We start from the raw sequence: 72,089 nt of genomic DNA on the forward strand, positions 1-72,089 counted from the left end.
TAAAGATATCAAGCCGTCAATGTGAGAAACCGGAGCAGGAGCTTGCACAAGTGCTTTTCAGTTCCGAGCGTCTCGCACAGTCAGTGACGAACATAATCAAAGAGAAAATGGAAAGATAACTTCTAGGCGTTATGACTGCATTGATGAGCACTGCAAATTATGTATTGCTCTGGGTTCTATGTGCTGATTTCATCCTGACTCTGTCCTTCCACTACAATCAAATCAATCAACAATCAAAGCAGGTGACAAACGATAGCTGCTGGTGGATTTAAAATGTATATATATCTAAGATTATAGGTAACCGTTTCCTGACATTGGTGGAAATTGTGTTCGAACCCATCACTGGCGCTTTGCATTGTTGCTTGCTGCCTGTAGTTGCAGTGTGTAGCAGCTTATCCAAACACTACTTTAAGCAGTTGGAATGGAGACCTTGTAGTGTACGGGAGTGTGAGAAACTGCAGCCTGAGCTCGTTTTATCAGACAGACACTGGTGCGGCCTGGAGAGGAAATCCCTTCAAAGTAATGACCCACTTTCTTCCTTTCTTCTTTTCTATAGTCAGTAAACAATAGGAGGACGTAAACAGCATCCTCACCGTGACGCAAGGAAAACAAAAGTAGAGTGTCCCGTCATCGCATAACGTTTAAAACTCATAGCTTGAATCTAAAGCTGTATCAAATGGACACAAATACAAATGTACAGAACTCCAAATGAGTTGATCGGTTGGTATGCTTAAAGCAGAGGTGCAACAGTCGACAGTTGACAGCTCTTTGACAAATCCTATTACGCGAATACACATGGTTGACAGTCAACTGATTTTCTCTGAGCTAACAGAGTAGCTGGGGCATATACCACAGTAATTCATTCTGTAAATTAGTCATCGATACTTTCATTTTGCCGGTGAGAGATTTGACAGCGAGAAAAACACAAAGACGTGTAGGCCGTTCTGAGTCAACATTCTAAATGGTCTCATTTTTGGACGGTGGAATGGATGAATATATTAGCTGATCTGTGCACCTGTAACTGGCGTGTCTTTCATTCACAGACGCACCAGCTGCATCTAGGAATGAGAGACCGACGCCATAGACGTCTCTCTTGTTACAGAGTACAAAGTAGCAAGAGAGAGAGAAAAAATGGCCTAATGCTTGTGCTTTTCACAATGATGTGAAAATAGTTCTGTTAAATAACTACATTTTATTCGGGGGGGAGATAACCCGTGGGTACTTGGAGCTACAAAATTACTCAGAACATGCATTAATGTGTATTGTCAGGAGAGATTTGGGACTAACTACAGGACGTCACACGCCTCACTGTGGATGATGGATCCTCAAAACAAACAAGGTTGTGATGAATCCTGTGCTCGGGCCACATTGTTTACTGCCTAGTAAAACAATAAGCAGGAAGAAGGTGGCATGCCTGGTGCTACGTCAGGTTGGTGCCGTAGAACTCGTATAGCCTGCAACCCTCAGGGGACCACCACATGACTTCCTCTAGCCGACTTACTCTATAGGGCTTTAAGATTTAGGTCAACGGTCAACTTCCTCAAGAAAACGGGTCTGCGTCTGCTCTGCCATAACCTTACTAATGACATTACAAAAGCTTGTCATTGCACATTTTCAAAGGCTGTTTAACACAATACTGTATACAGCTTTGTTTGGGTTTAGTTAAAAAATGCTTGGCTTGACTACCTTTGAGCTGGCCTCGCCTTTTATCTTATTAAATTTGTTATTTTTTTGAATTTGGTTGTCACATGTAATACTTGACCAAACCATACAAAACCAACAAATGTCTTGTATGCCTTTAAGTAAAACTGACAACATGCAACAGGTCTTTCCCTATTGATTGAATAACTACATATTACACAGTAACACATATAAATCATAAAAAAAGCTATTTGAAGCTTGTTTCATGACCAACACAACAGTATACAGTCAATGGGCCTACAGCTTTGATATGCTTAGTGATAGCTTTGTTTTTGACATGAAGGACATAAAAACATTCAGTGGTTGGTCATTATCACCTTCTACAAACTCAAAGGTTACCTGGCCATGTCAGAATGGGTTCAGATAGAGTTCTATGTGCTGGAATCGGAGATGCAAACATCTGCTGCAGCTTGTGACTTGCCACAATTTTATCAAATGAATAGGGGAAATGGAAAACAATGAGATTAAGTAATTATTTGGCTCCATCGTCCCTAGGTGAACCGTGTTTGCATTATATTACATCCCTTTGAAACATTGATACTGGTAGTGTTTCTTTTGTGCGGGTTATGCTTATTTTCACAGGTCGCAGCCCAGGGTCCAGGCATATGTATGCCAAGGCCACTGGGGCAGTGGGGAAGGAAGTCAAGTCCTCAACAGTGTTTCAACCAGCATCCAGGTGCACAGCTCTCAAGCCCTGAAATGCCTGATTTCTTTTGGAAGCATCTGATCTCAGAGAGGTGATTAATGAGGTCCAGGCAGTAAAACACACAAACAATCAGCTAACTGAAGAAAGCAAAGACAGGTTTCCAGGAACTATGTACAAGTTCATCTACATGTCACAGAATAGAGTTGAAATGTAAATGCCTAACATACCTAAGCCTCGGTGCCATATAACTATCCTGTAAGAGCTGCTGAAAAAAGAGCCTCCTGCGATTTCTTCTCAGGCAAAGTAAGATACATTAGTCTTGTTAATCTATTCTGCTTTGCTATAGACAGTACTTGTTAGTGAGATAAATTCATTGTTGGCTTTGTTGAGTTAATTTGTCCATGATTTGTTAGATATGACAAAACAATGCAATCGGTAAAATGCACTCAATATCCACAAAGACAATTCAAATGCTATCTCCAAAATGTCTGGTCAGGGCTGCATTTTCAGTAAAATATTGCGTAAATACTGGTATCAATAGATGTTTCAATGAGGAAAACTGGATTGGGCCCAAATTCTATTAATGTGATAGTGACACTGTGCTAGAAATTGTTTTCCCAGGAGAAACAGGGGAGGGCTGAAGCAGCTCATCTCCTCTTGGGTTACTCTGAGGCCACAAGGTCTTGTTGACTAGATCTGGCTAAAAAAGAGTCACAGGTCACACGCAACACAACAGCCTAGCTGGAGCAAGTTTGACATCGCCTGAAGCTGCAGCAGGCTGCTGATTTGACACTGCCCACAATAATCTACTGAGGGTAAAAAAAAAGCTATATTGCTTCGAATTGACTAAGAGACTATTTATAAAAGTACAGTTGGTGTTCATTATTGTGTGAAAGGAGCCAGCATGGAAATGAGGTTACCTATAATATCAGGCATTTTCTGAGGAAACAAGTCATACTGAAACACAAATCTGCCCAGTTTCCATTCAGTCCATGCCAGCCTTGATACAAACTGGCCTTTCTCTCAACCCGATATCTCAAGGCAAGGGTATGCCACTTAGTGTGTCCTACTGAAATTTACTAGTGTAGCAAAGCTCGCTTGTAGCATGCAACCTCTCTATGCGTAGTTGATCCTTTGTCACAAGGACAGAGAGCACGATCAACTGCCAATGAAGATGATTCAGAGGCCCATCTGACTGGATCAGCTGTCACATTCATCTAAATGTTTGACACATGGCTGCAGGCTTTCATTTGTTTATTATTTAACATAATGTTAAATTGAAAAGCAAAAGAAAAGTGTCAGTTCTATTAAATATGTAATAAAGAATGGTGGATGTCAACTATTTTTGTCAGTTTCAAATTATTTGTTGTTGTTTACTTATTGGAACAGTTCTAATGCTTTTAGCCTTTTTGCATGGCCTTCTCGTTTTCTCACATGTGCTTACAGCAGCTTTGGTAGGAACTTGGGTTATAAAATAAAGGCAATGTGTGAAAGATTGGTTGGCTACTGGAATAGCAATGCACTAAAACATAGACGTGAGCAAACAATTCTAGTGTATTGCCCTCACAAAAACAGAGACTAAGAATGAATGAATGAATGAATAAATACAGTGTTTGCAGTGGAATTAAAGCAAAATAAGATGGAGGTTGTCAATGTAACACTAGTTAAATAATACATAATACTATGCTACAACTTTACTGTATATTTACATAGCATTTATCACTGCGTATCAACAGAGTATGATAAGTGGGCAGAGGCACCACCTCCTTTATCTATCTTAGCTGATATGCTGCGAGTGGATATATATTTTGTAATAACCTAAGACAATCTGTCCAGCCTTGGGAACTGTGGATGGAAAATGCATTGTGTAAAGATGATAATCCACTCTAGTGACTCAGAGCAATGGTCACATAATATTTGAAGTTGGATCAAATTAAGAAATAAGACGTCTCTGTGAGAAAGACTGTGTGTGTTCTGGGCAAAACTGACATATTTTGACAAACTACTCTTCCTGGTACTGTTAAGTCTGAATACTCCTAGTTTTGCCTCCTATATATAAGCTTCCCATTGAATCAAAGGGGCAGAAGTCGGACACCATAGCGCAGAAAACCACATGCTTACACGCATGTTCAACACCCTACATTGAGTTAAACGTATGCTTCCACCTACTGTCATACTTACTTTTGTCCTTCCATTTATTGAGTAGTTTCCCAGTTTTTCGTTACAATGTCTGATCAGGTCGTCCATGCGGTTCATAAGAAAGAGGATCTTCTCGCAGCCGGACTCCCTCCCTTCTACCCACGTGATTTTGTCGCCTCGGATGTCTTTAGTGGAATCGCTCTTTTGACTGACCAACTGGCCATCTGTGAATCTACCCGTTTCATGTAGAGCCATGACATTCTCTAAAATACCCATCCCAGTCTCTGTTCCAAGGAAGTTGTCCACCACGCAGATACCGTGCTTGTTCATACACGGGACGATGTACTCCATAGCAAGTTTTTGGGGAGTTGAACCACTTTGTCCGTTAGGTGTGGTGCCGTTTTTTGACCCGTCATCTCCCTGTCCGTCACCCATCCCCGGCGCTTCTGCGTTTGTGATGAATCCTTTCATCCTCTCGCCGCTCGGAGATGCACTGTCCGTTTGTCCGGTGCTTATCTTTTGTCGGCACTTCTCCTGTCCAATGCCGTCTCCTGACGGCTGTGCTGGCTCGGACTTGTGTGTTGGAAGCTTCGCCTTGTCCGCCTCTTTACAAATTAGCTTGTGTTTCTTCCAGTGCTGTTTTTGATGCTCCTTGCTACAGTAGAATGAATTCCGGCATCGCGCACACTTCAGCAGGTTCTCCATTTTCCCACAAAGTTCACAGTACTGTCGGTCTCGGTCCAAATCGAGGGCGTCCTGTTGCTTCTCCATGTTTGCAGTTACAACGGGTGCACTGCACCTTTAAGTCCGATCCTTCACACGCGTCCTGTTAACCGACAACTTTGGAAACGACCCAGTGCCTCTGCCACGCTACACCGAGCGAAACGGAAAAATAAGACTCAAAACATAACCATTTCATCTCACTTACTCCGTCTTCACACCTCGGACAAGTGTAATGATACAACGACATTTGTCCCCGGGCTCTCATTTCGGTATCGGTCGCGGTCTTCAGGAGGCATTTCTTCGGGCTAGCAGTGGCTCAGCGGTCTGTGCATGGCGCAGGTCAGTGTGAGCACAGATTGTGTTCCACCCCGCGCGACGTCGACTGACAAGCCCCGCCCTCGTGTTGCCTTCTTTGACCGTAGGAGAGATGAATACCAATGAAATGACACAACGTGGAGGCGGTGCCCCAAAATAATAATAATAACAACAGCGATGGCACGATTTGGCAGTGGCTTTGGGTATGACATGGTGCACAATTGAGAGTCTCATTGCCGCAAAGCGTGAAAGATGTGAACGATTTGTATTAGTGTTTACAATCGTGTACGATCACTGAGCATATGAAAACCATCTAAGCACCACCCGACCAAAAACTAACATACCCCAGAGAAAATACGCACGCACGCTTAACACACATTGTTGTTGTTGTTATTTTTAGTATTGATATTTGTTTTAAAAACGCTTGGATATCCAGTAAGGACGCGTTTACGTTCCTACACCGAATGTAGGGGTTTATAGGGAGGCACGCTAAGGCAACATTCGTCACCCTCAGTCCGAGTGTGTTTTACGCTTATTCCTGACTTGCATATGTGGAATTCCATTCACCCAACAAATGGTGTTTTTCCAAATGATGTATGTGCTGTTTTTTTGTTTGTAGTTAATTGTTAATTTGAATGAGAAGGACTTGACACCATCGGAATGTTTGTTTCAGTTGAAAATTTAGGAGATATTCTGAAATGGGATGTTATGTTTAGATGAAAATGCTGTGTTATGTCGCGATTAAGCCTGCATTCCAGCATAGGCACACGTGAAATGCGTTGGTGAATGAAGGGGAGTGTGCAGGGCAGAGGCGAAACCGCATGCATGTTGGCACCCGGCGTGTGGCACGTACACAGTCGGCAGGAGTCTCTGGAGGCGGAGCTTTTGGAGAGGCGCATGTAATCTGATCAAGAAAGGTTGGACGAAATACGCTTGATTAACAACCAATGACTCGGTATTTACTGGAATTGTTGTACATATGAAGCCTTTTTCCTCAATCATTATTTTCATTGAAAACAGTAAGTTCTTGGCGTCTAAAATGGCATTTATCTATCACATTTCGCAGGCTTTTAATAATATCTGCAATAATGGTTATATTTTAAGCACAATACAGTTTGAAATGTTTTAGCTCTGATCTGAGTTTTTAAGTATTCCTCACTTTTTTTTAAATTCACACAAATATAACTATCGTATAGTATTAAACTCTTAGGAAGTGCACACACATTCCGGCGGTACTTCATTACCCGTGATGCACTTCGCGCCTCTATTTCCTGCTACGCTTGTAAACAGCGCAAAGGCCCTGAGCAGAGGGCTGTCCACACAAGTGCCTGTTTTTAAAACACAGTGTTTCTTCCGAATCTGTGCCATTTCACTCGTTGTTAGTCAAAGATATTAGCTTTGATTGGAAGAGCGGATCTTTTTTGTCTGGTGACACTTACAATCCCTCCGAGCTGGAACAGAGTTCGTGGAGTCAGCGTTACATGTGGCAGACAGTTTCCAAACGCTAAAGCCGCGAATTAAGAACCGTTACCAATCGTTAAACTTATTGGTTCTATTCATAGATTAGACAGCAACACTGGAGCTATGAATAAGCGTGAAGGTAAGTCCGCTGTTTGAGACCTATCAAAGAATAAACATGTTGTCTTGCTAGTTTTACTTGAAAGTTCTATTTTGCAAATTAGCATGGTATAGCTACTAGCTGGTATTTGGTAAAAATAACAACACTAAAAGCTAACCACTCATATAATACCCAATAAATGATTATACATTGATAATGAGACTATTATAGCAATGACGATAAAAGCAGACTCCAGATACAGTTATGTTGTTGTTACAGGGAAATTTAAGCACTGTTCTCGCCGTACTCGTCTAGCTGCCCTGCTCTACAGCCATAAAGTGGTTGAACGCTCCCTGTTGCCGTCACACGCTGAACTGAGTCTAAAGGACAATTCACTGAGCTCGGTTGCACAGATGTATCATCTCCTCACTGTTTGTTTTGACTCATTTCAGTTGAAGGATGTCCACGGAAGAATGCTGTTGGCTTCCTTGGGAGTGCTAACCCACCCTCACATGTCTCTCTGGCCTTCAAAGGTAAAGTTTCATCATTGAGCCTCTGTGCTTTCCCACACATGGATGTTGTCAATTCAATTTCTTTTTTTAATAAACTAGTATGCAGTCTAACCTGGATGTCTTTAAAGGTTTCCAGCAGGAGCTTGACACCAAGCATGACAAATATGAGCGTCTTGTTAAGAGCAGTCGGGATGTCACCATTGAGAGCAAGAGGACCATTTTTCTACTACACAGAGTGACCAGGTATGTGCTGCTACACACACACACACACACACACACACACACACACACACACACACACACACACACACACACGACAATGTGGTTCAAACTGCAACTCCAATTTTTCCACTTCGATAAGGTTTAAGACCAACATACCCTTCTTTGTGTTCAGTTTCAACTGTATAAGAATAGAATAGCTTTTATTGTCATTGTTTATGATAATACAACAAAATGCATTTGTGCTGTGCCCGAATCATTGAACAGTAATAAATAACAGCAATAAACTATAAATAAACAACTATAAATAAATCATTAATAAATCATAAATAAACAACACACAGTTCCATTAAAACATGAGTAGTTTCACAGCTCAAGATGTCCCAATAGCTCAAGAAGACTCATATGACATGTCTCGGCATCCCATACGACATCACATGACATCACAGTCGTGTAGAGTGAATACAGCATTGGACTGAGGACACAGCCCTGCGGTGCCCCAGTGCTGGTGGTAAGACTGGGAGAGAGCTGTGAACCAAATTTGACTGTCTGTGTGCGGTTGGAAAGAAAGTCTTTAATCCACATACAGAGGGAGCTATCGAGACCAAGGCCAAGCAGTTTGTTGACAGCCTGCGGGGAATGATGATATTAAAGGCTGAGCTGTAGTTGATAAAAAGCATTCTCACATATGTCCCATTCTTGTCAAGGTGCGTGAGTGCTGTGTGGAGGGTAAGGGCAATGGCGTCCTCTGTGGATCGGTGTGCTCTGTAGGCGTATTGATGCTGGTCGAAGTTGGCAGGGAGACTGGATTTAATGTGTTTTAGGACCACTCTTTCAAAACATTTTGTGATGATGGGAGTGAGTGCTACTGGTCTGTAATCATTCAAACAGGTGATGTTACTCTGTTTGGGCACTGGGATGATTACGGCAGACTTGAGGCAGGTGGGTATGGTGGCCTGGGACAGTGACAGATTGAAAATGTCTGTTAATACCTCTGCAAGCTGGTGGGCGCAGTGTCTGATCACTCTTCCTGGTATTCCGTCTGGGCCCCCTGCTTTCTTTACATTCACTGAGCTAAAGATCCTCCTTAGCTCATGTGTCTGCAGGGTCAGAGGAGGGTGAGCAGCATCCAGTAGGGGTGTTGCTGAGTCAGTTCTACTCTCTGCTGTTTCAAAGCGAGCAAAAAAGTGATTAAGCTCCTCTGTGAGGTGTGTATCGTTCTCTGGCAGTGGTTGCTGATTTCCCTTGTAATTGGTTATTTGCTGGATGCCTTGCCACATAAGTGCTGGTTCTCTGTTGGAGAAGTGGTCCTCAATTTTAGTCTTGTCAAGGACTTGGCCTGCTTGATGCCCGTCTTCAGGTTGTGCCTGGCTGCGCTGTACCGCTCTCTGTCCCCTGCTTTGAAAGCTGCATTCAGCTCATGTAGTAGAGCCTGCACCTCCCTGCTCATCCACGGTTTTCTGTTTGGGAAAACTCTGATGGAAGTGTTTTTTGTTATGTTCTCAATGCAGGTCCTGATGTAGCAGAGAACAGTGGTGGTGTAGGTATCAAGGTCAGGGTCAGAGAAGAGGTTCCAGTCAGTCCGTTCAAAGCAGGCCTGTAGTTGTAAAGATGCGTCTTCCGGCCATTTCATTTCAATTGTATTGTGCCGAACACATCATAGAATTCCATTGAATATATCTAGTTTTGGTATAATGACGAAACTTAATCCGTAGTCCAAAAAGTTGGCTAGAGTGCATAAAGCTTTTTGAATAACAGTCCGTTCTGTAGTTTTAGAACCTTTTAAATCTATTCTCCTTTTTGTTATAAACAATAAACAACAAAATAATGCAATATAACATACGTAATATAATGTATGACATAGGAACTTGCATTCAAAAAAATTCTATTCATTGTGTTATGTGTTGTTTTTGTTTTATTGTGTGATTTTGACATTGGCAGTGTGTCAGATCCAGAGGAGATTCTGAAGGAGGCAGATGTCAAACTGGAAGGGGTGAGGCAGAAGATTGGTCAGATTGCAGAGGAGCTGAGAGGAGAGGACATCTATCAGTTTCACAGGGCTTTCACACCAGGTCAGTTCTTCTACATCTGGCAAACAACTGGCATGGCAGCTGCACCTTCATAGCTCCTTCATGTTCTTTGTCATATTGACATGCTGTTTTTATTCCGTCAATGAAGAACCTGAATACTCCTTAATGTCTTTTTAGACTTAAAGTGTTTTTTTCTTACTTCTTGTCATTTTATGGCATTGGCAACCAGTGTTTTTGACCTTTGACAGTGTGGCACACAAACAGAATTCTGTCTGAAAGCGTCTACAAAGTCATTCTTCATGATCTTCTTTATCAACAATCCTTCAGTGCCCATAAAAGTCGCATTTTGTATTTGATACAGTTTCCTTATTACCTTTTAAGTGAGTAACTCCTCATAAGGGATCCAACTGGTCTTTGTTTACATCTTTAACAGGCAACAATATGTGCTCTGGAAAATCATAGAAAGACAATGGAAGGTGGAGATGTGATAAAGAAACATGACTCATAGAGTGTATCATGGGAAACATTAAAATATTATCTTTGCCTTGGGGTTACTGCCTGAATGTCCCTTTTTGTCACTGATAGCGTAGATGGACGCACCCTCTGATAAAGCTGCTTTCCTGCTGGAATCGATATCAGTTTCTGTGAAAGTAGCCAAAATATGTGCAACGTTTGGAGCAAAACATTAGTAGGAGTCGGGTGGGGTGGGGGGGTCAGCTGTTATCTGGTTGCTGGGGAAGTCATTTTTAGATTGTGGTTACTCAGAAATCACTGCTGCATCCTCTGCGACGTGACCAGTGGCACTTCCCACCAATAAGGCCTTTTATCCTTCATCGTCTTTATTAGATTGAGACTCAGCTCCCCATGCAGGCTCTCTCCCTTTCAGATAATCTTGGCTGGACTAAACGTCTCCAGGCATGTATAATGGTTTTTTGTTGTAAGGACCATTAAAGGTATTGTGGGCTCAATCTAAGTGTAGTGGCGGCTGATAACAGAGCAGTGCAGCACTCTGATTAGCTCTTAAAGCTCAACCCAGCCAGCATTTACGAGACTTGAGTGCCAACATTACTGGTCAGGCATTTTCTCAAGGCTCACCTGGATCCATATGAACCGCCTCAAACTTCACAAAATTCACCAGCTCCAATGTGTATTCATTCAGTCCCTGTTTGGACATCAACAAGGAACTCAGGAACTGAACTCTGCCCGACTCAAAGGCCGTTGAACCTTTTCATGTCATATCCTATTCAAACACTGCTACGGAGCGACTGTGTTTTAGATTAACAAAGTCGATTAAAACTCCTATGTGACGGCAATTTCAAACCCGCCGTTGTCCCAGAAATAAGTAAACCATTAAACAGTGTTGAATGATTTGCAGGGTCAACAGATGAGCGTATTGACGTCAGAAATGGTCAACAAGGCATCCGTTGGCGGTAGCTAGGAGTCCTGCTAAGTAACGGTTCTTTTTATAGAAGCAGGAGAAGGTACAAGACGAGAGTAATGTAGAATGGTGTGATATTTCAGTTCTTAACTTCACTTCACCATCTTTGCTCTCTGCCCATCAGGCAGCTGCTTGGCCTGAAGGCTTTGGCTCATGTAAATGCCGGCGTGATTGGCTCGATTAGAAAATATTCTGGAGCAGTGAAAGTAACTTGGAGTGGGTCAAGTGGGGATAAACCACATCATCCTCCTCCGCCGCCGCCGCCCGTTAAGCATACTGGTCGGAGTTCCTTTGATGTTCAATTGCTGCTTCAAAGACAAACTTCGGACACAAAGTCTTCCGTCCTGTCATTATTGCCTTATTGTTTACACAGGAGCGGAACACAGATGAGGGGTCACCTCAGATCCCCACACAAAAATGGCCTTTGTTGTTTAATCAAAAGACTGAGGGGAAATGTGTTTTATTTGTATTCTTATCTGCTGTTCATACGAAACGCTGATTCATATGTGACCTTCTCCTTGAATGATTAACAGTTTCAGTCCATCCATACTTAATACACTGAAAACAGACATGGAGAAGAATAAGGACAACTAACATCAATTCTAAATCAACAGAAATAGTTGAAGGCATTTTAATCCACCCATTTTCTTACCTGTGGTATTTGTATGTTATCAGGGATCCAGGAGTTTGTGGAGGCCGTGTCGTTCCAGCACTATGTCCGTCATCGCACCCTCATAAGCCTGGACGAGATCAATGCCAGCCTGGTGTTCGGGAAAGCAGAGAACGGGGAACCAAAGGTAGGTTTAAAGTCACATCCTCCTCCGCTGTTGCAGCCATCGAGGCAGCATAGGCAACATTTACATGTATGTACTGCATATTGTGTGAGAATGCAAATATCGGTTGTGAAAGAGAGGTGGCAGACAGATGATAGACTAAAGCTTAAAATGTTCACGGAATTAAAAGCATGTGAGCCTTGTTTACGATTTCTGCTAGCTAGTTGTCACAAGGGAACGAAAGTTTCTGTCCAACGTCCGGTCCAAGATGCACCTACTTAAATTTGGATGTAGCTCTGCAGGGATTTTGCCCGAATTGCCAAAAGGAAGTGTTTGAATTGTGTCACTCTTACACAAATGGCCACACAATATGAGTGAAAAGGTCCAGTCAGTCAGAATAGATAGTTATCCCCAAGATGGCAAGATTGTTTTTTGTTTTTATTGTGAGGCACATGCAGCACAAATCTTGGCTTTGTTCTTACGTTGAGTTTTCTGCGTCTCAGGACTCGGACTCAGACGTGCCTATGGAAACTCAGGTGGTATCCTTCCAGGTGACGCCCTCCGACTATCTTCTCGGTGTGGCAGACCTGACCGGAGAGCTGATGCGGATGTGCATCAGCAGTGTGGGAAACGGCGACATCGACACGCCTTTCCAGCTGAGTCAGTTCCTAAGGCAGATCCACGACGGTTTCTCCTTCATTGGCAACACGGGGCCTTACGAGGTGTCAAAGAAGCTGCACACACTGCGACAGAGCCTGGGCAAAGTGGAGGATGCCTGTTACACACTGCGCGTCCGCGGCTCAGAAATCCCAAAACACATGTTGGCCGACGTGTTCTCCAGTCGGAACACTCTCATCGACACCGATGAAGGCGTGGTTTAATGACGTGACCTTGATTATTCTCGTTACCGTGTTTGACGGCGTCGCTTAGTTTCGTCTGCTTTGATGTTTGTACATACCTTTTAATGAATATCAATGTTTGATAAGTTTCATGTTGCGTGTTATGTTTTATAATCGCAATAAGAGCAGTACTATAAGTCATTTCATGTCTTTCTTTGTTGATTCTGATTTGTGTTTAGCATGAATAAAACTTGTTAAAATATGCTTGAAACATGTCCAACTACTCCTGTCTTTAGGCTGCTTTGATAATCTGTGTGTTTATTTTATTTTTCTCTCTCTGGCCCTTCCCCCTTCTCTATCACACACAGATAATCTAAGCTAGAGCCATTGGTTGTCTGCGCGTGCCGCACACAGCAGAGGAGCATGTGATCTTTGAACGCTTACGTGCCTATTCTGGTGTACACACACACACACACACACACAAACACACATGCATACAAACACGTGGCCTCATTTTACACCTTGAATGGAGGCAAATTTAAATGAGAGGCTCTCCAATTAACTCATCACCTCTCTGTGGCATTTATAATCCATATGGACCGATGGATATCAAAGCAATGACAAAAATGGCCCGATGCCATCTTGGCTGAGGGCATGAGCTGTGTAATATATGTAACAGTCACTAACAGAGAAACAAATGTGATACTGTATTTAATCTATGAAGAAGCATCCATTTTGATCCTGCGTATTTGTCACACAGTACTTCACAGAACATCCATTTTCAGCGGTGAGGTGTGTCAGTATTTGCGGTCTGTGGCTCCATCTCCAGCATCTGCCTGGAGTTTTGCCATCTTTTTAATGTATCCATGATTGTAAGGCATTTTCGTCGTCTGTAGTTAATTGCTGTATTTTTCATCCACAATGGATGTTCTTTGTGTGAGAGGAAGGATTTCAGTGCAAGTGTGTCGCCCTGTGATCGGTTTTGGTACTACAGATTGGCAATTTGAATCCTTTTGTCATGGTTTGGATAGAGAATGTATGCAAGTGCCACGTTTTCACAATTCCGTTGCAAGTTGAAGCAGAATGGTCGGTTATGTTCCTCCTCAGGTCTCATCTTACAGAATAAAGTGAGGAGTAAACACGTGCAGATGGACCACAGAGAAGAACAAGAGAAATCAGAGACTGCAGACCCTCCACCCCACTGGTCAGTTCTTTATTAAGCCTCTATGCTGTCACACACATGGATGTTGTCAATTAAATGTCTTTTTTTTAATAAACCTGGATGTCTTTAATGGTTTCCAGCAGGAGCTCGACACCAAGCATGACAAATATGAGCGTTTTGTTAAGAGCAGTCGAGACGTCACCATTGAGAGCAAGAGGACCATCTTTCTATTACACAGAGTGACCAGGTATGTGCTGCTACACATACACACACACATACACACAACCCATCTCAATACCCTCTCCACCTCTGGGGTATGAGAGTAATTACTGCATTGATTGAGTCATTGAGTTAGTCTGTGGCATCTTATCAGGATGATGCCACTCAAACAGATTCACTCAACTTAATATCTAAGATAAATTACATGATTTTTTCAACATGATGTTTTATTTCATTGAAAAGAATTCACAGTCTGTAGTTTGTATGTGACAAAACGAGTTGAGAGTTCAGTTAAGAGTTCGCTAAAAACATGCAAAGAATTGGTTACATTTTCGTTTTCATGCAAATAAGTGTAATGTTTCATGGTTATATTGTAATTTAGATATATGTAAATAGAATTTGGCTGAGTTTAAAAAAACGCCTTTCCGGTCATTTGTTTTTGCAAAGAAAATAGTTAGGTATTTAGAAAATATCAAATTCTTATGAGAATAAAAAATTGCTGACTTATTTGACGCCACAAGATAAGTTGGACTATGCGTAAGTAATATACGCTCTCAATTGAGTCTTGTCTGCCCTCTAGTGGACAATATTGATCAATGCAGCTTTAAAACTTCTCATTATTATTATTTGGGTAAATCGTATCCACCACTGCTGCTGGCACTACAACAACAACTACTACTACTACTAATTTCATTACTTGTTCGTTTATTATTAGAACAAATGTTTTTTGTAAATCATTAGTTACTCTTTTTGTGATTTATTCACTTTCCGTTATGTTATCTTTCTAAATTATTATCCCTCTTATTATTCAATGTATTGTTTTTGTTATTAGTACTAGTGACACAGCACGATTATTTCTATAGTAATGTTATTATGATATAAAAAACACCAATCCAGTGTGTGTTATCTGCTGTGTATCCTCTGGAGCGTTCAGTGTGTCCATGTCTGTGAGGCGGTCTGAAGGAGTCTGGAGTCAAATTCCTGAACACGTAGGAGCTCCTCGCGTCGCTCCAACACGACGCGCAGCGCGAAGAGGCTGCAGATAGCGGATTTCTTACATCCACACACTGAGACTTCTCGGCTATTTATTTTAACTGAAATTGCAGTCTACAGGCGGATAGATTTCAATTCCCCCTTTACAGGAAACACCAGATGAAGACGCATCGTTTTTCTCCAGATCGTCCGTTGAAGCGCATCCCAACCCACTTGTTTGCTACTGGAGAATATTGCTGAAATTTCTTCTCACGGATCGATTCTGCCATCAGAACATGTTTGTCGTGGACACAAGCAGGCATGTAAACGTCGTTTTACCGCATGATTCCAAACTGAGTGGGGAAATAACAGTCCGGGCTCACTTTTCCACAACGGAAATGAGATCAGCCCCAGTGCCTGGCTCCACTTCTTCTAAAACATGGTCGGTTTGACTCCCATGTAGTAGAACCGGGATCTGCCTTCGTTTTGACTTTGGGCTGCATAAAGATCGTCCATGTTTAAGATGTTTGCTGGACTCTTGGGATTGGAATGTCACAACAACTCTCTGTTGCACCACTACGAAGTAATGGAAGGTAAACGCATTCTAACTATGAGACACTAATTTCTGTTTTGTTTGATTGAGTAGCCCTGTTGCAGTGGTGATGATGATGATGATGATGAAGATGATGATGATGATGAAGGTTGTTACTGGGGCTTTTGCGTGGCGTACAAAATCCTCAAAATCGCTTTGCTGCTCAAATCGATCACAAACGAGACCAGCCTTCACCCAGTTTCACATCTGGATTGTGGCACTTGCTGATGTTTTCTGTGAGCTAATCAGAGGAGGAAGTGTCAAAGCCTATCAGTTGATGCTCCACACTGACATCCAGCCACATTGTTTTTGCTATTTGACCTCCATTAGCCCATGATATCATCCGGGACATTGCATTGACTGGAGGTCCAATGTTAATGTTTCCCCCAGCTGACAGCGGAGGTGATGAGCCCTCAGTACCATATGTCATCCCTGTGTGCCTTACTAATGTCTGGAGATGTGGCACATACTTACTGACTTGAGTTTGTGATGTAATATTGCAAGTGGGTAGCATTTTACATCATTTAAAATACTTCTTATGTGAATACATGACGGCTGACACATGTGCTACTTCATGTAAAGTACTGGACAAAGGGCTCATCAGCTTTGATCCAGGATAGTTTTGTCTTTTTGCTTTTTATTTCAATATCCTGGTTTACGTTTAGGTGCAAAAATGAAATTACCAAAACCATAAGAAGTAGTTTTTTGGAAGTACAATCACGATGTGTTCATCCAAAACGTTTTGAATACTCGATGGCCGAACAAGATAGTAGTACAACATGTTCAGCAGAGTACAACACATTCTCCTTACAGCATTAAGTGCACGTAAAACAAAATAGTCCCAGAGTTCGGTTTAGGCTGTGTATTAATTGCTGTCTGAGCTTCAACCACCTCCACTCCATGTTCAGTTGGTTTATGTTTCCCATGTGACCTTACAGGAAGTGCATTGCTGTTTGAGCCAAGTTTCCTCTGCCTGGAATACCATACATTGTCATTGTTTAGATGGATGGGAGGCTGAATAGATAGATATAAATAGATAGATAGATAGATAGATAGATAGATAGAGGGATAGATAGATAGATAGATAGATAGATAGATAGATAGATAGATAGATAGATAGATAGATAGATAGATAGATAGATAGAGGGATAGATAGAGGGATAGAGAGATAGAGACACTGGTTGACTTTCACTTCCCAGGAGCAGCTGACCAGCAGATCAGTTGGTATGTGTTGTGTGTGTGTGTGTGTGTCTGAGGGTTCTGATCTTGTTCCTCAAACGTTTGTGTTTTTATGAGATCCTCCGCATTCCTCCGCTCTTTAGTTGAAGAGCTTTCGGCAGCCAATGGGATGCAGTGTTTAACATAAGGGCTTTGAGGAGGGCCTCTCTAATCTCCCAAGGTAAATAATCGTACTACTGAGACGAGACATTTTGGCCGAGTTGTTTGCAGTCGGATGCCTTTATTCAAATTCACAACAAGGATTACATGTTGGAGTGTTGGTGTTGCAGTAGGACCTGCATTCTCATCCGTGACTTTTGCTTATTTGCTGCTTCTGCCGGAATTCCTGGCAACTATTTAGGTACACATGGGTCACACACACACACACACACACACACACACACACACACACACACACACACACACACACACACACATACACACACACACACACACACACACGCACACACAATGGGCCTGAGGCATTTCCTTCCCTTTCACTTGGAAATGCCGTCTTTGTGTAATCTAAGTGTGGTGAGGATATACAGTAAGCACTCCTATCTAGAGTCCCTCTTCTTTCAATTCATGGGCTCTTTTAGTCTCTCTCTCTATTTGTCTGATCTATCTCACTCGGGCAGCCCCTGTGCTTTAAGTTGACCACGGCAGATGGTGAGCGCTTGCCTGTTGTGTTGAGTAGTATTGGGTTTCTTAGATTGACTACGGAACAGTGGTCGCGTCTGCACAAAAAAAAACCCCTAATGGAGCTGTGTGTAACCTGAGCGTGCTGTGGTGGTCCCCTGTGGACGACACACACCCTCACTGAAGGCCTGATCACTAGACCATCCTCTGGTTTAGAAGGATCCCGACCTACCTACCCCCCACCCCTCTTCAACATCCTGAGTGAAACAGGAACACCCTTGTGCCGCTTATTCTCCAAACAGCCTCCTGTCTAAAATCTCCCTAAAGTGCTCTCCCTGTTCTGTCTAGCTTCCTCTCCGATCACATGGTGTGGTTTAGGAATTACATCACTCGAGGTCGTGGAGGGATGAACAGCGCTCTGTGGTTTGCTTTGTAGTTGTCACAGTTTAAATGACGCCTTGCATTCCTGTGTTGGATATACAGCTACTGATACTGAAGCTGAATAACTCTGGCTTCATCGCACAATGAAATTATTATTTACACAAACAGACAACACAAAATTGAAAGGCGTGCTCCATCTTTGTGATGTGCTATTTTAGTAACGATCATATAAGAAATGACTTGTCTCATTGACTGTGTCACATTGTTTTACAATAGAGGTAGCTGTGAATGCCTCCACTGTGTTTCAGTGTCAGTGTGTGTGCATGCGTGTGTGTGTGTGCGCGCGTGTGTGTGGGAAGAGAAAATTGAGAGGCAGGAGTGAAAGAGTGCGGCACAGCTGTACACAAAGGGCCCCGTTGATTCCCATCCTTTCAGCATGTCTCCTTCTCTGAATTCTACAAATCATTTGTATTAATGGTGTAAAGACAGAGCAGGTGCCCAGGCCTCAACACAAACTTGCTTTCACTTCCGTCAGACCAGCACTGTTGACACTGCTGCTCTATCTGCTCTCTGTCTGCTTGCTTTGGCTATGTGCTGTGGCCTCAGCTCTGTTTTCTAACACGAGCCGGTTCAAAGGTAACTAAAGACTGCAGTTCTTGCGGTAGTCCGTTCGGAGACACATTATTCATGTGTTCCGCTCTCACACTGAAAGGCGTGTCCTAGCCCAGGATGACTATGTGGCTTTGGCATTTCCCAACAGCTGGAGAGCACTGGCATATCTATCACACATCTGTCTCAAGTTTGTCATCCAGTTGTGGAGTCTGTTTAGCTGTGTTAGTTTAACAGTGAGCCTTTGCAATGTTTGCTGAACAGCAACAAATCTGGCTTAAAGTGGTAGTTAGGAGAAGATGGCACATTGAAGTTTAGGGGTATTTATTAAGCTTTTCTTGTTTTTCCTTCCCGAAGAACAACAATACAAACGCACCAGGTTGTTTTTTCATATTCCATTTACTGGCGCAGAGACCATTTTTCTCCCAGCACCAAAGGTTCAAAGGTCGTGTATACATCACAACTGGTAAAGTCGTTGTGCATCTAGAACTCCAACTTAACGACTTGTGAAGATGACTTGGGCAGCCGTTTGATTGCAATTTATAAATTTGGTATTTCCTGCCCGAACGCAACAATACACCCACATAGACACACGCAAGAAGTGCGAGCTTAGTGAGTGTTTGGATGGCATAAGAGTTTCACCGTGTGGAGATTTCTGGATGCAGCTGGCTAATCAGAAAGGAGGGGAACCTTAAAGAGACAGTTCCTAAAACTATCTCTTTTCACTCCCCCAATACCCAATAATGCTGCAGCTTAGAGGGATTTGCTTCAGCGGTTGAGTGGAAACGTTATTTGAACCTTCTAACAGCTTCTTAGTGTGTCAGTATCTGGAAACAAACCAGAAATAGTATATCTTTGTAACTAGAATAGAAAATCTAGGAAACTATTGATTGACATTTGGGCTTGAAAATGTCAACTCCATTATTTGAGGCGTAGTTTGTTTGCACAAGTTGTTTGCTGTTCAGATGTGTGGTGTGAAAAACAAAGGTCAGTGACACAGACCTCAGTCTCTATTGAAGAGTGGTGTGTGTACAGGTGAAAGTCATGTTGGTGAGGTAATCTTACAGGTATTCACTCTTACGCTCATGCATAATTACACACGTAGGAGAGCATTTCTTAATTGCACTACATGATATCTCCTCCTGCCAGTGCTATCAGCTTTCTCTTTATTGTCCTCACGAGACATCCACTCACGAGACATCCACTCACTTTTATGTTTAATCTCTGCGTCCAACAGGTGGCAGAGCATCAGGGGCAGCTGGCACCTCCAGTCGTAAGAGGCTCCACCGCAGACCAGGCTACATGAGAGGAGAGGTTTCCACACTCCAGAGCGCCACTCCTGGAGAGGAGGAGGATGAAGGAGAGGTTACCGGCGTTCGGAACAGAGATTCAGGACACGATTCGGGCATCACTGAAGCACCAAATGTCCCGAGCAAGAGCCTGGTATCTGCTGCTAATGTCTCTGTGTCAAACCAGCAGCAATGGGACAAACATACATGTGACTCCTGGCAATCTAAGAACTTTCTCTACACCGTACCACATCGTCGTTCCGATGTGGACTGCAGCGGTGTTAACTGTACATCCAAACATCGGGGTCAATCCTGCTTACCACAGACTGAACTCAGGTTAAACCCAAGTGCGCCCGTCCAGCTCCGCCCAGATGAGTCCAGACTGACTCCTCCTTCAGACTCCTTCAGCTCTAGCTTCAGTTTCATCCAGCAGTCCCTCACGTCTGGTCTGAGGACAGACGCTGCTGCCCGCACACCCACCCAGGGACTAGAACCACTACATCAGTCAATGCAGAAACACTCACTCAAAGCACCGAACCCTCCCCAAGCAAAACAAGCAGCCTCATCCCTCGAGCAGCTCGTCCCAAAGCTGCTCGCTACCTCGTCCGGCCAATCGGAGAGCGAGGAGCTGTTATTGAGCGGGAGGATTTGGCGGGAATGTCTGTGGGCCGGCAGGGAGGCTACATCTGAACTTCCTGACTGTGACTCGCGATCGCTGGACACAGAGGTCACGTCCTCCCTGTCTGTAGACTCAGACACCGCGTCTGCTTCCTCTGTGACCTCCGGCTACGACAGCGCCACGCCTGCCTCTGAGCAAGGCTGGGACAACTTGTTGAAGAAGTACAAGGGGGTGCTGCAAGACTGTCTGCAAAACAACCGCACCAACACCAAGGTGGGCGGTTTGAATCATCCGGATTTAAGGAATAAATGCAGGGATTCCGTTAAAACACCTCAAATTAGTTACAATAAATTCCTATTCAAGACCAAACAGTTGCATGTATTTACAAATAGAAAGACTAGTAGGGCACTGATGAGATCTTATACCTCTGCAAAGGCCAAACAAGCCTAGACTAATATGTGTTGTTGTAATGAAATACTGGCCTGAAGAGAAAGAATACAGTATGATAAACAGATATTTTCACCTCAGCTACACATTGGTGATTGTTGCAATCTTCCACACACACTTGTTGTACCAACTGTTATGCTGATTCGCCCTCTGGACTCTTGGGTAATCTGTCGTCTCATCTGCCCGTGTGTTTCTCTCAGATTGAATCCATGATGTTGAAACTGCAGAGACTCCAGCAGAAAGCCATTTTGGATGACGACTATGACGCAGGTGAAGTCCCCAATTTTCAATTTGATCTTCAAATGTTGTGCGGAGGGAAGTTGAATTTCAAACGAGGGAGAGAGGGAGGAAGAGGGAGCTTTGATTTCATTCCTTGTTAATAGAAGTAGCAGTGCGTCGTACCATGTGTCGGACGTTTGCCCGAGGAAACACGTGAGCACGGAAAGCCACAAGTAAATTACATGTGGAGAAATGCTCTTCTTTTTATTTATGCTGACTCATATTCCACTTCTGAGTCATTTCTGGGTTTGGCGACTTTGGCTGAGAAATCCAAAATGTCGCAATATAATAGTTCATTTCCATTATTCTCTCTGAGCATCGGTGTAAGAGTTGACAAGAATAACGATGTACAGGATGTTTCTGCTGAGTGGAGTCTTCTGTATTAGATTGTGGTCAAAAGTAAAAACTGCATACAGGAGGTAAAACTCAATCAAAGTGGACGTTTTGGGGCTTTCATGAACTCAAATCAAATTTCATGAGACAAACCCCATATTTGTTTCATTTTTTACGTTTCCGAAGACTTCATTTTGACTTCACAAAACTTATTTTCGGACCATGTTCCAACCTTTTTAGGCTAGCTTCAGTAACGTTTCTCTTCTATTCTGACCTGTTTTAACCTTGTGACAGAAATGAGTATGAACATCTGTTGTTGTTCTTCTGTGGACCTTGACCTATTTTAGTGCTATGAATATGTGGGTCAGTACAGTATGTATGATCTGTTTAGGTGACCATCAGCAGCATTATTACAGTAGTCATGTTATTTTAGAAGGGTCTTTTGCACAGTCCAGTGTGGGACGGCATTAACCTACTAACCGGAATCCAGCTGCTAATGAGTGAAAATTAATCTTATCTCTCTCTCTTTGTGTGTGTGTTTTGCAGCTGAGCGTTTTGGAAAGAAGCTGGAGGAGTTGTGTAGGGAGCGAGCTGACCTGAAGCTGGGTTTGCCCTCCAGACAGCCCACTGTGGCTTTGTTCCTGGAGCGTCTCAGACAGGTGGTGCACAGCGCCCTCCAGAGGACAGACTGTGGTCAACGCAGGTCAGTCTCACAACCGTGCCAATGACGATGCTGAGACACATTGGTAGTGTGTGTGTGTGTGTGTGTGTGTGTGTGTGTGTCTGTGTGTGTCTGTGTGTGTCTGTGTGTGGCTCCCTGATCAGTGCTTAACTCAGGCTACTGGACAATCTTGTTGTGTCAATATGCTGGAATTATTGATATACCTGATTCTTACATTTTCCCTCCATTGCCTATTTCACACAAATGTGGTATGATAGGTAAGATAATAGCGTCTGCTTGTTGTACACTCATGATGTATCCAGAGCAATTGCTGAGTTGATCAGAAGCTTGCACACATGGATTTCTATTTAAATTCACTGTGTGTGTGTGTGTGTGTGTGTGTGTGTGTGTGTGTGTGTGTGTGTGTGTGTGTGTGTGTGTGTGTGTGTGTGTGTGATTGGCAGGGGGGGCCCAGAGCCTGATGCAGGGGAAAGGTCAGAATCAGCTCAGGGTCCATTGCATCAGAGAAATTGTCTCATCCAGGAGAAACAGCTTGTGGAGGTAAACTTATCACATCTACTTATCTCCTTCCTTTAATCTTTTCCTGTGTAATAATAACAATAAAGAATCTAGCTGTCTGTTTTAATGAGGAAAACATGAAAATGAAACAGGATTCTAAATGAAAACAACAAACCTTGCAGGTAGAAATAGCTGAGCTGCAGCTGAGGCTGACGGAGCTGAAGGACCGCAGTCGATGCCTGGAGCAGCAGATCCAGCAGGAGGAGCAGCATGTGGAGGTGGAGGAGCTGGAGGGTTCCGTGCTGAAGAGCTGCAGCGTGGCCCAGCTCAGGGACATGAGCCGTGCCCTGCGCGACCTGGTGACCTCAGAAAACCGCACGCAGATCTCCGTCTCTACTCCAGCCTCCATGCTCAGGTCTACAATACATATTCACCATTACATCAGCGTTACAACATTACAGGCTATGGGGATACAAGCTACCCAAATTCACACAATAAGAGGATATACTGATCTATAATAGTGTTTACAATGTAAGCAATGCAAAATAGGCCAATTACCTGGTGTAGTATTGGGTTGAAAGGCAATTCACCATGACCTTGATTCATTTTAAACCTGACTAGAGAGAGAGAGAGACAAGAGTAAAAAATGTGCTGTTTAACTTGCCCTAATCAGAAAGGATATCGACTTTGACATTCACTTAGACTTAAGATGGATGTCTAGGAATCTCTATGGGATTGATTTTTCCTTTAAAAAATTGATTTGACTTCAGAGTGTATAAGACAATACAGGAATTGTGTGTTGGGAGGATTCTATTTGACATCTTTCAAATAATATTTCTATTTGATTGAAAATTGAATAGAGTACAGACACGAGATTTGTTTGTGATTTCCACAAATAAATCTTGTGTCTCTGCTATTCAGGAGAACAGGCTTTATTTTTACGGAACATTGCTCTGAATAGTTGCATGTTATACCGACAGTCACCAGGTGGAGTCGCCAGAGAGCCATGAGTTAGGGATCTCTGGGCATGAGTCCATTTATCACGCCACTTATCATTAGATTAACTAATTTGAGGATGTGTTCCTTTTCTGTTTCACTGTGGAAAGCGCGGTCTGAAATCTTAATACTACTTTTCAACTTCTATATTATATCAGTACAGTTAGAACAAGTGAACAGAACAGAAGAAAACAATTCACACATATCAGAGGATTACATATTTAACCACTGTTTATACTGAAATCCACCAGGAAGTGTTTATTTTCACATTATGAGAGGATCTAGCTTCATTTTTCTCTGTGCCCTCAATCCCCTCCCCTTACACCTGCTTAAACCCGCTTTGAATTCTAATGCTTTTTCTCAGATGCAAATGAATACTTTGCATCATATCTCTTGAAGTTAATAGCCTACGAGGGAGCGCCGCGGAAAGCCTCTCTGTCTTGCCACTCGTTAGAACGACATGTAAATTGCACTTATCGCCTTCTCAGTGGCGTGACCCTCCATCAGTGGAATAATTTGATATCTCACACATTCTCAACCCCAACTGGAACGCGTTTGTTGTTATTCCTGATTGAAATTGGGATCTGAGATTGGATATTCAGGGGCACAGATTCAGGTGATGCGCAACGGGTCATCATGTTGATTGTGTTGCAGTCCCCCCCCCCCCCCCCCCCCCCCCCCCCCAACTAAATAACACAGGACATTAAAGCAATTCACACTTTCCGCAGCAGCCACATTTCCAAAACATAGCTGTAACCCTGTGTTCCTCTGACTCACACTGAATATCAGCTTGAATAACAACATATTTTTGTGATATGTGAGGGCCAGGCTCGTCTCAAGGTGACTATATTTGTGCATGAAGGATTTCATGCTTTAATTTTCCATTTACTAATTAATTTATATCTGTGTTGCCAAATAATGTGACCTTAATGGTGCATCCTGTTTGCATGTTTACATAATTTCATTCCTCACAACTTTGCCTCTGCCATCTCTAAGGTTATAAACAGAATCAGAAATGACATTTGCACCTCTAAAATATTCATCCACTCAATTGTACTTAATGGGGGAGGGGGGGAGGGGGGGGGGGGGGAGATATGGAAGATACATTTATGAAATTTTATCCAGGTGGCTGCTTCGCTTGCCATCAATTATACGGAAAACTAAACATACTGTATGACTGCACAGCCACGGATATACAGTACAGATACTCATTGAAATACAAATGCCTCTTTTTACTAAGAAACAATTAATTTCACAGCCTACTATGCCTACTATACAATGATTTGAGAAACGTCAGGCTCAGTGAGTTGATTGATAAGAATGTACTAACAAGTTTAAGCAATCACTATTAATAGATATCCTGTAATGAAATCTGTGTCTCAGCATCCTGATAAACATATTTAAGAGGCAGACTACATTGGTAAATCTCCTCCGTGTCGCGACTTGCATTGAAGTACCTAGCAGGAACTTCCAGTATTACAATATAACATCTATTTATTCTATTTTCTAGACTCCAGGAACAGGAGCAGGCACTGAATCTGTCCATCAAGGAAGCTACAGCCAAAGTAAGGCACCGCTCCTGAACTATTCCATGACAACTCAGCTTCCCCTTGCCATGCCATCAATGACTAAATGTGTATGAATATCTAGTGAGGCGTAGGTCAAAATAGAACTAAGAACTGTGTGCCAACTTCACTGCGTTAATGATTCATATTATTTCATGTATGCGTTTCTATTTGACCGGGCCGTGAACTCTGGGAAGAGTCAGCAGCAGCAGAAGTGATGTCATATTGAGTTACAAATACATTTCTAAATATAAATATGGAGCAGATCAGTGATTTTTTAAAGTAAAGCTCTGTTGTGTGACTGTGTGTATATGTGCACTGTGTTGCTCTGTAATATCTCCTGAGCTATGCTGACTTCACTCTATGTGTGTGTGTGTGCGTGTGTGTGTGTGTCAGTGTATTCTTGTGCTTTAATAGCTTTGCCGTTTCCCTTTGCGCACAGTCCCAGGAGTCTCCACGTGCCTCCCGGGGGGGGTTTCCTTCCTCCTGCATTGATCTCTTTACATACATAAGATCTTTTCAGTGAGTGAAAGCCGGAAGTAACGTAAATCTGTAAGAAGTTGTGATTTAAGGTTAGAGAGAGAGAGAGATAGAGAGAGAGAGAGAGAGAGAGAGAGGCACAGTGGAGAATAGAGAGCTCTGCCAAGGATATTTTTACCCACGTCTGTCGGATGGTTGGTTCATTGGTTTGCTTGTTGGCACGATTGCATAGAAAGTTATGAATTGATTTTGAATAAACTTGAAAGGGCGAAACGATGAAAGGCTGGGGTATGACCTTTGGTAAAACCCATTTATTTTAGATTCAAGCAGTGGATCCAGGAATTTAAACAAAATGAGGCACTAAAAACTCAATATACTTTCAATTGGTCAAATGTATCATGATGTATAAAACAGGTCCTATCAATATTATAGTTGCTTCTTTCTCTCTAGGGCATCATGGCGCCGTATCAAGAAGGTACTGGTCTTGAAGCCTGTGCCAGCCCTGGTTCCTGCTCGTGTTCTCAAAGCACAAGTCTGTAGATATAGAGTTTGTCCCCCGGATGCCCACTGGTCATGGTAGCTAGGATGGGTCAAATGTAAAGAGGCATGTTTTCCCCATGGAAGTGTTGGATTCGAGTCACAGAGTATTATTAGAACTGGACTTGTAGAGCCTTGGGGAAGGTTTGCCCTATTACTGTCACTGTTCACTCCAATAATGCGTCAACAAACAGTTGGAGGATGCATTCCCAACTTTTCACTGCTGACTGTCCTATGTTAACTTCAGATGAAAGGTTTTGTTCCTAACTGAGACACCCAATGTGCAGGGAATTGTACAACCACTTTGATCAAGTGTGTAAAGAAACTTCAGTTCCCCTATTGAATAAAATCAATAACCTGGTGGTGTGAAACTGAAACACCAGTGTAGGAATTTCTACAGTTCAGAAAACAGACTTTTTAGAAAGAGAAATGAAAATGCAGCAGTTCGGTCGCTTGAGATAAGAGAAATACTCATTTTGCACAAAAGTGAGTCAGATTCAATAGCAGATGCCTCATGAAAATCAGCTCCTGATGCCTTTGAATGGCAAGAATAGTCCCTCAATAGAAGGACGTGCGTCATGAGAATTGTATCGGGCTGTAACTCAAAGTGAATACATTTGAAAGAACAGAGGTTTAAAGGGCAGAGCGAGGGCAGATGGAGTAGACAGGCAGGATGTAAAGCCATCAACTCCTCTGTGAATACTGGAGAGTTGAGACGCCGCTTCCCCGTCAGGCTTGTGACATTCAGGGCCTTTTTCCTCTCTGACATTCTAATGGCATCTTTTACGGAGATGTCACATTTCCCTGTGTGCCCCGCGCGGAAGGAGACACTCTCTTTCTTCCTAAAGGTTACGGATAAGGTAACACGTTGGCATTGATGCTCCGCTGTGTATTCAAAGCAGAGAGAGCGCAGGAGGACAGAAATTAATCTGTAAGGTCTTGTAAGAATGAGTGTTGGAAAGAGAACGAGAGCTGAATTGAAAATGAGTGATGCATCCTGTGGGATCCATGTGTCTGAAAGGGTTTTGTTACTTACCTCTCTCCCGCCTCTGTTCTCCTCCACCTCCCCTTCTCCTTCATTTTCCCCAGGTGGTCATGAGTCAGAGGCTGGGCAGCAGTCTGAGGAGGAAAGTGAGCGAGACTGAAACTCAGCTCCTGGCGCTGCATGAAGCCAAACTGGCGGCCATCTCAGGTGATCCTATACCTTCCACACTCCGTTGCGCCCCCCTTCATACATTTCCCTATATCTATTCACCATTAGCCTCAGTTAATTATGCCATTAATGATAGAGTTTCTCATTAATGGGCGGTGTAAGCACAATATCCTCCTGTGGTGCACTGGTGCAGGTAATGACTTCAGCAGTGCCAAGGAGCTGAAGGCTGAGATGAAGGCAGTGTACCTAGAGCGGGACCGTCTGGAGGCTCTGGCCAAGAGGCTGCACAGCCTTAGCTCAGGGAACAGCCAGGAGCTGGCCAGGATGAAGGAGCAGCGGCAGCAGCTCAGACAGGAGCTGGAACACAGGGAGGCCCAGCACGGTGAGTGACCAACAGACAGACCACCAACAACAACATCTTGTTCTAATTATTTGATAGCCTCAGTGGAACAAACATCCTATTATTCTGTATCGGTGAAAACCATTAGCACGCTATTGAATCAGCATCATCCAAACCAAATTACACCTATTTATAATATGTCATGAGATTATTATTGCTCATTAAATTGAGATTGGTGTGAGTTGGATCCTCAACAGCTGGGTCGTAACTCTCCCGTTACTAACTGATCTGTGCCAAATCAAATGAATATATGAGTTGGACAAAACTGAAATTAAGATGAAATACATTACTTGAAAGACTGTTGTGCTTTCACCCCTCTGTCACACACACACCAATGCCCACTGAGACTAGAACATGTTTGTAGTATTTATGAAAGGCACTTTTCTCTCCTTGAGTGCACCTTTTAAATATCAATTCAAATGTGAATCACGAGAGCGCTTTTGAAAGAGAAGCCCTCTGCTGATGATACTGTGTGTTTGGATGACATCAATGGACGATGACTTTTCTCCATAATGAAGGCGAAGTGATCTGTTGTCAGCAGGGACTCTGCATCAAATGAGCTACCAGCGGGATTGGCAGTTGTTAAGGGGCGGGGGAGGAGGGGTGGAGGTGTTGCAGGGGGAAATGAGCTTTAGATTGTGTGAAGTAGCCAATTACCTCCGAGCTACCGCAAGGAGTGCTCGCTGCAGAGACAAACGCACTGTATCTGCGCTCACACACACAGACTGGAGGACATATGAAGACTGCGTAGCGAGGGCTTCTTCTTTTTTTGGGGGGGAAAAGGGAAGGGGGGTTGAGATGGGTTTGCCCTCCTGGCACTGGCAGGGAGATAAATGGATTTTGATGGCACCACCTGCAGTGCTATACTCTCTCCGGCCCATCAGTCACAGCCAGATTTCTAAAAAAGGTCATATCGCTCTTTGAGGCACTAAGACGGGAGCAGGGAGGGAGCGGAAGAGGAAGAGGAAGGAGCGAAGTGATGGGGCTTAGAGTGGATAGAGGAGTGATGGACGGGAGATGGTGGTCGGCACAGAGCCCTAAGGCATGTAATCAGCCATCTAACATCCTCTGTTATCTAGATCATTAAGGCCCATGGCCGCATCATTACTGTCAACCCATTGTCATGTTGGAGTGCAGATCCTTCTCCCAGTAGGGGGCACCATTTCATTGTTACAGGTAGGCTGAGTGGCTATGAGCTGTTTTCATGGGGTACTGTATAGTACTGGGTGTATTTGTTTGTGTGAGGCTAATAGTAAACATTATCTTCAACTAATTAATTTAATATCACTATATTTGTATTCCATAAACCTAGTTTACATGGACGAATTCCTACCTAGTTGTAGTTGCAGAGACACAGAGCTGAACACCGTGACTTGCTTAAAAGTCAGCAAAAGCATTAATCTCTCCTTTGACAAGGACCAAAGCTGCGTACAAGTCCACCTCGCTGTCCCTAAATACATTGCAGAACAATGCAGCTCTCAGGGTCACAGAAACACCCGGAACATGCGGATGCCTCGACCAAACAATGGAGCGGGAGTCAGGTGGGTAAACATGTGACTCAGAAAGAAGATGGGAGAAAGTTAATGATTGGTTGTGTGCCTTGCTCAAGTGCTCAAGTGGGCGAACACAGTATGGCAGGCGCAAATTCACAACGTGTGGCCGACACTAAGCAAGGGTCTCATTAAACTGTCATCCCGTTTGGTAATACGGGGCTGGCACACACCCGCTGCAAACTGATAGCCCACAAACACTACATTACCATTTCAGTAGCTGGAGGGGATCAGAAATAATTGTCTAGTTCCAAGTCAAGATGGCCGGCGCGGCGATTGTTGAGGCATTTGTAGCACATGCTTATGACACTCGTGTCAACTTATAACCAGAACACCGTATGCCTGTTACTGAAAAGGGCTTTTTGTCATGGCACGAGCTCCTGCATTACATATTTTAGAGGAGCGAATGAAAGTACTTAGGGACAGTCTATACATTGAGTAAAACTGCACACACACACACACACACACACACACACACACACACACACACGTACACACACACACACACACATACACACACACACACACTCAGCTCGGTGTACTTGTGGCGTGGGGGTTGTTGGCCTGGGAGTCATTACATCCTAAATTGCCATTGGCACGAGTGCTGATGAATACCAAAGCCATTACAGCCGGAGGTTTGATTCCCTGCTGAGAGTCTAATTTCGTCCCCAAGAGAGATCTCAAGTGATACTAAATTTACAAATAAATAATTGAACAGAATAAGATGAGTAAATGACCCCCAGGAGTGAGGACATTTAGACGTGGAGGCAACAGCAAAATGTAATTTATCCAAGTGTTGTGTTAATGCTTATTTAATGCTTACGTTAGTATGCAGGTGGCGTATTCAGTATCAATTTGTCCGTCTGTGAGGTAGATAGTGATGTCTTCTGCGCTACATGGCTCCACTGGAACACATTTAATTAGTGTTCTGTCCTGACACATTGCTTCTTTTCAAAGGTGACTTCTACTGTAATCCCAACAATCCCTGTTGCCTCTACTCACATTCTTCCAGGACGATGTGGCCTTTTCGGACCGTGGCAGGAGTACGCATCAAAATTCGGTCGCTTTCGTTCCTGAGAACAAACGTGATTTCTTCTTAATGGCGTGCAGGTTGTAAAAGCAGAGGACACATATGATTTATTCACGGTTCTGCCCCTTTCAGGTACTTCTGTCGAGAACATGATGGAACGCATGACAGCTCTTCTGGTGAAGTGTGTCTGAATGATTGAGAGCAGTGTAATGGTTAAGTGGACCCGGGAGAAGGTTTCCTGGTTTTTGTCTCTTGAAGTTTGGCAGCGCTCGTATTTTTTCCCGGTGATTCATTTAAAGGACGTCATTCTATTGTGAAGTTGTCAGAAAGTGCAGTACCCAAAAGAATTACAACAAAAACGAAGGAAAGCTGATTGAGGTACTCTCACACTCCTCTATCATTACTACACAAGGGATGTTGGTATTTTAACAAAGCCACTTTTTTTTCCTCTGACCACAAAGATATACTGCACCTCAGCAAATGGAGTAAAGCCCCAAAATGTATTTATAGCTTCTCTAATTTATTATACAGGGTGGCAAATAATGTGTTGAACATTTTTTCAGAGTCCAGTCCTCTCTGCGGAAAAATACATCAGCCCGGCTCGGGTGAACATTCCCAGAGGACCCGGAGAAAATAATAAGATGCCAGTTAAATGGAGCAGGAATGTGAGCAGGTGGAGTGCTGAGAGAGGGTATTACAAAGTGTGTGTGTGTGTGTGGTGTGTGTGTGTGTGTGTGTGTGTGTGTGTGTGTGGGGGGGGGGGATTTGAGGCTTTGAGGACGGAGCGTTTAGGTGACTCCCTCTCTGTTGTGTGTCTTGTTGTTGCCCACATTCAGTCATCAGAGGGAAGTGTTCTTTTGCCGACTACAGCAAAGTAACTTCAGAGCCTCTTATAATGAAACTTGAGTCAAGTTTGATATCAGCTCTAACCACATCCAACATGTCTGTCTGTCTCATTCCAGGGTGTATCTGCCCACAAGAACAGATTTGTGTACGCTGCCAATTTTTAGTCAAATGATTCCTTTTGCTGTGAATCCATGCATAGATTAACAATCTGTCATGCCGTGCCAGCCGCAATCTGTGTCCTGCTTTGCTTCGTGAGTCCAGAGCCTTAAAGCGTCACAGGTTATTGAGTGTCTGTCTGAGATATCAGCCAGTCTTGTCTTCCTCCATTAGCCATGCTGCATGAGGCTGGGCTGCTCCGAGTCCAAATACATATTCCCCCCACGATATGACTGTGTGCATATGCTGACTGTGTGTTTGCGTTACCTGCCGTGCCTTAGCTTTCGAAACAGCCTGAGTCGAGCTTAAAGACATTACTCACAGTCAGTGGCTTCAACTCAATTACAGACGCTCGATTTCTCTTCCGACTTATTATGCAGACACTTTTGTAACATGCATATCGTCGGTGCAGTGTTAGCGTGGAGCGGGCCTCTAATTTGTATGACAACAAGGGGGGTGGGGGGGGGGCGCACAGATGTTGGCTGCATTCACTGTTACAAGGCAATGAAGACATTATTACATTATTCACTTTCAATTAGAGAGCTGTTCAAAAGCTCAAAATGCACCAGCAGCAAACCGAAGCACCTTGCTATTGTTAACTTTTACAGGCTCATTAAAGCTCATAACTTCATCACCCGGAATTATGCATTGGTGTGAAGTATGGGCGCTTTAGCTCGGGTCTAAACTACTAATTGCAATGATTAGATTCATAATTTATAATCTCTACACTAAGTGAACTCTTAATATACCTAATTTAAGAACAGTAATTCATTCTTAATTAGAAGCCCATTAACATTGTTAGGTAATATTCTATATTTTTTTTGTCTTTATTAGGAATGCATCTCATCTGTTATTATCAAAGTCACTTCTTTCCTTTTAGACCAACATCTGGCCAAGGGTCATGCACCCTGAGAATCCCTGTAGTTTGAAACCGGTGCGTTATTTAAAAAAAACTTAAATAATAAAATCAAAAAGCATCTTCTTTCCTAATGTTTTTAATAGGAATTTTGTAAATTCTTGGATCTTCCTCTGCATCCAGATCAGCACTGACACTCAATGAGCCTTTCCTTTTCTTTCACATTTAGTCCAAATCAGTGAATAAAAAAACAAACAAACCAGCCAGCCAGCAGACGTGGGTGAGAGCTAAATCTCCCTGGCATGGGTTGCATTAATGTCAAGTCACATTCTCGTTGTGGTTCTTGTGTTTTATTCATATTATGAATGAACAGCCTCTTTGATTTTGGCCACAGTCTTTGGAAGCAATCAGTGGTGTTTAGTGCACGCTGGGATCAGTGGTGTGAGGGGAGACGGAGCTCATGAATTTTTCCAATGCAGACTTGCTGAAAGGCGTTATGAGTATTTCTTCAACACCAAATGTGCTGCTGCCTGCGTGTATCGGAGCCTAACAGAGTGTCTCTCTTTCTAAGCTTTTTAAGAGCTGACTTTTATTCACACGGCCTGCCAATGACAGCAGCCTCCCCCGTGGGCTTTACAGGAAGCGGGTAATATCGCCCGGTTCTCTGGTTCCAATCGGCTCGGGAGGAGGCTCGCTGTGTCTTCCTGCTTGATGTCTCATCCCATTGCCTTGCCTCAGAAATCACTGCATAAAGAAACGACTATTTTCATCTGCCACGCCAGAGAGGACTCTCGCCGGTGTGCCAGTGGTTGGCATGGTGACAGGGAAGGCGCAATGACTCCCTCAGACTGAGCGCAGAACAGAAAGATGTTGATACGCCCGGTGTCTGCATCGTCCTCAAGTCTTCATCGGTTTATTTCTAAATCCGTTTCTGGATTGTTTCTGGTTGAAGCCTTTGTCATCTTTGCAGCTCTGCACGCCCTGTGCCAGCCACAGCCAGGCTTAATTCCCCATATATTATTCAGAGGCTATCTCCTTGCATGGTGCTTAACGGAGATGGTATGAATGGAAGTTGACAAGGGAAACTCTGTCAGGTGGGATAGGATCTCACATAGCAATTAGAGGGGCGGTAAGTGAGCTGTCTGGTCCACACACACACACACCCCAGATATGTTCACAGACATACGATAGCCACTCTCTCCTTTGAATGAGCAGATTTGGCCACTTTGAATGTACAGTAAATGGCAATATCTGTCTCTCTCTCTCTCTCTCTCTCTCTCTCTCTCTCTCTCTCTCTCTCTCTCTCTCTCTCTCTCTCTCTCTCTCAAACACTCTCTCGCTCTCGCAATCCCATTCAAGATTGACAACCTCCATCTTATTTCTACCTCAAAACATAGACAGGAACATGTATATGTGTGTGTCACTTTCACTCAGCCATTTTCCCTTTCTGCCCCCCCACCCCACCCATCTCATCCTGAAGATGATAACCATCTAATAACCATCATCAGAGACAATAATACAAATTATATCTCCTTTTTAAAACAGAGAAAGAACAGCCAATTAGGTTCCAATATGTCAATGTGACTTCTGGTGAACTGGGGAGAGAGCAGGAGTTAGACGAGCGTGTGGGAGGGTAGAGAACGCCAAGTGGGTTTGTCGACTTATGCGCAGACGTACAGTATGCGTGTGGTGCAATTCCATATAAGTGCTTCTATTGTGTTCAAAGGTCTGCAGCTGTGGGGGGCATACTCTCATGTTTCATACATGAGCTCATTAACGCCGCTCAGAATGCCCTCCTCGCCATCCTACAGCTCACCCGGCCCGTGAGCCTCCTCAGGCGCCTCACACTGCTGGCAGACGGGGGCACAAAGCAGCATAAGCTATCCATCCATCCTTTATGCCCCAAAGAAAATCAGGCATTGTGTTGCACGCTTTCAGTACTGCTATTGTGTGATTGTTGTAAGTGGGGATCCAGCTGTGCATCTTTACCAGCCCCAACTGTGAGGACTACCTTTCCTAATAGCGCCCAATACGCTGTATAGCTAATGGAGAGTCACTTTTAATGATATCGGAGCCGTGATTTGTTGCTAGGATACCCGATCATGGCTAATTAAAGTGGTAAATGAAGTGAAAATAACTGGTTGTCTTTCTGATTCTGTCTGCATGCAGAAAGCAGGCTGAAAGAGAACACGAGCAAGTATATCGAGCTGCTGGAGGACAGATTGCACAGGTAAGAGTCTCTCTCTCTCTCTCTCTCCCCCCCCCCCCCCCCCCCCCCCACCCCCCCCCCCTCTCAACAGCCGCCCACTTGTGGTTCGGCTCGGCCACATTTCCCTGTGTTGTATTAACACACACATTAAGACTCGATATTCCACAGTGTGAGGAGCAAAGAATAAATAAATCAGGAAGCAGAGCAACAAAGAATCTCAGAGGACTCGTGTCTCACCTTTGTTTGTCCTCTAAAAACCAGAGCATTGTCTCCTCATTACGCCGCCTCACCCACCGCCTCATGTAGTCACACCTTCCTCCCACGCTGTTTTCTACCGCTCCCTCAACTCCCTCAACTCTCACACCTCAACCTGTCTCACACCTTTTGTCTACCTCTTCCCCCTTTTGTTCTCTTCTTCTCTCTCTCTCTGTCTCTCACTTCCCTCCATCTCTGCACAGACAAAACAATATTGCTGTCCCTGCCTCATCTCTTTCCTGTCTCAGGTCTGTTGTGGTGCACGGTAGTTTACTTTACGCAGGCTGGCAGTTACACAACAGCATTGCGATGTGCTGACTGGTTGACTTTTTGAGCCGAGGCCTGGAACCGAGTCAACTGTTAACACCGTGTGTGAGGGAAGGCAGTAGCTCAGTGGGTAGAGCTTCCGCTTGGGAACCAGAGGGTCGCTGGTTCGAGTCCCTGCCGAGGTGCCCCTGAGCAAGGCACCGAACCCTCAATTGCTCCCCCCTCTGCGAAGGGTGGTAATGTAATGTAAGTCGCCCTTGATAAAAGCGTCTGCCAAATGATCGTAATGTGTGCCTGTTTGTGCTTCTTTATGGAGATTAGCGCTGCTTAGCTCATTCCCTCAGAACACGGCACCCAGCAGCTGCGATGCAATCAGTCCTGATTTTCACATTATTTTATGTTTTACAGATGGTGACTAGAGCTGATGGTGTATCTGTGTGCGCCGCGTGAGCTTTTCTCTCAGGCTGTCATTGTAGTGCTCAGAATAGGAAGGTCAGGGCTGCAGTGGAGAGGAAGGGCACACCTGGACTCTCGAAAAGCCGATATTGTCAGAGGCATTGTGTGTCTGCTTGACCCCTGCCTCTTACTGTAGTGTGTCGGGAGACGGGCTTGGCTGGCTGTGTAGCATCCTTGGAGAGGCAGGGTCATCTGCCCGTGTGTGAGCCGGGATTCAGTCACATCGAGCTCTGTGTTTTCGAGGGATGGGCGGGCTGGAGTGTGTATGTGGTGGTCAAGGAGGGACATGACTGGGATCTCAAAGCCCAGCAGGCAAACACGCTTTGGGACCTTTACCATCAATAGGGCAGATGGTCGCTTTGTGTGTTTGTTTTTTTTTCTTTTTCACGCAGCATCTAACCACATCATCGTCACGAGCATGAGCGCCCTAAAGAAATCTCCCTCGGGGCATTATTGTTGTCATAACACATTATAAACTGATTTTCCTGCTCATCTCTTCTTAAATTAATTGATTGGCTCTGTACCTTGGATCAGGCTCCATAAGGGGAAGGCGTCCAGATCAGATCACATAAACAGCAAAGGCTTTAGGCGAGAACCAGCAGTGATCCAACGCTCGTGTCCAAATTGGCACACTGGCACATATTTGGGCTTGATTGACTAGGCAAGAGGCCACTCATTGATTGTCATCATTTATACTTGCACACAGGCACCTTCATGCACTACAAATTTCATCAGCTAATGTACGTTAGCGCTGACAGAGTGCTGTGGTAAAGGGAGGTGAGGAGAGAGGGAGGGGGAAGGTACGACAGAGAGGGAGATTAGTACTGCTGAGATATCTGGTCTCCGTGGAGACAGATCGTGTTGAAAAAACTAATTATCTCTTCCTTGCTAAAGACTAGAACAGGATGTTAAATCACAGACAGGCGCTTTAAGCGTGTTGCGGGAACAAACACATTTTTATTCAGATCAGCAGCACCCCACTGTTGTTTGTACAGTGTATGTTTCATTAGAAAGCGCTCCTCAAACTGTATTTTTACACATTGAACAATATTTCTGCTTAGATTTTAAGATATTTTCTCATCTACAAGGTGTAGAGGTGCAGAGTGTGCGAGCACATGCAATACACCCAGGCAGGATCTGAGTGTATAAACGTGGAAACATCTGGACAGGGAAACTCTTTTTTAAATGTGATGATATTTAAGCCACAGCAGGCTTGGAGGTGCATCGGGCAAGTGTAATGGAAACAGAAGAATCTTCACTTCTCATTTAGCTGCTGTAAAAACATTCACAGACACCAAACCGTCTCACCTCATCCAATCGTCAGCACCTTGCATTTCGCCGTATTATTAGCACCTCTGCACAGCTGCTGTCGCTTGAGACGTACCACTGAGGTGACATTTCTAATCTTCTTCTCACTTTTTAATGAGTGATTTTTTTTCATTTATTATGTTTGGGGGAGCCACCATATTGCAGGGACTGGTGTATTATAAGTCCGCCTGTTGTTCCCTATTCCCTTTCGCTCTAACATCATGAGCTGCAGATCAAACAGGAGGTATTTAGGTGTAAAAGCATTGCTTCTCTTCCAAAGATATATTTATAATCCTCTTTTGTAAAATTTCTATGCCTCAAGGAGAAAGAGCAGTCCTGTCAGTCAGAAGTCCCACACGGGGGTGCGAGACAGAAGACGGACTGTGCCTGTCTGTCTCTCCTTCTTATTACGAGGCCATCAGCAGAACAGCACGCCCACACGTGTCACTGTCAGATGGCACGCCAACCTGCTGCCACCAATTAACACACGAGCAAAGAGTTCACACCGACTGACAAGAGGACAGCACAATCACGGCCATGTTCAGACGGTGAAAGTGTACGGAACACTAATGCCAATGAAGGTTATTTGTAATGAATTGCGGTTGTCATCGAAGAGCAGCTTTTGTGATAGATGAGGCTGGCTTTGACAGTTTTAGCGGAATTTATTATTGTACAACACAGAATCCCCACAGAGAATGATTTATGGGTGCGTAAATCGGGCACATGTGTGAATTCACATGTGTGCCCGTCCGTATTTGTGTGCGTGTGTCCCTCGCCACTTCAGAAGAGAGACAAATCACAATGGCACGGCTCACCGGGTGCACGCTGCTATAGCAGAAAATTCAGAAGCGGCGGTGTTGAGTACCGAATTGGCGAGGGCAGGGGGATGGGCAGAGCAATTTTTCTATTGTTTGCGCGCCAAATGAAGGTTAGAGCACGACTGAGAGACGTGCTTTGGCGAGGTGCAGAGGTTGGCAGCCTTTTCAAGCAGGAGATGGGCTGGAAAACAACTGGCATTCAATATTTCAGGGACGTCATCGCCGCAAGAGATTGGTTTACATATTACAGAGAGGCAGCAGCTTTTCAGTGAAGGAAACGCAATTTACAGATGGGCTCTCCTCCTGAGTTTGATGCATCCCAAATCCTGTCAGCCTCAGTTTGTTCCATGTTATTCATTTATTAAGTAAAACCAAAGCAGCAATTTACATTTTTGAATTGAATTTCTAAAATGATCAATCGATTTACTTCCTGAAATGTCACCTGGATCTGTAATGATTTGGGAATGATTTGTTATCTAAAGGTCAGGTGGAGAAAAAGAAAAAGAAAAAGGGAATAAATATGAATATTTAAAAGGTCAAAGGTTGCAAATGTGATTCAGTCGGTGAGGTTTTCATACATTTACTGAAATGAAAAACCTTTCCCAGCTGGCTTTCACAAAAAAAGACCCACAGATAATTCAACATCAGCGCTATAATTCCCATCCTCATAAGGTATCGTAGTAGCATTATCAAATTTGATCCATTATGTCATTGACCTTTTAGCACAGCAACCGCTATCCCATTACTGTAAAGCACAAACGACCAATCTACACCTGCAGAGACAAAAGGTAGCAAAATGACTGAATGAGCCAGAATGTTGTTTTCACCCCGGTTGAACATGAACTCAGTGGTCAAAGAAACAAAAATAAATCGTTTCTTATTTTCTTCACCCTGACCTTCTAGTCAGTGACCCTGCAGTGATAAACACATGGAAGGTCTCCTCTCTCGCTCTCTGCTGCTGCTCTTTGAAGAAAAGGGCAAACTACCCAGAGGGAACCCACTTCCTGTACATTTTGTCAATGATTGTCAATGTCAGATTTATATTAAGGTCTATTATGTACGTCACTATAGCAACAAGAGTTCTGCTTTTTTCTCTTGTTGCTTAAAAGTTACAGTGATGACACGAATGTCCGAATTCTGTCTGCACCTGATCAGCTTGAGCCACTTAAGAGCTGTGATGCACCAACTTGTAAGAGCCGCTGGTGTATTGGTGTCATAATGCACTGCAGGGTCCGAGGCGGTCTGAAATACAAAAACAAACACTCTGGAAACAGCAACTCTGAGACGCCAAAATGTGATGTTGCACCTGCATTTTGTACCCAGGCAGTATTGACAGTGTGCAATATTGTGACAGACAGTGTTGTAGTATTGTGTTGCTGCTTCTGAAAATTGAATGCCAGCAAGATTGCTTACATATTGAGTCATGTTGCGTCACCTCGCAGTGTGTTGTTACATATCCTATACTTATATGCTGGTCATTTCCTCCCCGTAGTTGCGGCTGTCCGGGCTTGGAGCGGATATGGGAGGCAGACCTGGAGGCTTGTCACCTGTTTTTGCGAGGCCTCCAGCTGCGGACCCCTAGCTGCAGCGGAGCAGATGTGGAAGACATCGCAGCCGAAGTGGCTTTTCCCCTCGCTCAGCCCTGCAGCAAAGACGAAGAGGACTGTGCCATGCTGACTGCTTTGGGAGGCCGTTGGTGTCCTGAGGCCAACTTACAGAACTCAGAGTTCACCAAGGTAACGGTAAAGGCCTTGTTAACAACACATCATGTATTATTCATCTCATGCCCATGCGTGCTTACTCAAGGATGTGCTTTATTGATGTTTGCAGCTGGTGATGTAAAGCGTCTGTATAGTCTGAATCGGAAGGCATTTACTCTCTTGTGGTTCACATTTACGCTCATATGTCACACCATTTCACAAGGTTCAAATGAGGAGAGTCTGTGTTTAGATCACGATCATCATCACGATCATTTGGCAGACGCTTTTATCCAAAGCGACTTACATTGGATTACACTACCACCCTTCGCAGAGGGGGGAGCAATTGAGGGTTAGGTGCCTTGCTCAGGGGCACCTCGGCAGGGACTCGGACCGGCGACACTCCGGTTCCCAAGCGGAAGCTCTACCCACTGAGCTACTGCCTCCACAATGATGCACTTGCGTCTCCTCTGTTGTGCGAAGCCTGACCTTAAAGAAAGTGTGCATGCTGGGTCGGGCTTCCCGCTTGACCGGAGAGGACGTAATCAGAGCAAACACTGTCAGGGTGTCTATTAGTGGTTTTGCTCGAAGGTATTTCTTAACAAGGAAAATGTGTGGGTGGGCGAGGCAACCATTTGGAAACATTTAGGCTTTTTCCAAGATATAAGGCTCTGTGTCTGCATCATTACATGGATTATGTGGTATTGAACGTATGTGTGTGTTTGTGTGTGTGTGTGTGCGCTCTTTGCTGATCTATCCCAGTTATCCCAGAGTTATGTGAAGTCCACAGCCCCTCAGGCCCTGACTGAACATACTCTCTCCTCTCCTCACACTTCCTTCCACCCACACAGTCAGACAGGCTCGTCTGAGAGCCGACAGAGCCAAAATTATTAGAGAAATACTTGCCAGACGTGTTTTTGAAGGGCTGTATTTTTTTTATTTTGGCTTTGGCAAATTGTGATTATCCATATTTGCTGTTTTTCCAGCAGTACTCTGAATTTATCATTCTGTCACCTCTCAATATGGATGTACTGGACTCTGGCCATAAGCAAATGGCTGTTAATGATGCCCTGTGCACTGGTGCATGTTTACTCTTCCTATTGGCAGACTTTCCACTTGCAATGTGCATTTTTTATTTTCTCACTTTGTCCATTGCCTGTTTCCCCCTTAACTCTCCTAACACATGCTCACAGCCCCATCTATGCACAACCATATATACACACTCTGCTCTTCCTCTGGCATGTCTGAATGCATTAAAGGAACTGCATGGATCTCTTTTCTGCATTCCCTTTGTTTCTCTCTGCTTTGTTTCTCCTCTTTAAAGCCTGGCCCCTCCTTCTAACATTTCTCCAGGAAGTGAAAGGTGAGATAGCCAAGCACTTATTTCTTTCTCTCTGTTTTCATTGCAAAATAACAGCTGCCTGGGTCTGAAAACAAGCAACATGTCAGACCCAGAGGCAGCAGGTTTTCAGTATCCACGCAACGGCAGAGATTAATGTCCATGCCGGACATCGTCAGGGAACCATTGTCTGTTATAGAGGAGAAGAATCAAGACACCGTAGAGGCCAATTTTGTCATGCAGCTCTGGTTTTGCTCTGGAAAATAGTCGTAGATCTTCCAAATATTCACATATTTAACAGCTTTTTTTTCTCCCGCTCCCTTGAAAACACACATTTTCACCTCTTCAAGGACATTGTTATTCTGTTCAAATGTTGCTTTCTGTTACCAAACTGCTTTTGACTGATTTTTGCGGGTTGGAGCAGAATGGAATTTTAAAAAGAAATGAAATCCAGCTGCAGACTTGTTTACTTCCACATTCCCTGAAATGACTTGACATTATCTGATCTGATGTGTTAGAAGTCATCTGTGGCCCAAAACTTCACCTGTGATTACAATTTCTAATTAGAAAATAATAATTAAAACTTTATCATTTGTTGTTACTGCCCCTTCGTATGTGTTCACCCTAAAGCCAGGAACAATACGTTGTGGCTTTAGGGACCTGCAATTACACACTCTGAATACTAACAAAGGAACCTGCAGTACAGATGAGCCACTTAATCTATTTTCCCCTTGTCAGTTTTGGTGATGAATAATTACAACCTCTTCTCATTATGATGTTGCTGCACACATACAGTACACAGCTAACGTAATTGCATTTTCAATAATTCATGAGCAGGTTTATGACTGTGTGGCCTCCATAAATCTTTCCCTTTTTTGTTGCAGAAATTGGAGGAGTTTTTGTTCGGCATGGAGGAAAACCAGACAGAGGTAAGTCAGCGCCTACAGTAACACTCAAACTGCTGCGACACCATCCATCAAGCACCCAGCACTTGACCTCAACTTACACATGACCTCTATCACCATTTAGACTGTCTGATCGATACTCATCTACATGAAAATCCCAGAAACTATCAGAGCTGACACAGTCCTTTAAACCTCTATTTATCCAGGGTTTTGCTGAGCGTGTGTTCTGTTTTTCCTGCGCTGCCCTGCTTAGCATTCATACATTCATGCATTTAAGGTGATGTTGACTCAGACTGCTTTTTCCCTCCTCGGTGCGATTAATTTGAGACGGTCTGAACAAAGCGATCGCACTTGTGCGTGGACCAAATCTGGGGGAAGTGGCCTCGATCTAGACACAAACAAACTCTGGCGGAGCGGATTGTTGGGCAGGGACCTGATCTGAACGAGTGCTGAAGCATGCACATTCTGCATTTGTGTGTCCGAGCCAGCCGTGCCTTGCGTTTAAGGCTGGTGATGAGCGTGGTAAAACTCGGAGACAGATAACTAAGTGCATGAAAAGAGAGGATCAGGTGCACGTGGTTAACATTAAGTAAATTACATCTTTGATTAACCATAGCAAATCAAAGTGATGCTGTGGAAAGGTAGTAACATATCGAGATTAACCGCCACATGTTCAAGCTAACAAGGTTAGCATGTCGAGTGTGTTCAATATGTGCTCCATTCTGCTGTTCAGTCGTTTATTTTATGGCCCAAATCACGGACAAGTAGGAGGCGATGCCAATTCTGTCATTGCATGTTACATGTTGTAGCTGTCCACACAGTATCTTCATCTACATGTCGCTTTAACGGACTGTAATTTAGTCACAGAATACCTGAAAAGCAACAAAACCATTATTTTTCCTTCACAAATGTTCTTTAAACCACAATATACAATGATCACCATCTGATAGACTATTGATTTAATATTCCAACCCCCTTTAGAGATTATTATTTATGCAGATGGTGGACATATGAGTGTGACTGCACTGTATATGTGAAACATGCAACTTAACCACATTGGAAAATTAATGAACTGCGTCTTCTGCCATGCTGAGAATAAAGTATAATGTGTCACTGAATCAGAAGATGTAATAGCTGTTAAATGATGTCACTATGTGTGTTTTGAGGGTGCTGCAATGTGTGTGTGTGTGTGTGAGTGAGAATTCTCTGACCTCTTTCTCCTTTCCATAATGACTTTAAGTAAATGATTTCCACTTAGCTGCGGCTCAGCTGCCCCACTGCCACAATGGAGATTGATTGGTGTGTGTAAGTGTGTGTGTGTTGGCTCTACTCTATTTCCTTGTAATCTCTACTAATTGTCGTTTTGCCCTCTAAAGGTCCTTACAGTCCAGGATTTATAGTGACCCACTGTGAAAAAACACGGAAAACGTATTGATATATTGGTGCGTTTTGATTGAAAGGTTCCGGATTTAATGATTGAGTTTTGATGACAATTTTGTAGAATATTCCCACCAGTCTTAACACAAAGTTTACAGACTTTGCGCACAACATAAGAAATGTCAATGACCATATTGTCACGGTTTAACAGAACAGAGGACCAAAGCGCAGATTAACAGTTTCAAAAAGGAACTATTCAGATTGGATAAGAGCTATCCAAAGGAGCGGGCTGGGGGCAGCGTCGGGGACAGGCAGGGTAGGTTTCGAGGGCTGGTGGCGAGAGACGAAGTCGAGGACAGGCGTAGATCCGAGGGCTGGAGAGGGGAGACGAGGTCAGGTGCAGGCATGGGTAGGTACTCAGGTAAAACTAGATCAGACGCAGAGTACTGTCGCGAGGATACAAACACAAGGAAGCCACGAACGATAACAAACTGACAAAGAAGACACAGAGCACAGGGGTATATTAACCAGACAGGGGAGGAGACAACGAGACACAAGTGAACGACATTAGGGGAGGCAGGTAGGGGAAGCACAGGAGGATAGGAAGTAAAGACTCCTGAAACAGAGACAAGACACATGAGTTTCAAAATAACACAGGAAGTGGTACATGAGGTGACAGAATGTGACGTATATATGTTAATTATTTGCATTTATTTCCAACACTTGATCTTGAAGCCTGATAGCGTTTCAAAGTGTTGAGCGCAGCAGTGATAACAAAGACAATTTGTTAATGGCACGCTTGTAAATTTCCTTTGGAGCCTAAAATGAAATCAGCTGCTTTATTGTGCGTGAAAGCAATTATGACCTTGAGTGTAGTACCGACGCAATATTGTTGCTCAGTATTGCCCAGCCACAGTGTTAAGGCCTAACAACACCCATGGGATCATACACAATTACCCACCACCTCAGTCATTACTGCTTAAGTCGACATAACAGAGCAAACACGAGCCGGATATGGAATTTATAAATAATTTGCTCAAGTTTGACTGCATTTGTGTACTGTTTGTTGTGTACTTATGGTTTGTACTAATGTGCGTTGTTATGGTCAGAGGCAGCAGAGAAAGCTTTTGATAGTGAAATGTGGAGGATGTCTTCAGCAGTGACGCTCTCACTGTGATTGTTCTGTGTCCTGTGGTTGTGTTGGTGTTTCTCAAGACTAGAATCTTTGTTCATTCACTGCCTCCCAAACACATCAAAATGAAACGTTATCCTGTAGGCTGTTTTTTACACCGTACGTAATCACTTAATTACATGAGGGATGACTTGTACATCTTGTCACGCCTCAGGCCTGTTGTTGTCGTGTATTTCTTTCGGGGTATTGCGTCATCTTGAAATCGGATGCTATTCCAGGACAGAGGTGAGACTTTCGGGTGATTGTCCTGACACCAGCGAGCTGCAGGGAGTTGATATTTCCTACCTGCGCCTATGAGTCAGACGAGACGTCGGTTGTGTTGTCAGACGAGAACAGTGAGCTCTGTGCGCATCCGGGTGGGTGTGTATTGTTTGAATGTGGCTGTGTACTCTCACGTGCGTATTTGTGTTCTCTATGCTTGATAAGTACAGAGAAACTAGGACATGGTGTCTGCAGAGGGGCCTGTTCTAATTATGCCCTACTGCACTCTGCTGCTCCTCATCCACCAGTACACACTCAGCCAACAGTGTCCGCAAGTGACCCTAACTGTCTCAAGCACAACAGCGCTGGCCTGTGTGTCTTCCAGCAAACTGGTTTAGCTTCTGAGCAAAGTCTTGGAAACTAATTGACTTCTATGACATAACAAGAGTTACTTCCTGGTTCAGCTTTGGTGTTGTTGCCGGACTGCAAGTGTGAAGACTTAAGTGTTCCCCGGTAATCAGGATTTCCAAGTGGTGTATTTGTCCACAAAGACATTTACATGCATAAGCAAGACCAGCAAAGCCAACCAGTCTGCTTTAGTGCTCCGCCCGACTCGGTTCCACCCAACATGTGCCGCGCAGGTTTACATGTGTAAATCAGTAACATAAGCATTAACAGAGGCTCAGTTATGCAATATTTGTTTCTTCTACATACTTCTAGGTCAATGGTAAGTAAGCTTTTGCTGTCGTAAGATTTCATGTGAAAGGACTGTAAGTGTCATTTTGGATTAAGAATAGTTTTACAATATTGTATATCACCTGAAGGCTTTATAATCCAATACTGAAATTAAAGCAATCAAACAAAGCACGGAACAAATCATGTTAAAAGAAAAATGATTTGCTGTAAAGGTATAACTGCACTTTTATCATTTTTCCATGGAATAAAGAATCTTAATTTGCTTTATTTGGCTCGTTTTCACTTGAGTACGCTTATAAAACGTTAATGAATTGGAAACATAATCGTAGATTTATCGTTAACTATTATACAAAGAACACTCTTGAGGATATAAAATGGTTTAATTTGTCAATCCACTATATATAACAATTACATACTCCTCAGAGATTACATAAAATACACTGTGATTAAAAGCTTTTCATTTTACTGCCATTAAAACATTTGTTAAATCTGTCTTCACTGTGAGCTAAGCAACATAAAATGTCTGTGGTGTTTGTGGAGAGTTTGTCAGATACCTCGTCTGTGTAATTATCTGTATTCAGACATTTACACATACTTCGCTGCATGAATCATTTATCTATAAGTCTAATAATACTTCACAGTGCTGACAGGTCTGCCTGAGCAGCATAAGGTGACTAATGGAGCCCATATTGAAATCCAGGTATCATAATACATCATTGTAAAGATAGAGAAAGGGATACTGTCTGGAACGTAAATATATTATAAATGACATCACATCTTACAACTACACTCATTGTGCATCAGTTATTGCTTATTATTACTGCTTTTGACTCCTCATCTGAAATAACAAAACACAACTGCGTTCCACTGTGATAATGCCAAGACTGAAGCTGGTTTGATGTGATGGTCGTGACTCTTAGCTTCTTCTTTTTTGTGTTTTAATCCATCTTCTTACCCCTGATTTCCTTTTTCCTGGCAGGACGAGTGCAGCGAGGCTGAAGCAGTGGACCTGACAGAGCGATGCGAGTTGATCAGTGACAGACTAATGACCTTGGAAGATGAATTGCAGACGGCCATACTAAACCGAGACCAGGCCCTAACCCATATCCTTTCTCAGCGTAAATGCAGTATATCATATATAATCGCACGTAATGTCTTGTGGGTGTAATGCGGACTCTATCCATCTGTCTTGGGACGTTTTCGTAGATGTCGTTTTGACTTCCGGAACACATCCAAATACATTTAAACTTGCTTCTGTTATTTGGCTTGACTCTATGTTTTTTAGACAGAAAACCTAGCTTGTCCCATCTGACATTATGGGTCTATTTGAGGGGGGGGGAGATAAAGTGGGATTCGAGCATTTATTTTGACAGGCTGAATGTGCCCACTGGAAAATGAAATGGTAAAAGTCCAAGCAAGGTTATTAGAGGGCTGTTGATGCGGGCTGCCAGTCACCATAGGCTGAGATTAAAGTGGGCAGACAGGGCCCCGGCGCCGTGGCAGATAGTGGAATGTCACCGTAATGACTCTGCACCCATCATATCTTAATGTCAATCCTCCCACCGACACTTCCCCTCCTCTCCTCTCCTTTGCCCCACGTCCACTCGGCTCAGAGGAAATTACAATATCCATGATAATGACTCAAGTGAAAGTGTTGAAGCTGATTACAGGTCACAATACATCATTTTCCGTGCTAATTAGAAAGCTGATTGGAAATAGATTACCGTGTTTCTCTCATTCCACCCCCTCTAACACCGTGGGCTTATTAGGGGAGGTAAAAAGAAAGCAGTATTTCGTAACGGAGCTGAAGAAGAAGTTTCCCTCTGAACCTGCTGTTATTTTGTGCCACACCTCATTTCTGCTATCTCAACACAAGCTGCCTAAGATACTTTCACAACCTGCCCAGAAATGATGAAGAGGTTTATTTAGTTTAATACTTACATTTCCTTGTAGACCTTCAAAAGCCTCTCCCTCTAAGTCAAAGTCTTTTGTATTCGATTAGAGATTCATGCCCCCTGCTGTGCTGCCAGGGGTCAGTGTTGGACCCCTCTGTTTGCATCAACCTAGTGCAGCCTGTTATGCAGAGACAGATATAGATTGGTCTCTCTGTCCCTCTCTGTCCTTGTCTGTCAGCCATCTCAGGTTTTCAATCCGGTGCAATTATGCAAAAGCACCGTGGATGTTTTCTTTTTGCTTTTTTTTTTTTTGTTCTGTTTCAGCTTGATGAACTCTGGATGATGCAACTGTTGCCATAGTGACATGAAGACTGAACCTCCAGTCTCTGAGGGTCTTTATTGAGTCCATGCTCTCAATACAAGGAGTGGCTGAATGGCTAAGAACAGGGTCAGGGTTTGGAAAATAGAGAGAAATGAAAGCAAGATAAACACAATATATATATTTTTAAGCTTATATAGATGATTCAGGGTATTCACAGACCAAAATGAACAATCGTGAGAGAACCTGTGGGCATGAATCCAAAACAGTGATGCTATGTCACTGTATGTTTTACCTGCCAGACAGATGACTTGTGGATGACAGGTTTCGTCTTTCCACGGTGCTACGATTCATCACACCATCTGACGTGCATCAAACCTCATTCATACTCATCGTACTCACAGTTCTAAGATCACTTGAGGCATTAAGGGAAATACAGAACTTTTTATGAAAAGATCCTAATCAGCCATTTAATTATGAATGAGCACAATCTGTGTCCATTCAGAGAGCAAAACGAGCCATCAGCCCCCATCTGCCATCAAAGCCATCCCCCTGATTTCTCACTTAAGATGGACACTCACACGATTAATTGGAGTTTCTAAGCAGGTTAAACAATCCGCCTCTGGTGACAGCCTCGATCCCGTTTCATTGATGGCTTATGAATAATTTAGGTGGGCAGTCTGTTTGCTGGGGCTCCACACTGCCACCCAGATTCACAGATGAGAAGGCCTCATGAATACTGAATTGCGTGGGGTTAAATTGAGTATGACTTGATGATCTGTCCCAATAATCAGTTTGGTGGCCAAATAGGAGATTGATGACTTCATCAGGTCCTGTCTTCTGCTGTTACTGTTAACCACCCAGGCCACTAGAGTCACGTCTGTTATTCAAGTGTTGAGGCATGTGTGCTCAGTTTGAGAACTGTAGAGCTGTTTGTTTTTGTGGCGTCAGTTTTCCTCCTTAACTCACCGCACTGTCGTTAGAAAAGGAGGTTCAGGAGGTAAAAGCCGCTTTGCAGACCATGCTGGTCCAGCTCGAAGAGGAGGAGGAGGAAGAAGAAGAAGAAGATGAAGAAGAAGAAGATGAAGAGGATGGGAATGAGTTACAAGATGGCAACCTTATGGAAAATGGGATCGACGATGAGGAGGAAGAGGAAGAGGAGGAGGAAGAGGAGGAGGAGGAAGAGGACCAGTACTTCAGTGACAGCTGGGATATTTGACATGGACGCACATCGTGTTGTATGACCTCTCACTGTCACTTAGACTGGCTGTCTCCATCAGCCGACCCCCTGACACACCAAGTCTGACTGCAGCTTTTCAGTAAACGTGACCCCACATCCATTTACTGTAAGCCCACACCACAACCGCTTGACAGTCACATTAATACTCATCTACAACTGGCAAAACATACTGTATATGAAAGATTTTCATAAAGAAATAGATGCAATATGTGAGACTCAAAGACACTTTAATGCAGATTTTATGAATTCGCGAGACCTCACCAGCACGACTTAAGCTGGGAGAAATTGTGCCTTAGGCCACTGAGTCAACAGACGGCTTAGTGTTTTTTTCCAGAAAGCTGTTTTGAATACAGATATTTATATTTTCATGTGGTGTCTTAAAGCAAAACAATTATTAGAGGTTTTTGTTTTATAATAGTTTTTTATTATAAACTTTGCCATTTCCAGGTGAATATTTGAATATTGAAATGTTTGGTAGTTTGTCTCTACATATTTGAGTTTGAGGACCAAGTGGACAATCTACATTTCTTACTGGCAGTAATCATGCACAAGTTCAGAAACATTTGCTTTATTTGTGTGTTTTTGTGTGTTTGTGTGTGTTTTCAGTACGACTGGACATCAGTTACATGTAATATCGTCCATGAATAATTCATTTTGTGGTGCTACCGTGTGAGCTAACTTGAATACATTAAAATGCAATATTTTGATTTTGTTTTCTAGGAGAGAGATGATCTGCATTTGAACTTCTATCAGTTAATATTCTAACCGACTGTGTCACATGCATGTAGACTGAAGGATGAATTTGGCACAGAAACGTATTTGCAACTGCTGTTTTTTTTGTCTTAAATGCACTTTGTTGTTTATCTGCCACTGATTACTTTTTGTTCATTTGTTCATTCCAATTACCAGCAAATGTTTTTACTTTTACCAATTTTTGTGTTTTTTTTATTTACTGTGCAGCTTGAAACCACTGTACCATATTTCATATTTATTCCTTTCAGTGTCTCACTAATTACAGCATGTAGCATTCAGCCTAATGTCGTGTCCTGCCGTCTTTTTCTTGTATTGAGTTACAGCCCCTCGGGTGATTTCCCCTCATATAAAATGTGCGGGCATGCTGCCAGGCAGGCGAGGGCAGCGCTGACATCTCAGAGATATCAGTACGGTAATAAAGGTCCTCTAGTGAGGTCTTAAGGGGATACACGGTGCCTATTGTTATCTCAGCCAGCCAGCGGTGGTGTGGCTAATTGGGCAACAGATTCTCAGAGAACACGGTGGCGTGGGTGGGATGGTGTTGTTTGATTCTGTCGTGTGTTTCTGGAGCTGTTGAGGGATCCACAAAGGCGTGCGTGGAGTCCCTCGCTCCTGGTTGTAAACGCAGCCGAGTGCTAGGGGTTTTTCCACCGCTGCACAATGGGCCTTTCTCACTCACTGCCAGGTTGCAAACCACTCGCTGGGCCAGAAGACTCCACATCTATCAGCTTCAGGGGGCATGCAGATAGAGTCTGGCACACACACCATCCTGCCAAACACCCCTGCCTCATAATTGAATCTGTGCATGCACCACACTGAGCCCCACGTGGCAGTTTTGTTCATAAAATGGCCACAGAAAAACAGCCGGCTGGTTATCAACAGGCAGAATGAGTCGCTTCCTGACTGATAATGAAGGTCAAAATATGGTCAAATAGATTTTCGTATAAAAAAAAAAATCCTATAACCCAATCAGTAATGAAGCTCATCATAGCCACAAACTTAAGTAGACGGGTGTTCATTAGGACAAACCAGAATGGAGAACAGGGACATTGTGCTGCCATGGAGACAAAATGGTGGTGGTGTCTGGGGGGCTATCATACTGTATATATTGTTAGAAAACAAATAAGCTACTGTAGGTGGAAGCAAAAGCTCCTTGATGGAGGTAATAAGTAATTAAATCTAGTATAGAATATTTAAACATTATTTCCCCATAGCAATTCAGAAGATCATCTAGTTTGGTGAGATATTATAAATTAGTTTTTGCAATCTGTGCGACTCCGGCCTGTCAACAACATAAACTGACATCAAATTGTAATAAGACCACCCCTGCTGCTTCATTTGTGTTCAGAAGACAATTTCATGACTGAATATAGGAATAAATTATGGATTTGGTTGGAGTATCTGTATCAGGCACTCATCTGTATTTATTTGCCTCCCTGGTGTGTTGATGTGTTGTTTGATGGGAACATGTACGAACGCTATGAACCATGGGAGACTCATAGATCGGATTGGAGATTTTCCCCTCACACCACTTCAGCAGGCGTCACCGGCACCACTAATGAATGCAAATTGAGCTCTTTTTGTATTCATGCCTTTCACTTCCTCAGAGAATTTTCCATGCTCGGGAAAACGACACCTCTGTAGTGTGTGAGTGACTGCATGTCAGTTCTGGTCATTGCACCGCTGAAGGGAAGCTCTCCTCAGAAGTGTGTGTGGTTGTGTGCATGCAACAAACGATCAAAGACTGGACACTGGTCTGTCTCCTACATTTGAACTTAACAGGACCAGTCATTAAGTTAGGTAAATGAATCTAATTTAATGAGTTAAATGACACCTGCACATTTTAAATAGGTAGAAATAAAATGAGTAAATTGATGACATAGACAGAATTCGAACCATGTAATTGTTTAGTAAGTAACTTATAAATAAATGGGAAGTCTTGGTGCTGACAGTGAAGACACAAGTCAATATTGAGTTTCAAGTCCTAAATGTTGAGTTTTGAGTCTTACACAAGTCAAAATGTGCCCCATACCTTATTTAAGAGGAAATCCAGTAGATGAAAAAGATGAATAAGATAAACAAGAAGGTAGAAGACAATTGTAGAGGCCTAATGGAACTCAGAACATGAATGAAAAATACAAAAATGGGAACATTTAGGGGGGAAAAAAAAATCCACTTTTTCAGCTGTTGAATTAATTAGGAATTAGGGAATTTCTTTGTACATAAACGTTTCAAATCATTTAATTGTGGAGCTTCTTGGTGTATGAGTCTCTGTCAAAGTAGAAAACACAGAGAAAACTGAAGAACAAAGAAGGAGACGGAGCAGAGACAACAGGAAATGGCCTGTCCTGTTGGTTTGCCTCTGGCCTGGATCTTGACATTGAAAATCTCACTTAATTATAAACACTGTAGCGATAGGAGCTATCCAGCCTCCTCACAAACAGACCTATTTTCCCTCATTTAGAGCCGGATGAGAAAGCACAGTGGAGGAGGAGATGCACTCAGACTGGATCCAGACTATTTTTCCATGTTCATTTCATAAAGACTAATTTACAGAGTAGCCATTTTCGGATGTTATGCACGGAAACTGAAAGCTTTTTAGAGAGACCGGAATGGGAAGCTCGTGTGTACTTTGAAATTTGAGAGTGATGATGATTTCCCAACATGGCGATGAGGGTGGATTTCGTCATTTTTGTCAACGTCTGCCAAAATAAGACACCAATCACATTTAAATCTCACTGACTCGAATTTGCTGGACTAAAATATCTGCTTGGACGGGAACAGGCAGTAGCCACAAAAGACTAGCTGATGCTGATTCAATTGAATGCAAATGCTTTTATTGTGTGCATACGGTTATGAAGATTCAGACAAAATATAAATTAATCATAATAACTTCTTCCTTTAGGCCACGATTATCAGAACTAGACAAGTTTCATATATCTCCTCTGCTTTTCCAGCCTTGGTGTAGGTACAGTATGTGCTCCAATGAGTGCCTGTCTAGTTTCCCTTTGTTGTGATCAACCATGCACAATTATACATAGTACAAAATGAGAATATAGACCTCAACTGAGTTAAAATCACATAATGACCTCTTCTTTATTACTCCTGTGAAGAAACATGTTGAATACATTGTGGATTAATGTGTTTTTCCAGGACAAATTAGCAAAAACAAAAGTCACACACTGTGCAGTCTAAGAACGACATCAAATGCTCTTGTCAGAGTGTTCAGAAATGGTTTTCTCCAATGCAATCACTTTAAAAGCTTAAGCTTACCTCTCCGAGAAATAAGATCAAAGTCAAGAAGAAGTCTATGTGACAGACCATCAAATCTCTCTAAAACGGGCGCTTTGGTGAAACGTCAGTGTTAAACCTTAAATAGCAGTCGTGAGAACACCACGGCTTTGAAAATAAGGGTTTAATGGTTGGGATTTGGTTTGAGGTAAAAGATCAAGGAATGGGATCTCAAAATATTCTTTCACAAATAGCGGAGAGGGCCGCACAAGCAACTGGAATCTGAGCATCATGTCAAGATTCTTGCAGGAAAACAGTTTGTTGGTGATTCCTCCAGGGAGGCCTCCTTCATTTGGAACCTTCAGAAGAACACTTCCTGCTGGAAAAACTCCCAGCCACTGGTTCACCTTGCAGCATCTCCAGGGGACGCAGGCTGTCACTGCAAACCTGAAATATCATGCCAGCCCTGCCATCTTTCCCACTTAGCCTCAAAAACAGACAGGTACCACACTAGGAGGAGACAGGATCAATAGAGCTGATGGATGGAGTTGGCTGCCTTTAGGAGAGGGGCTGGGGGAAAGGGCGGTGGTGTTGGTGGTGGGGGTGGACTGTAATGAGAACTCCTGTGAGCGATGTGGAGGTTTATGCCATAGGAGACCTTGTTCCTTTTCACTGAGCTGCCAGTTTGGCCTAATGAGATTCAGAGGGTCTCCTGTCCTGAGGAGGGAGATGGTGATTGGAGATCTTGCTTCTCAGCAGTCGTCCGTCTGGACCGGCCTGCGTCCAGAGCGGAACAGTAAGAGGACATTCCTGATGATTCTGAGGTCCCAGAGAACTGCTGTTTCCCTGTCCACTACCAGGAGAAGAGATGATGAAATTAGAGCAAATGGCCTCTATATCACCTTCTGATGGCCATGTAGGACAAACACTTACTGCTGCATCTGCTCCAGAGCCACTTTGATTATTATGAGCATTGATATTGCGGACACATTTTCAGAACTGTTTCTCATGAGAATAATGAGTTCTGAAAAATGCAATAAATGTAATAACTTTTTGGTTGACTGTGTACAAAAAACAAAAAAAGTGTTTAAACACACTAGTTGTCAATCTGGGGACGTTTGTCTTGTGAGCTCCAGCCAGCAGCAGAACTAAACAAAAGTAGTTCTAGTAGTTCTATCAGAGAGACAAATGAGCCTAAATGAATCAGGAGAAATATTTATTACGAGGAGTGCGAGAGGGAGTAAATCTTTGAAATGAAAAACTAAAAACAAACATCTCTTTGGTGGATTTCCCACTCCACAGAGCAGCACCTTAATTCAGGCAGGCAGGCAGGGATGAAGAGCCCCAGACAGCAGGAGAAGGACCTAACTGGTGACAGTGGGGAGGAGGAGGAGGATGAAAATAGCATCAAGCTGCACACTGGAAGCAGCAGAGAGAAACATTAATGAGTCAGAATGAAAGAAGTAAGCATACACCAGATTGGACAAACTAATAAATGTGAGGTGACTATATTTAACAGGCGGAATAATGAATAAAGCAAGGAAGGAGGTAGCTGACTAGAAAGATGGAATTGGATTTGTTTGGGAGAAAACACATGTGTGACAGAGCAGAGAGTGTTTTTTAGCAGCGTTAATGTGAGATGTTTACATTTGCTAAATTATAGTCCTCAGCTTGGTCCTTAAAATGGGTCATGGTTCATTGGTGCAGAAGGAGGGAAGGTACTTGAAAGGTTCCTTTGAGCAATCTCTTTGTTGCCTTGTGTCAGTGCTTACATCGTGCTGAATCCCAATGTCAATACAAAACAAATAAAAGCTTTTAGTAAATTCTGAATTTTGTTTATGTTAAGTAAAACCCAGAATAACTAATAAAGACTAATTGCAACATCAGAGTTACGATAAATATCTCCAATGAGTCTATTTCACAATTCATGTTTCATAATTAATTTTAATTAAAAAAAAATGTATGTCCAACTAGAGGTCCTTTTATTGCTCTGTGGGTGTGAAAACAGAGGAAATAATAGCAAAAAATAAAAAAGAATAATACAAAAGGTCAAATTTGAGAGAATGGAAATAAAATTCAGTAGTTTATTAATTTTTGAAGGGCAAGACACAAGATAAACTATAAATTTAAATGTATATTTAATTAGGATCGCATCAGTTAATGGATTATTCTCGTCTGTGGTTAAATCTGTAGTTAATCCTGTGTTGCAGTCCAAACCTGACCTGGTATTAATACGAGGTCATTTTGTTTATTAATTTAATGTGTTCACCCATGGGTGTCATTGTGCTGCCTAGGTTGATCCCAGCTAAAAGGGGTCAGATTCTGTATGTCTGATCTGATACTGAACATTAAAATGTCCTCATACTTACAACAGTCCACTGATGTGAATGAAGTCATCCTATAGTTTATATATTAACCTGATGTGATTGTTTGACCCATATTTCACTGCTGCTCAGCATTCAGAGCTTAAATGCACATACACACACCAATGCCTGTACATCTGACAAGACACCATCACACTATTTATAGAAATTAGCTTTGGGATGTGTTTCAATAAATGTGTCAAGATGTGAGGCTTCTTAAACTTTCCAGTCCTTTTTAGAGCTCAAACAGTATCACAACAAAACATGATGAAGAGCAGCCAGAGGACATTAGTGCCATTTGTAATTTAAAATAGATATGTGATGAGAAGTAGTAGGAAAAACCGTGAGTGATTTCAGTATTCCTGCAGGGGACGATGTATATTTATAAAAGACGCAGGCTGTGACACACATCTGAGAATAAATGCTTGTTGGAATATGCAGACTCCCTCCACCAGCAGGGCTCAGTCGTAGTGCGGTTTCCCTGTTTCACAGGAAAGCTTGGCTCTTGATTTATTATTAATCATTATGAGCAACTGGAAATGTTTTTGAATTACGGCAGTTTACATCCGAGCGATCACCATCTGACATGAATTATCCAAATGAAATGGACAAAGTGCGCCTGAGGTAAGCAGATGAGCAGCTCCAGGAGAAAAGATGCATTTTAAATGGAAACGTCTATATTCATCAGAGCAAACTGAAGCTATAATTGTTCCATAACAACAAACAGTGCAAGCAGTTAAGGTAAGAACTGGTACTGGATCATATGATGAAATATACTAAATTGACTCAAGCCTCAGGAGTCCTTGGGTTTTAACTGTGGCCCTAAAAAGCTGCACTGTAAAACAATATTAGGTTTTGTTTTTATGCTTTTATGCCAAAATAAAAGATGTCTAAACCCTCAAAGCAGCTTTATGGAAGAATCTAATGAAATAATCAGTGTTATTTTGTACTGCAGTAGTTCTCCACCCAATATTGCTCATCTTCCAGTTTGCTCCAGTGGCTCCTTCAGCTTATAAAAGCACCCACAGGGGCACCAGTGCTGTGAACACAAAAGAGTGAAAATCCTCGACTTTTTAAATAACTGTGAATGGTGGAAATCTTTAATTCAGCAGTAAAATGCAAGGATGTGTATTAATCAATTAAAGCGGCATGTTATATTTATGGATTAAGACTAATACACACACCCCTTAGCTTTGACCGCTGCCCTAATCCACATCCCATGTGAACTAAATCCAGTTTAACCCCACAGTCACCTACACTGTATCATAAACCGGTTGCGTGTCACGGCAGCATATTAAGCCGTTTGTGTTTATGGATCGACGCATGCTGGCATTCTAAGGTCAGTACCAGACAGGAAGCATACAGGAGATGAGTGAAAAGCCTGAGCGGGTAAACGCCAAATTTGGAGATTTATCCTCCAATTCCACAGATGCACATCTGTGCTCAGTGTGGATCACAACACTGATGTTCACAGGCCGCTTAAGATCATAGAACGCATGTTGTCTGTCTGTACGTTTGTGGGATAGGGTTGCCTGATGTGTTGTTTTTGGTCCATCATGGCCCTTTTAAGAACCTGCCTCTGTTCACACCAGCATCAGTTGCTAATCATAAACAAATACTGGCACAGGAAACATGAAAAACATCAAAAATGCTCAGAATGGTTCACAATTCCAGCACCGGGCCCCTGTGGAAAAGGGGTAATCAGTGGAATGCATTGATGATCTGACCTGGCATCATGCCTCCTTTTTATGGGTTTAGCATCATACAGCAACACAAGTAATCAACATAATATACAAATCATTTACCACATCGGAATCAGTGTGACAATGCACCATGAAATTCCTTGGTCAACTCTAGGATAAACAGAGATCTGCCTAATATGCTTGTATGAGTGTCATGTGACATCGTAACACAAGTGAAAATTGTCAATTGAGCAACTAGGGGACCAAATGGATTTATGACAGGTCAGTTTTTGTCGTGTCCCTTTTATTTCCAGACGTCTCACACTTCAATGACGTCACGATCGATCTGATTCGCAAGCTTGAATAGAGAAGCTATCCGAACGCGTCTCCTTGTGCTGACGCTTTGTAGACTAAAGCCCATTGTTTTGAATTGATTGAAGCTTGACGTGAAATCTATAAATGCGAACGCTCTCCTGTGTGAACACAATGTAATTTGAGCCGAACAATGTGAGAGCATAGAAGCTTTGGCCGTTCACTGGACACATCAAAACAAACTGAAAAAAAGAATATACGCTGAAAAAAGGTGAGCATTTCTATTCTGTGAGCAATTATTATTGGTTTACTAGGCAGCATAAATGAGAAAGGGTGATAGGGGTCTGTGCCAGTTTGCTCAAAAGTGACTGTGAATGTGGTACATGATAGAAAACCAAAGCTTCTTCAAAAGACAGACACTCTTTTTAGCTTGACCTCCACCCAAATAATCGCACCAGCACCGCACTCATACCTGCTGACCTCGTCTGGTCTGCAATCGTCGTGAATCGAGGCTGCAGCAGTTTCAAGGACAAAAACAAGCAAAATGGGTAAACATAAAGACGCTGCAGTATGACTATAAACTGAGGTGTTTGTGGGTTATTAATATACAGCTGGACGGAGGTGCTTGTATCCTCTCTGCAGCCAATCTACCGCCATGAGGTCACTTTGTTGTATCGCCCCGGGAGGTTTTCTGAAAGAAGCCATTGCTCCAGCAGTGGAAGGAAGCGAACCCCATGAGGCCTTTGTGGACACCCAGGGGAGTCAGAGGTCACGGACACAGTGGGAACAGCTCCATTTGAAGCTTCCCCTGTCTGAAATATGTATGTCTGCTTCTGATTTTCTGGATTATTTTCTATGCTTCACTTCAGCTACATGTCTTCCGTTGTGTCAGTCTATTGCGTTGGAAACTATTTTAGGGGAGCACACTCACATCAGTAAATTACTTTCTTTATTCTGGCAGAATTTAATTAATTTTTGTGCCCGACAGGTTGTGTCCGATTTGGGAATCGTCTACTGGGAGAAATGGACAAATTGCGGCTTCTGTGTCCTCAATCCATTGAATAGTCTGGCATTAATGAACCGTCAGCCCCAATGAGCATCCTGTTAGAGATGTAGGAAAGAAACTTATTTTTGTTGCTATGGCACTGGCTCGCTCATTCCTCACATTGCTTCCTGGCATTTCACAGTCCAGATAGTGTTACTATTACTCACGCTGTGTAAGATATCCCATCAACGCATGCGTCCCTATGAAATCTCCAGTGCAGCCCAAAGTGCCCCATCAGCACCACTGTGCCATCTGTGCGCAGAGGAGATACAGAAAAGCAACTGGGTTTATCTGTCACAGAGCAGCCTGCAGGACAGGTGAGTTGGTAAGGTGAAAATTAACACTCCGGATGGTTGCCTCCAAGGTGCTCCAGAGAGAGAGAGCCAGAGGAACCCTCATGAGAGAAGAGAATGATTTGAAAAAGAGATAAATCATTCCTCTGTTTGACGAGTGCCCTCGTTTCCACAGCTTGTTTCCTGTGTCTAATGTTTTTGACAAAGCAATCACAATCAGAAACTATAATAACCCACTGTGTGAAAGCTCTCTGGCAAGGTCAACAATAAGACTCTGTGATCACTGATATTGATACTATACATTTCACATACACTGAGCGAATGATTCAAACAGTGCATCTTTCATTTCTGTTCTTTCTGTCAGACTCAGTCCATGCATAAATGCAGTTATTGCCATGATGAGGACATTAGATCTGTGGTTTGGCAGCACCTGTAAGGTAAAATATGATGAGAAAAATGGTTTGCTTCCATAAAGGCGTCCCATTACTGGCATCCACAGCCACGGCACTTTTGCCAAAAATAGTCTTGTCGTCTCCTTCCATCCATCAGCGATGTGGCTGACTGCCTCGCTATAAGCAATTACAGCTCCAATTGGGCTTAATGACACTGAGAGGGAGGCAGATCTGCAGCTTGGGGAGCAGCTATGTGCTATTTATAAATCTTTTGAAAAGACACCTGACGCCGCTGCTCCATCAAAGCTTGCAGAGATCCAGTAACAGTCTGAATCTGAGTGCTGGGCGGCGTTTGTCTCAGGTGTTTCTTTAAAACATCACGGCCTTCTTTTACATGTGGGCCTAAAAGAGTCAGCGAACAGAAAGACTATCTGGAGATGATGTTGTTAACCTTTGATAAAAGTCAATTAGAGAGAGAACACCTACAGCGACAGAAGCATGAAGCACCACCACTACTAACTAATGATGATGAACTAACGCAACAGTGGTCGAAAAGAGTAACAATACATGGCCCAGTAATCAGTGAGTTCTGTCTTTGGCATTGATTTCCCTGCACTTCAAAAAGCACATTTCCTCCTCCTGCGATTGATGATAGAGCATGTGATCAGAGCTGAAAGATTGTCCTCACGTGTACACACAGACCCATGAACTACTGCAGTATCGACCCCTACCTGGTAAGACTGAATGTAATTTGTCATTACATCTTTAACACAATGTAATTTCTTCTCTGCATTTAACCCATCTGAACCCTGAGGAGCACTGGGCTGCCACAGTCTAGCACCCGGGTACCAAATCCAGGTCAACAATCCAGTCCCTTGGTCAGGCCTAATTAACACACACATTTCTTGAAGATGAGCTCAGCAGTATTGAATTCAGATGCATCCATCTTCCAGCTCTGTTTATATTCCGTTCAGCCAATTATGCTGCTGTTGAGGACATTCCACGTGGCGGGGTGTGTCATCCATCTTTGTCCTTTACAGCTCACTCCAGGATGGCTGCGCATGACAGCTTCAGCGTGAATCCCCACACACTGATTGATATTTCCATCGACACTCCCACTCGGGGATAATGGAAATGAATGACAGCGCCTGCTTCGCTTCTCTCAGGCTTTCCATGCCACATTAGCTGCTACATGTGGAGCTTTTTTTGCCAGAAGCACAACCTCACTTCCTCTGCACGCTCTGTCTCACAGGACTCAGTTTGGCAGCTACAGCACCTTTAACAAGACCGAGCTCGCTCAGGATACACACATAGTCCAGGCCAGCGAAATAGATGCTTGTAACCTTGTGCAAGGTGATGCAATGACTCAAGCAAACAATGTGCTTTTGGGATTAGGTCCAGCTCAGCACATTTGGATGCATGTTGAAACGTCAATTCTAATATAATTAAGGCATTATATCGATTTCTTTTTCAAACATCATGTAAACATAAGAGCCAGCAATATGTGACTGAATTGATTTACCCAAACATGTAAACTCTCCATTTGTTTACAATCGACATAGGCATGTAGGCCTTCCCTAACACGTGTGTATAAAAGCCACGGCTTAAAACCTGAAGAAATACAAGCAACATTGCCATTGTCCAAATCAGACCTGTAAGTCCATATAACGAATCATTATGGTTCCACAGAACACGATCCATAGAACAGGTGGAACAGCCTCTGAAAGATCCGAGAGGCTTCACCTTAAGGACCTAATGTTCTTGAAAATCATTTTACTTTATACAATCACCCGAGTATCAATGAAGAAGTGAGAACAAAAGCTAAAATGTATACCTGGCTGACCATTCACAGTGACTCATGACAACCACATATTAAAACCACCGTAGCAGCAGCAGCAGCACTAAAGTCGACACAGTAAGTGGCTCATTATACTGGTTGTGCATATGTTCAAGTATAGCACTCGTACCTGACTTGAACACAATGAGACCAGTGTTTGTGGCACATGCAAATAACTGATTGAGGATAAATTCACATTTAAGCTTGACCATTAAAACCCACAACAGACTGCAGATTGTCTGCACCCCCACCCCCCATATGCTCTGGAGACTAGTGGTCCTCTTTCACACTTTTGGTTCACACACTCCAATTTACTCTGCCAGCTCCACATTGCATTTCACCCACACACTCTACTTTGAATCAACTGCCAACCAGTCACACTACAGATTTATTAATCCAGTGCGTCTCATCTAAATCCAGTCACATTTGATGGTGTGACTTGGAACACATTTGGAAGCTCTGTGCTGCGAAATACCACCGAATTGGCACTGTGGCATTTAACCAGAGAGATGAGTGCAGCGCTGGAAAGTCTTGTAAGTCTCATTGGCTGGAGGCCTGAGCCATCAGGAGAACACAAGCGGTATTAACATCAGATTGATTAAAAAGACATTACATCAAGGGAACAGCAGTAAAGTGACTGTTTACAAATGTCACCCTGGTCCTGCCACACTTGAAACGATAATGTTACAGAGTTTCAAAGGACGGCCCACTCCCACAAACAGAAGATAATGGAAGGTGACTTTTTCCAAATGTGAGGAGGTGGCCTTTTCCCAAAGCATTTCATCATGTGCAGTCTTGGTTATGCTGATTGCTTTAGCCAGGAGTGAGTACCAGATGCCGTTTTTTTTCTACGTGGGGCCAAATGGATTTACCAGCCATCAATCCACACGCAGGATGGATATTTATAACGTGATTCCCTCAGTGGGGTGCCTGGAAATATGCCACTGGGTGTGTTTCTGCAAATAATATGCATCTACTTAGACCTGCTTTACTTTTACAGGTAGTAGGGGAATTGTAAGATGAAAGTACGAATTCACTGCTGGACAATGCCTGTTATTGCCTAAGTACCTATTTCACTGCCGTTACACAACACTGCACAATGAAATCCTTATGTTAGTCTTGCATTTGTGTTCAACTGTATTGGGGCAGTTTTGTTCGATGCCATCTTCAAGCCATCTTTATTTTTGGTTCCTTTCCTTCCGTTCTGCAACCGTGGTGAGAAACAGCCGCTAATGCACTAAACCCCTCGACCTCTCTCGCTGCAGACCATTGGGATAGTGAGACAGATGCACGGTATTCTCCAGTTTCCCCCCCGGATAGAAACGCTGCATGGGACGATCCTCCATATGGCTAAGAGGAAAAAAACCTTTTCTTCTGGTGGAAGAACGTGACTTTTCATAGCCTCTTCTGGCTGAGTGAATAATTTTTCGTCTCCTGTGGGAGTTGGCCGTTCTGGTGAGTGTGCACTCTGAGGTTTGCTGAGTGACACACTTGAAGATTGGATTAGGTTTAACACAGGTAGGGATTTTTGCGCAATACCAGATGCAAAGAAAGTGCAAGAAATGGTGAAAAGGCAATTGGTCTGATTGACATGAATGCTTGGTATGTACTTTACGGTTTCTTCTTTCTTTGGTGGATTAGTCCTGAGGCAGAACCTGTTCTTTGCGTGACCTGTTAACACTGCACAAGGTCATCGCACCTCTCATGGCAAAAGCAACACTTATGTATTGTTGCTGTACACTTCCCTGGGGCGGGTAGGTGTGAGGAAAACAACCTGGATGATATATAGGCTATCCTGGTTGTGCTGACAACTCTAGATGTTTGTCCCATAATATATACTGTATCCGTTTTTGTCCCACAAGGCAGCGTGTCTAGCATTTATATTACACTTCAGTCTCAAGAGTGAGCTGCACTGTTTGGTTCAAAGCTGCCAAATTGTGTTTGTCAAGTCCCAACAGTAAGACTTCAATTTCATAGACAACAGTTAAACATCACAACCGCCCACATGCTTCCTGAACTTAAACACTCAGCTCATTCCAATCCATATATTCAACAGTAACTAACAGACGATTGTCGGTAAAAAGGAATTAAAGTGACTGGCAGCTCAAATGAACCAGCAAATGTCATGTCTTTTCTAGACAGGCAGAAATTCCAGCAGATGGTTTCTTCTCATGCAATATGTGCAACAACTACTCAGACTTCCAACTGTCTTTCTTGTTTGTGGTGTCCAGCCAAGCAGAAAGACCACTTTCACATATTGTATTAAAATGTTAACTCTGAATCTGATAGGCTGTCTGGACAAAGACATCCGATTTCAGTATTTGTATTTATGTCGCTTATAAAAGGTTCTTCAGCAGGCAGATGGTTAGGCCGGTTATGCAAAGCCCTAATTGTACTTTACGTGCCCTTGTGGTGTAAATGCTCTCATCTACCAGTGTTCTATTGGTCCTGTGTGTACCTGAGAGCTTTGATTGAAGACTGTGGGAAGGGATGAAAATGTGTGATAATGTGTTCCACCGGGACACGTGTTTGTTTCCTCCAGGGGCTCCGGTTACCACCCACAGTCCAGACACATGAAGCTTAGGTGAACTGGAAACTCTAAATTGCCCGTTAACATGTGATATATATTTGTGTGTGTATGTGAGTTTGTATATCTTTGTATGATCGCCTGCTTTTAATGCATTGTGGCAATGGACGTTATCTTTTCAGTTCAATCTCTTAACTTAATTTCTGTTGAGAAGTTGGTGATAATTCCAGACATAAACATCTGTTCTCCATATTTACAAGCGTTTGAGTCAACAGCCAGCACGTTGGTCTTTCTGTTTTGGGGCGATGGAGGAACATTTTGACTGGTAAATCACATCTCCGCAGCTACAAATGTCTATTTATGCAATGTTTTAAAATCATTTCGGAAGTATAACATATGATAGGCTACAGTTGTCTCCAAAAAGCGCAGGCAGGCGTGGAGCATTGTGACAGGGTATTCCTGTATTTTCTCCTCAGGCACATCTGCGCTTGGTGTATATTGTGTTTCTGCTCTGTTAGCCATGAGACAACAGATCACAGCTGGTTCATACTTGCTTCTTGCCGTGGATCTCACTGGAGTGAAGCGTCAAGACCACTAGATAGATCAGGGGAAGATTTGATTTATGCACATTTGTTTTATACCAAATTACAGTATATATATTGCACCAGTATCTTGATGGGGACATTATATTTGAACCAGTATTGGCCATATGTTTGCGTCTTTTCTGCCAACCTTAAAAAATGCGGATCTTTTGGCATTACAGGAGGTGTGAACCAGGAAGGAAGCGGAAGAAAAAAGTGGTCGAGGGCAATTAAGAGGAAAAATAGCTGACGGCGTTTGTTTAGTTTCATTGTGCTCGGTCAGGGTTTTTTCTTGCTACTGTAGGTGCCCCGTCTTCTGGGCTTGGGAGCAGCATTGCTTCTGGCTGGTGACGGGATGGTACCAGAGCAAAGCAGATGGAGGATTATAGCTGGCCTAATTGACTCTGCCCCTCTAACACACCCCATCTGCTGAAAGGAGATCCTTGAGGCTTTCTCCTCCTCAGCATAAGCCAGCCAGTGCTGCCATTGTCTGGATATGACTGATGTGTCCATGTCTAACCTTCACCTGAAGGACTGGGTATCTCTCCATTCTAAAGAAAAGATTTGCTTGCCATAGCGGGATGATTCATTGCGATAATAATGGAGCACATATATGTCAATAAAAATGACAATATTTCATTTAGCTTATGTGTAAGTTGTAGGATAGATTGAAAAGAGAACTTTTGGCTAGATTTGGAGATGAGGTAGTGAAGAAATAATAAGTTATTTCTTCTTCTTCTTTTGTTTCTACAGCTTTGTTTCTACGGCTAGGCTGTCTGGGATCTCAGGCTGAGAGATTCAGAGTGACAGCAGATCCCCTCAAATGTAATTGTCAAAACATATCAGTGTAACTCACGGTTGCTGACAGCACTGAATGGCTTATGGATATCTATGACACTGCATCTTTGTAAAATGTTTAACATTCCTGTATATTTGTCTCCTTTAATAACCTTCCGTTTCCTGCAATGTTAAAATACCTGCTTTTAGCTTGTTCTGCACAAGGGAAAGGATGATATAACACAATAGAATAGAATAATCATGCAGTGAGGGTTACGTCATAACAGATGTTATTCTGAGACAGCAGTCAGCTACTCTGTTCCCAGTATGAGAGACTCTGCATTCTTTCTATTGCCGACATTACACAATACTGTGGGAAAATGTCAGCAGAAGGAAGGTTGTGTGAAGGAGTGTTTATCTCTCTTTCCTATCTTTTTTTACTCTAATTTCCTCTTCTCCATGTTTGAAGCATGATGCCAATTGGAAAAAGGAACTTGTTGAATGAGCCACACTCTTTCAACTCCAGATAGTTTCTAATGCAAAGCCGTTTCTAATTTAGTTTGAACTTTCGGTCCAAATATGCCTAACGAAAAAAGTGTAAAAAGTTAATATATTGTATCCTGATCAAAGTTGTCTGAATTGTGTGAGATAGCCTCATGTAACGTGGCTTCAGAGAGAGAGAGAAGCACATCTGAAGCTTGAACACCAGGCTCCCCTCTGTGAGCAGCAGTCTGGCCATGTTGGCCTTAGGCCCTGTCTTTGACATGTCACCGTCTATCACTCCGTCTTTTTCACACACACACACACACACACACACACACACACACACACACACACACACACACACAGTTTCCATCAGGTGGTCTGGTTTGAGACTCTAGGGTTGTTCTCCTGAACCCTGTAGGCTTCAGCCCCCCGCCCCCTCCCTCAGTGTGCCTCACCCTCTTCCTATCTGCGTGTGTCTGTCTGTGCTTGTATCAGGGAAAACTATTATCAAAACCCCTTTGAGAAACATATGGTGCTCCAATTTTGTTACAGATACCTCCTGCTTTTCTTCCATATGGTGATTTGCCCCCGGGCTTAGCAGCAGCAACACTATTGTCCTGTGAAATTGCCAAAGGCGTCTGATTTATAGATGATTAGTGGTCCTTGGGTAAGGGGATTGCATGGTGTTCTGCCCGGTGGACATATAGGTTTCACTGGGAAAAACAGCCTCCAGGGAGGATTTAGAGCCGCACCTCATCCATTAAAAGATAAGGATACTGTGGACATCTATGCCAGTGTTAAACCATTATGATGAACAGGATCTAAAAAGAGTCTTAAATGATTTATCGCACATAATTTAAAGAAAGAGAATCTAAATGCTCAGTGACAATTCAGCCTTCACTCTGCTATCATCCCATAGTGGACAGTACATTTCCTGTGGGCACTAGGGCCTAGTGAGCTCATAGTCTGATGTACAATGGACCATTTCACTGAAAGCCAAACCATGCAGAAGCACTCGACTGTGGATGATGAGGGATCAGGAGAGAGAGGAGGAGAGGCGGAGCTAATTTTGCAGCCCTCTGGAGCCCCTGAGTCCTCCTGCTGCAGCACTCAAAGTTTCACAGGAGACAGCACTTTGACAAAACTGGACATGAACAGCCATGAACAGGCTGACCTACATACAGGAGCTATTATTATCTGAATAAACACTGTTATTCTCCGAGAGGACACTTTTATTAGATAGACTCGTACAGTAAATAAAAGCATTTCTCCCTTTTAGCCTTGGTCCACTGATTGCACAAAACAAAATCTAACAACAAGCCTGTTCCCAATGGAGAAGCGTTTGTATGAACTGGGCATGGAGGGGCTGAGAATTTGGACCAAAAAGATCAAACCTAAGATAGATCACCAAGTTTCTTAATAGTGCTTATATAGCTGCATTGCAAAAAGTCCAGACTACCTGCTGTTGAGAGTTCACATTGGTCTCTAATGGGGCCAACGTGGGCTAAACGTGGGGCCACATGAGCAGTCTGAGTGTCCACTTAAGCTGTGTGCTAATGATGGAGTCAATGAGGGATGTAAGCGTTGCATTCATGGGGAAATGGGCCCCAAGTGGATTCTCTGATTTAACAAAATAGCTTGACAAAGACCCATACATTTATATATCTATAATCAATAATATGCTCCCATTCTCAGTTCAATGCTTTCTAAGGGGTTAAATTGCTGACCAGTTTTAATTAATTGAATACACTGACTTGTTTTTTTTGCAAATGTTTGGAATTAGGGATTATTTCAGAATTGAGGGCAAAAACAATGTTGAGTTGTGATGAATGTGTTTTTTTTTTTCTTTAAGCAAGGTGACCGGGAAGAGTGTATGTGTGATGTGTTCTCAGGAGAAGCGGTGCCAATATCAATGCGTTTGAGAGTTCAGTGTGAGTGTGTGTGTGTGTTTTGAATAAAGTTTGGCTGCAGTTATAACAGTGCTCATCAATGACTGGCATGACAAGTAGTGTTGTAGCTTCTGCCAAGCTACACAGCTCCTCATGGGAAAAAAGGTAAATTACCAGAAAACTACATTGTTCTGACAATAGCTGAAAAAAGTAGTTCATCCAAACACAAGAATGAAACAGTTAATTACTGTGGACTTTAGCAGAAGACATGTATAATATAAACAATAATACTAGTTAAAAGTCATTTATTTGGTGTGTCAGACTGTACTTGAATGACATCTCCAACTCTATATTGGATGGCTTCTTTTGTAAGGATGAGGAAATGTGCAACAAAATGATTGAGCACAGAATAATGGAGTTTGGAGACCCAATCTCTGCCTGAGGAGATCTCTGAGTTACTTCTGTGTGGGAGTGCAGGGTATTTTAACACTTTCTGTTATTGTGGCTCAAATGTCGGGGGTTGGTAGTTTCCCTATTGTCAGGCCTTCATTAATTTGCGGTCTATGGGCAAGTTGCTCTGACAACAAACCCCACATAGCACATGATGATTGCAACAGTCATTTTAATTTCCTGCTCATCGTACGTTTATTCTTGGTAATCAAATACATGGTTTCTGCTGCACGGATAGAAATCTGATTCATTAGAGTTCCGATTCCCGGAGGCTATGGCTCATATCACATACCACCACCCCCACCTCCACTGAGAAATGGAGCGAGCTGGAAGTCCTGGATGGGTTGAGAGACACTGACACCAGCCTGCTACTCTCCAAGGTTATTCTCATGGAGCTGTGCCTGACATACGCTAAATATGATGTTACTCCATGAAAACATATACATGCTATACAAGGGAAAGGATCAGACTACCTCATGTCACTATTGTCCAGTTAGGATAAATGCCAAACCAAGTCTCAGTTGGTAATAACTGCTAAAATGGGACTACAACTAAAACATAGACAGAATCGAGGTTCTTAGTTGTAAAAGTGTATTAACCACAGTCCAGTTTTTGTTGATAAAAAGTATTGGACCATATGGTGAATTTCAACAGTATCATGTGAAGGAAAAGTCATTAGAGCTCGACCCACTAAAATTAGATTTTTGCAGTGGGTTATGATACTCACTGAGAAAGACAAAACCACCAAAGGGTAGAGTTCAATCAATAAATCATTTCTGAACTGAATGGTCTTCCCAGTGCAGGGGCGGAGCACTGAAAATTGTTTTCTATCACAAACAATAGAAAGCGTCAATTAGAGGTAATAGAAGAGATTATTTTGTGATGGTTAAACAAACCCGAAAGGAGTGATGAAGAAATCCACTAAATATCCAGGATTCTTTTGCCTCAAACTGCTTCCTGAACTTAGCAAATGACCATGAGGTTACGTATAATGCTGATCTCAGCTAAAGCACTGTGTCATGTGATCCTGTTTGTTATGAGTCAGACTGGGAGCACTGGGTTCTGCGTCCGTATGCAGACTGTGCTGGGCATCAGACCAGAAGGGGTCACTCTGCCACCATCGCTACACCGGTTACTTCCCTCTTTGCATGTCAAACACTGAACATCGTGTGCTGAACACCAGAGAGTTTTTAATAGCTTTTAAAGCTGTCAATAGATACTCAATAACCTCAATTGCCTTTAATCCAAATCAAAAGGAGGCAGTTGGTGGTAAAAGCCAGTAATCTGTCCTGCTGCTTTACCAAAACATACAGTACAGTTTTATACTAAAACATGTGTGTGTAGCAGAAATGGAGAGACAGATATTTATATTTGGCCAAGGTTTTATGTTGATAGTTTTTGATATCTGCTCCTTCACACACACACACACACACACACACACACACACACACACACACACACACACACACACACACACACACACACACACACACACACACACACACACACACACACACACACAGTCTCTGAAGCACAAAAGCACTGCTCTCTGATATTCCAATCATTTCTCTTTGGATTGCTCTGTACTTGGCTGCACCTGCTCCCACTGTCCTCGCTCTCCTTTTTCCTACCTGGGGGGAAGGTGAGCGACAGCACTCGGGCAAAGAAGAGGACTCTGATTTGTATTAATTTCTAGCCGATCTCTAGGGAGCGAGAAACCGACAGCTCCCTCCCATCACAGTCAGCTATACAGAAGCAGCAACCATGCAATCAGTCCAACTCCCCCCAAGGCTTGTCCAATCAGTCCATGAAGTGACACCGAAATTAATCACTTCACCTTTGCTAACAATTGATGGCACCAACAGGAAGCACAGCGAGTTTTGCACAATGTTTTTAAAAGGAGGAACACATGGAGACGCACATGCATGAGTGCAACGCCTCGTCTCACCCCCCCCAGTACAGACAACACACACACACGCAATTGTTTAAGACAGAGGTAGAATGTAACTTAGGTATGATTACTCAAGTAAAATTATGAGATGTTATGTATTTCTTTGATCATTGTCCTTGCCCTCCACTGCATTCTGAGGAAATATTGCAATAGTAAAAGATGCAACTTCAAATACTTCTATCACCAATCCACTAGCTTTATTCCACATCCTCAAGATAAACTGATCAAAGTCGACACCGACAAACAAAAAGTAAAAAGCAAAAAGATCACGAGTCCCAAAGAACACTTGGCTTAGCGCAAAAAGCTCTTTCTCTGTGTGTGTGTGTGTTTGGGGGGGGATTCCTTTTTGGCAGATTGTCAATAAAATATGATTCACAGATTTTCAATTTCAGTCCGATTCTTGCTTCAAGTGGAGTCGGCGTTGTACCTTCCTCCATAAATACAGATCTTCAAAGAGTCTTTGATCACAGTGCGTTTCCAGCATGGACGCAAGATAAAGGATAGTGTTACTGAACTCAACAGTATGCACTACACACACACACACACACACACACACACACACACACACACACACACACACACACACACACACACACACACACACACACACACACACACACACACACTCCTGCTGGCCATTCTGTACATTATTGCAATACCATGTGTTGCTCTGTTAGGGGTGAAGGTAATTGTGCTTGGGAACAGCTTAAAGGGTAATTGCGCGTGGTGTGCTGTGTGTCCCCAGACGGCCCAAACAGGCACCAGTGGGTGTTTAAAGGGTTTTGCAGGGGATGATTGATCAGTGTTCTGAGACTTCTACACAGCTCCTCCTCATCCCCCCCACTCTGGCATTTAACAGTCTGTGAATATGGACCCCTAACCTGCTCCTAATCATTGGTGGCAAAGCAGAAGTTTCTCATGCATCATTGAAATCATCAAATCAAAACAGCCCCTCCATCTCCTGTGACGGCCGAGTCAGTTCACCGTGGCCGTCGAGCAGGTGAGAAGACCGTTTGCTCTTAACGTAACTTGATTAGTAAGACCAGCAGTCGCGGATGACATCAGCTCCAGGCTCAGATGAAAGCTTTGATGAGGAGCGGCAGCTAAATCTGTCCATCTGAGGGATTAGCCTTGTGACAGGAGGACTCTCTTACACCTTCTCAGCGTCAACATGGAGACGGATCGGGGTGTAGGTGTCTTTATATGTAATCCAATGGCATGCAGTTAGTGATATTTGTCTGACCTACATGCACATAAACCTCTCAGAGAAGTCTATGACCTGCATTCATTTTACTTGAGAAATCGGTTTGCCTTTGCTCCTCCGAACTGACAGTCTGATAATACCTGCTGTCTTCGTGTGGGTGGACAGCAGTCATTTTGATGCGAGTACATGTGAAATAACTGCTTTTCCCCTTCATTTCTGTTCCCCTCTGCCTCACAAGGAAGAAAAATCAGAAAGCTGAATTCGAGGGAAAATTTTGAGTGAAACTTACAAGCTATTTCTCAATGTTTTTGCCTCTGGAGATGGAGATTAATCACAGCACTTGCAAGGAGACATCAATCAGTCACTGTCGACATTGATAAAGAAAAATCCACACAATTGCAGTCCACGCTTCATCTCCAAAGTCATCAGAGTCAGGGTCAGTCTGTGTTATAATGATTGACGCCTCTGAAAACAGAGTAGGCAGAAGTCATTGGATGGTCTTTGTCATTGGGTACAGAAACAGAAATGTTCCATCGGTCTCTTTCGAGGGACAGATTAAACAGCAAGGCGAAGAGCAAAGCAAACCCAACGTCAAAAGGGCAAAACTAAAGGTGAAACATAGAAATCAAGAGTAACAAGAGGACAATTTAACAAAGTAATAGAGAGCTGGAAACAAACACGGCCAGTCTGGCAGCGAGCGGCTGGAAGAGACAGATGTGCTAAAGAGTAGATGGTGATAGGTGTGAAGGCTGAGCAGGTGAGGTAAATGAGTGGTAATCAGGAGAGAGCCAGAGAATGATCAAGGAGAAATTCATCTAAAAATATTCTAATGACAGTGATAATAATAAATAAATGACACACACACACACACACACACACACATTAACATTTGAAATCATACCCAAGTCCTAGTGTAATGATTGTAATATCCATTTACAACATAGCAATGAAATGCATGTGATAAAACAATATGGAGCCCTCAAAGCACTTGCTAGGAATCTGCTATTCTCATTAAACACTCGGCCAATGCGACCACTCAAAGCATACATCGTTAAATATATATAATCTAAATGCAGTTAAAGAAAATGTAGTGTCTCATTTACTAGGACTCTGAATAGCAGATACAGGTGCCCTAATGGCTGCGGTATTGAATAATTGCAGCCTTTACCCCAAGTGGAAGAACTTTCATCCAAGGGGCTGACTGGGTAAAAAAAGAGTCTCAGAATCATCAGAGCAAAGCACTGCAATTGTGTCTGTGTGATTTGTGAGGCTATACTTCTACAGAAACTTACAGTCAGAGGCCTTCTAGCAGAGTTTGTCATAGTTTGCCTCTCCCAAAAAATACACATGCAGCTATTTTGACATCAAATTGTTATCAGGGATCAGTTTGCTAAAGTGGTTCATCAACACAAATTACCATCATAACTTACAACATCATGCCGCAACACATTCTGTCTTTGCGTAGCTCCAGGCGTGACAAGCTAAACTGCCCTCTGTAGCCAGAGCGACCGCAAAAAAAAAAAAGAGTTCAAGTCAGACAAATCAGGAGGTGATGAACGCCCCATCAAGCTGCCGTAGCACAAGCCCTCACACTGAGACACACTGGCAGTTTACTCCAAATGAAATCATGATTGCTTGATTCACTCAAATCAAAGATGTGAGAGTTCAGGGCCCAAACTGAAGCGGCACATTCGGCTTTTGATCACTTCAGGCTGACGAGTTGAACAAGGTGAACCATGCC

At 43.1% G+C, this 72,089-nt stretch overlaps 3 protein-coding genes across 4 annotated transcripts in view; 2 read left to right on the top strand and 1 right to left on the bottom strand.

Annotated features, from left to right (window-relative positions):
- egln1a (egl-9 family hypoxia-inducible factor 1a) overlaps nt 1-5,590 on the bottom strand; it is a 14,454-nt gene extending 8,864 nt beyond the window's left edge. Inside the window, exon 1 of the mRNA XM_076162400.1 lies at nt 4,529-5,590. Within this exon, the coding sequence (XP_076018515.1) occupies nt 4,529-5,257 (729 nt within the window). The 5' untranslated portion in view covers nt 5,258-5,590. The remainder of the gene's footprint in view (nt 1-4,528) is intronic.
- An 827-nt stretch (nt 5,591-6,417) lies between these two features.
- On the top strand, nt 6,418-13,155 carry tsnax (translin-associated factor X). Of its 2 annotated transcripts, none has more exons than XM_076162412.1 (6): nt 6,418-6,543; nt 7,535-7,615; nt 7,723-7,837; nt 9,755-9,885; nt 11,957-12,078; nt 12,558-13,155. In XM_076162412.1, exons 1-6 carry the CDS (start codon nt 6,504-6,506, stop codon nt 12,933-12,935), a joined length of 867 nt encoding a protein of 288 aa, XP_076018527.1. In that variant the 5' UTR covers nt 6,418-6,503; the 3' UTR covers nt 12,936-13,155. The 2 variants fall into 2 exon arrangements, with proteins under 2 accessions (XP_076018527.1, XP_076018534.1); XM_076162419.1 differs by lacking the exon at nt 6,418-6,543 and adding an exon at nt 6,805-7,124 and having other exon boundaries at nt 12,558-13,154.
- A 2,031-nt stretch (nt 13,156-15,186) lies between these two features.
- Nucleotides 15,187-48,992, top strand: disc1 (DISC1 scaffold protein). The gene is made up of 14 exons (XM_076165365.1): nt 15,187-15,839; nt 19,923-20,866; nt 21,241-21,310; nt 22,199-22,355; nt 22,778-22,874; nt 23,015-23,247; nt 25,339-25,393; nt 27,500-27,602; nt 27,757-27,945; nt 34,571-34,631; nt 39,207-39,450; nt 41,635-41,679; nt 46,101-46,223; nt 48,309-48,992. Exons 1-14 carry the CDS (start codon nt 15,761-15,763, stop codon nt 48,552-48,554), a joined length of 2,646 nt encoding a protein of 881 aa, XP_076021480.1. The 5' UTR covers nt 15,187-15,760; the 3' UTR covers nt 48,555-48,992.
- The last annotated feature ends 23,097 nt before the right edge of the window (nt 48,993-72,089 follow it).

Source organism: Genypterus blacodes, unplaced genomic scaffold (genome assembly GCF_046128005.1).
Source record: "Genypterus blacodes isolate CSIRO-AG114 ecotype Tasmania unplaced genomic scaffold, CSIRO-AGI_Gbla_v1 ptg000012l_1, whole genome shotgun sequence".
Taxonomy (NCBI): Eukaryota; Metazoa; Chordata; class Actinopteri; order Ophidiiformes; family Ophidiidae; genus Genypterus; species Genypterus blacodes.

Bases quoted from the DNA above. Each gene is read 5' to 3' on its own strand.
- tsnax (XM_076162412.1), top strand. From the start codon at position 6,504: ATGAAGCCTTTTTCCTCAATCATTATTTTCATTGAAAACA. The intron at 6,544-7,534 runs GTAAGTTCTTGG...GACTCATTTCAG, and splicing joins CATTATTTTCATTGAAAACA to TTGAAGGATGTCCACGGAAG. The intron at 7,838-9,754 runs GTATGTGCTGCT...TGACATTGGCAG, and splicing joins CTACTACACAGAGTGACCAG to TGTGTCAGATCCAGAGGAGA.
- disc1 (XM_076165365.1), top strand. From the start codon at position 15,761: ATGTTTAAGATGTTTGCTGGACTCTTGGGATTGGAATGTCACAACAAC. The intron at 20,867-21,240 runs GTGGGCGGTTTG...TGTTTCTCTCAG, and splicing joins ACAACCGCACCAACACCAAG to ATTGAATCCATGATGTTGAA. The intron at 21,311-22,198 runs GTGAAGTCCCCA...TGTGTTTTGCAG, and splicing joins GGATGACGACTATGACGCAG to CTGAGCGTTTTGGAAAGAAG.